Source organism: Neophocaena asiaeorientalis, unplaced genomic scaffold (genome assembly GCF_003031525.2).
Source record: "Neophocaena asiaeorientalis asiaeorientalis breed wild unplaced genomic scaffold, Neophocaena_asiaeorientalis_V1.1 scaffold206, whole genome shotgun sequence".
NCBI lineage: Eukaryota > Metazoa > Chordata > Mammalia > Artiodactyla > Phocoenidae > Neophocaena > Neophocaena asiaeorientalis.
The window spans coordinates 1061048-1131898 of record NW_020174578.1 but is presented as its reverse complement, the minus strand read 5'-3'; the positions used below and the strand labels follow the sequence as shown (position 1 = coordinate 1131898).

Here is a 70851-nt window from a genome sequence, read left to right as displayed (position 1 = left end):
GTTCAGTCATTCATATAAATTTTCATCTAAGTATTTTGAAAAGCTAAATATGAAAAACTAGACTTTAGGCTGAAAATAAGTCATTATATTTGAACAAGAAGAGATTTTGTGCAATATTAGTTGTGGAGGTGACAACAGATGCAGGAGTAGAAAGTGTGTTTCGACAGGTAGGTGAGAGGCTAATGGTGTATCTGGGAAGTGGTACATCTACCTTTAGTATACCCTGCCCTTGATGAGCCCTTCCAAGTCGAGATTAGACGTACTGCAGCTTAAGGACTTTAGCATGTGTATCAGTTAGGGGTCATAGTTTTTGAAAAAAGAAAAACAGAAGTAACTCTAATATGAGCAAAGAAAAGCAGAATTTATTTGAAGGATATGAGGTATCTCACTGAAAGAAACAAAAATTATGTATTCTATTAACATGTGGCAACATAGTCATTGGGTTGGCCAAAAACTCTGTTCGGGTTTTTCGTACCGTCTTAACATCTTACGGAAACCCGAACGAACTTTTTGGCCAAACCAATATTTTCAAAAATTAGCCTCTGCTAAAAACTTAACAACAAGAAAGGAAATATATGTATATATGTGTTTATGTGTATGTATGTATGTATATATTTTAAGGTTACTTTTTTTAAAAATTTTGTTTTGTTTATCTTTAGCTGCGTTGGGTCTTCGCTACTACCTGCAGGCTTTCTCTAGTTGCGGCGAGGCAAGCAGGGGCTAGTCTTCATTGTGGTGCGCAGGCTTCTTATTGCGGTGGCTTCTCTTGTTGCGGAGCACGGGCTCTAGGCACGCAGGCTCAGCAGTTGTGGCTTACGGGCTTAGCTGCTCCGCGGCATGTGGGATCTTCATGCACGAGGGCTCGAACCCGTGTCCCCTGCATTGGCAGGCAGATTCTTAACCACTGCACCACCAGGGAAGCCCCAAATAAATTCTTTAAACGTTCATTTAAAAACACAAAAATTCACTGAAAGTGTTTCTGAACACTTTTTTATACCACAGAAAGGTATAGTTGACATAAATCTATGTTCAAAGACTTCTCTTTAACCATGGACATTAACTGAATTTCCTGTGTCATAGGGATATGGGAGACAATATGACATGTATCACAGAGTTCACCCTACTGGGATTTCCCCTTGATGCAATGATTCAGATGCTTCTCTTTGGGCTCTTCTCTCTGTTCTATGTCTTCACCCTGCTGGGGAATGGGGTCATCCTGGGGCTCATCTCACTGGACTCCAGACTGCTCTGTACTTCTTCCTCTCACACCTGGCCATCGTTGACACAGCCTATGCCTGCAACACCATGCCCTGGATGCTGGGAGACCTCCTGAGTCCTGACAAGCCTATCTCCTTTGCTGGCTGCATGACACAAAGCTTTCTCTTTTTGACATTTGCTGTCACAGAATGTCTTCTCCTGGTGGTGATGTCCTATGATCACCATGTAGCCATCTGCCAGCCCCTCTGATACTCTGCCATCATGATCTGGAGAGTCTGCATCATGCTGGTGGTGATTTCCTGGACCATTGGAGTCCTTCTGCCTTTGATTCATCTAGTGGTACTTTTACCCTTAACCCTTCTGTATATCCCAGAAAATCAATCACTTTTTCTAGTAATATACATTACTAGAATCTCAAAAGACAAAGGGTTAAGTGAGGTGTTTATGCATTTAGAAAATTTCCTCCTCATGAACAGCCTCATGGCTGTTCTCAAACTTGCTTGTACAGATACACACATCCATGAAACTGTGGTACTGGCTGGAATGATTTCTGTGCTAGTGGGACACTTCTCAATTGTAATCTCATATATGTGTGTCCTCTGTGTCATCTTCAGGATCCAGCCTGGGGAACGTCAAAGAAAAGCCTTGTCCACCTGCTCATCTCACCTCTGTGTGGTTGGACTCTTTCACGGCATAGCCATTATCATGTATGTTGGACCCAGATATGGGAACCCCAAGGAACAGAAGAAATATCTTTTTCTGTTTCACAGACTTTTCAATCCCATGCTCAACCCCCTTATCTATACTCTTAGGAATTCAGAAGTAAAGAATGCCTTGCAGAGAGTGCTGGGAATAGAGAGGGCTTTATGAAAAGATGGTGGTATCGGAGTTGACAGTGACCTAGGAGGATATTATCTTAAGAGGTCCCAAACCCAACTCAGCATAAGATTATCTAAGACTCTTATTAAAAATAGAACTGTCGGGGCTTCACTGGTGGTGCAGTGGTTGAGAGTCTGCCTGCAAATGCAGGGGACGTGGGTTTGGGACCTGGTCTGGGAGGATCCCACATGCCGCGGAGCAACTAGGCCCGTGAGCCACAACTACTGAGCCTGCGCTTCTGGAGCCTGTGCTCCGCAACAAGAGAGGCCGCGACAGTGAGAGGCCCGTGCACCGTGATGAAGAGTGGCCCCCGCTCACCGCAACTAGAGAAAGCCTTCGCACAGAAACGAAGACCCAAGGCAGCCAAAAATAAATAAATAAATAGAACTGTCTCCTGACCCACCATTAGATCACTGATTGAGTAGACGTAGGAAATATTTTATAGAAATCTATGCCTTTAAATATTATCATTGTCCAAATATTATCTATAGCAAATTGTGATGCTATTGGATGTTATAGACCAGTATTTGGAAGCCACAGATCTAGAATAATACTATTTATAATTTCTGCATCAAGCTATCTTCCAGCCCCATATCTCCCAAAATGTTTTCCTCAAATCTCTAGCCCCTTCAGAGGGCTTTAAAAATAAATTCTGTGGTCAAATAAGTTTGAGAATTATTACATATTAAATGTCTCATTTTAGGGGACTCAATTCATATTATCATACAGTAAAAACTGTAAAAATTCCTATGGTAAATAAAGAATTTTATTGCAATTTTTAGCCAGTGTTTTCCAAACTTATTTGGTCACATGAAATTATTTTCATAACACTTAATTAGAAGTTTAGTAGAACAGGTGATCTTGATACTGATTGACTCACTGTGAATATTTCCTGTACCATCCTCTAGAGCAAAATGATTTTTCGTTCCTACAAAGTGAGCCTCTAAAGAGGATGTAGGTCTAAACACAGTACCCTAGATCAGCCTGTGAGGGTCTGTGCTCTCTTTGGATACAGAAAGTGAGGGTCACTATCCCTACTCTTCAATGTTGGATCATCTGGAGAAAATAAATCCAACTCTCTGCTTTGTCTTGGATAAATATTCCAAGATACATCTCAGGGGATGACCTCATTCAATTTAAAAAAATTATTCTGTATACATTTTCCTACTTACCCACTGCATGAAATCAATCTATTTTTCTGTCTCAAGGCTTTAAAGAGAAAACCAGATTTCTCAAGGGAATCTGGAAGATTTTGCAAAGTCGATCACCTACATAGTATATAAGCTTTAGAAAAGTTTAATCGTTGTGTTTAGAAAATAGAGACACGGGAGAAGTTCTGTAAGAGAATGTTCACAGGAACAAGTGCACGATGAATATGATGGATAAAAAGGAAATGAATAAAAGATAGAATGCCCAAGGGGTTAGTTGTTCCTTTGGAGATTAAGAACAAAACAAAATAGGGAAAGTACATGATTTATTATTCATCAGTTATTCGTGCAATGAAAAAATCTCAAATTATAGCCACACAAACAAGAATTTCCTGACACTCTATATAGAATGCCATATACATTACTAGAATCTCAAAAGACAAAGGGTTAAGTGAGGTGTTCATGCAGTTATGAAAATTTCCTCCTAATGAAAAATATTCAATGTATTTTGTGGCTAAATACATAGATAGAACTTTAAGAATTTTTTTTCTACTGCTGGAAGAAAATAACACTGTTTTTAAGGGGTATAAAGTAAATCATATCTTTTGCAAATTATGGTTTTTTAAAATGTTATCTTGGGATATAGTCAGGTCTCAACTACTTGAAAAGCAATAAAGCTTGGCAATAAGTAAAGGCTTCTAAGCACAGTTATAAAAATGTTTTGGTTGTAAATTAAACCCTGGAGTAAATTGAAGAAGTAAGTTCTATCAGAAGCTTTAATGGAGTTAAGCCCTGATGAACAATTAAGACTTTGGGGGATTAAGAGAAACTACTTAATTGCACCTGAGTGTTTTATATTATTGAACAAATATCATCATTTCTTTAAAAAAATTTTTTTTTTTTTTTGGCGGTACGCGGGCCTCTCACTGTTGTGGCCTCTCCCTTTGCGGAGCACAGGCTCCAGACGCGCAGGCTCAGTGGCCATGGCTTACGGGCCTAGCTGCTCCGCGGCATGTGGGATCCTCCCGGACCGGGGCACGAACCCGTGTCCCCTGCATCGGCAGGCGGACTCTCAACCACTGCACCACCAGGGAAGCCCTAAAAATTTTAAAAATTAATTAGTTAATTAATTTTTAGCTGCATTGGGTCTTCATTGCTACGCAAGTGTTTTCTCTAGTTGTGGTGAGCCGGGGCTACTCTTCCTTTCGGTGCATGGGCTTCTCATTGCAGTGGCTTCTCTTGCTGTGGAGCACAGGCTCTAGGCACACAGGCTTCAGTAGTTGTGACACACAGGCTTCAGTAGTTGTGGCACGCAGGCTTAGTTGCTCCATGGCATGTGGGATCTTCCCAGACCAGGGCTTGAACCCGTGTCCCCTGGGAAGCCCTCATCATTTCAATAAAGGTATCAGTGTTCTTGCTTAATGTTTAATGGGGTTAATATTTAGTCCTTAATAAAGTTTATACTTAATTAAGTCAGAAAATAGTGTTCTAATCTCTCTTAGTTAATCATTTCTATGGAAATCCTGATGATCAGACTATGAAATCACAATTTGAGCATCAGTGTTTATCTGGTGTGGGGCTTCTTCATTGGGAGTTATGGTCACTGAAGAACTGACTGACCCTCGCAAAACTCACGAGATAATCATGGTTAACCTGGATGCCAATTTGAACCTTATAATGGAGGATATTTCTTCTCAAGAAAAGGAGTACCTATACTCATTATCCAAGATTCCCCAATTTTCCTTTCAAAAATCTGAGAAATGAATAAAAAATAAGGACATGGCTCAATGAGCCTAGAATCAGAGCAAATGCAATTGAATAATATTGAAGGGTATTTTCTAAAACTAGAATAAATTTCCCCCCCAATAGATCACAGTTCTCATAATCAGAAACCAGGTGTCTACTAAATGAAGTTTCTATGTCTTGGGCTGTGCTCAGTAAGCAAATTCAGCCTCTTTAATTTCCCAGTTTTCAGGATTCCAAATCAAACATTGAACTTCTGAGCTTTTAACACATAATTACTCCAGAAATACAGTTCATAATATTTTACAATTGTAATTTTCCATAAATTCCAAGCCTGTCATGACTTTCTGAAGACAGGTTCATCCTTGACTTGCATATTTATTTCATCAATTAAAAGCCACCAATTTGCAAACCAATTATTAAGATAATTTGGGAGGTGTTTATATTATCAATGTGTTGATTTTTATTTATTCTACTTTCAAATGGAAATTATGTTCAAATCCTAGTGGACCTTGCTATAACCATAATGGTTACAGATGCAGGTTAAAAGAGAATCAGCGATTACAGAAAATGCCCAGTGCTGACAAAAAATGTCCAACGCTGACAGATAATATAAATATTTGAGAACATACTTATCGCAATTAAAAGCTGACTGTATTATGTATGTTATTTTCCTTCGTATACATTTATGTTTTGTATATGTTTATGTTTTACTCTGACCACTTTTAGAAGTTGTCCACAAGTTAAGAGCTATGTCACCTTGATATGTGACAAAAAAAACCATGTAATTTTGAAATGATGCATTTCCCTACAGTTAAGTTTGTTTGGTATCATAAATGTTTATATTTAATTTATTATTGTCCTTGTTCAAATTTTTTTACTTTTTATGACCTATGGTCAAATGAACATAGAAAACTATGTTTTAGTTTTGAAACTAAACATATGAAAACAATGATCCTAAACTATTGTTTTCACAGTATTTCAGTTTTTCTTTTATGTGTTAGTTTCCTGATTTCCACATTTTCTGCAGTCACAGGGAACATGAAGGAAAGAGAGAGAGAGAGAGAAAAGAAAGAAAAAGAAGGAAGGGAGGGAGGAAGGAAGGAAGGAAGGAGAGAAAGAGCAAAAGGAAGGAAGAAAGGAAGGAAAGGAGAAAGAAAGGAAGAGAGAAAGAAAAGAAAAAGAGGAAGAAAGAAAAAGGGTCCCAATATTTATGGATTGCCTAATATGCACCTGGCATTTCATATGATTAGGAGCCAACTTTGTGTGTTTCTTCTCACAGTGGATGTGTACAGTAGGAGCACAGGTGGACGTGTTCTCAAAACTTGCTAACAGTGCCCAGTTTCCCCCAAGTTTATGTCACAACCCCAGTAAGTCATGAATCACACTATAATGAACTAACTAGTTCTTAAGTTGCATAATTCATTGATGTGAGATTTCCAAAATAGCATTTTAACCCTTTTATGTTCAGTAAAAGAACGCAGCAAAATACAAATAAATATGACAACATCTGAGGTAGCAAATCTTCTCCCGATCCCAGTAGAGGCAGGAAGCCTCTAGGGGAAGCTGTCTTGGAGAGCGTCCTTTCCTCCCCTCCCCTGCGGGACTGGCCTCAGAATGGAGATTAGAGATTCTTCTAATGGTCAACCTACTTTGGTGGTTTGCATCCTAGAAAACCCTCCTTTAGGCAGGATCTAATAAGCCCCCTGGGACACCTTTTGCCCCTTTGGACCCCCAGTCCACTCCCCACGTCCATAACCAGCTCTCTGCAGCATCTTCACACCTGGAGTTGTTACTTGGAATCAGCTGCTTTTTCAAGGTGCTTTCTGCCCAACTCTGCTGCAACACAAGGGACCCAGTCACTGGGGAGAAGCTGAACTACAGATGTTAATGCCAGGAATTTATTCCTTGTCACACTTGGTCTGCTTCCTTACAGGTTCACCTGAACCATCTGGAGATTTGGGAACTAGGGCAGTGCTGGGGATTCATGAAATCCAAATAATGCCAAATATTCAGGGACTGTAATGAGTGATGTTGTCTCAGGGGTGTGCTCTGGGGCTGTCTGTATTTCCTAATCGTGTGTCCTGCTGGGGATGAGAACAGAAATAGAAAAAGAGAATTGCTTCGCCTCTCCTCCCAGTGGAGGTGGGCATGCACTGCATCTCACAGCACACCCCTTCCAGTAAACTCTCAAGAGCTGCCAGCTAGGTTGAGCCCATCGGAGAATAAAACCTCCTTTTCTGAAGATCTGGTCCCATTTTCAATCAGGAACAGAAGTGAGGGCTCTGCAGCTCCCACAGAAGCCCCCTAAAGCAGGACTCCATCCAACCTTCAGGTGCTTTCCTCTTCTGAGGTCTTGAGTCCAAATGTGGATGCTAACTAGATTGCCTTATTTATTTATTTATTCTTTTACTATCAATTCCTCTTATATATGTTGTAGCATCTGGTCTTTTGATTTTGTATTTTTAATTTAATTTTTATTTTATATTAGTGTATAGTTGATTTACAATGTGTTAATTTCAGGTGTACAGCAAAGTAGTTCAGTTATACATATACATATATCCATTCTTCTTCAGATTCTTTTCCCATATAGGTTATTACAAATATTGAGTAGAGTTCCCTGTGCTGTACAGTAGGTCCTTGTTCATTATCTATTTTATATACAGTAGTGTGTATACGTTAACCCCAAACTCCTCTCACTTCTATAGTGCTATTCTTCTTAAGCATAGGTAAGGAAACTCAGTCCTCTATAAATATGAACTCATGGTTATTCTGCTATGGGGACAGTTTGAGGAAAAGTTAATGCTAACTTTTTTTTTTTTTTGGTGGTACGCGGGCCTCTTACCGCTGCGGCCTCTCCCGTCGCGGAGCACAGGCTCCGGACGCGCAGGCCCAGCGGCCATGGCTCACGGGCCCAGCCGCTCCGCGGCACGTGGGATCCTCCCGGACCGGGGCACGAACCCGCGTCCCCCGCATCGGCAGGCGGACTCCCAACCACTGCGCCACCAGGGAAGCCCTAATGCTAACTTTTTGAACATATTCCTCACAAATAGTGTACCTATGTGTAGAATTTGGTTAACTTTGTTCTATACAGTGGTTAAGTAGCTGCATGAAAGCAATGACCTTGTGAACATTGACTCTAGATAGAAAAATAAGAAAAGCCTGTGTGATGGATTTAAGTTAAATATATGGAATCATTTTTGCAAACCAAGGAAGATTATACTGGGATGTATTATGGAGTGATCTTTCATTTCAGGGGAAAATGACATTAGTTCAGACCTTGTGTTTATGTCTCGTCAACAAAACCACAATATATAATCTATGAAGCCCATACACATCTTATCCATTATCCGTAACTTGGAGAACAGTGTCAGACCCACAGAAAATACTTTAAATGTTAAACTTTCCCAAACCTGGAATGTACATGAATGTATGTGTGTGTGTGTGTGTATGTGTGGTTGAGGGAAGTGAAGAAAAGGTAAGGAGTTGCTACTTAAAGGATAATCTCTGTAGTTTTTAATAGAATTGTCACAGTTTTGTGCTCTTTTTAATCCCTAATATCTCTTCAACTAATCATGCACTTTCCCAATAAAAACATTGAAAGGTCGGAAGCCAAAACCTGCTTTCCTGATCCTTCAACTGTATATTATCCACAAAATCGCATTGTTGACTTACATTGTAATACTTAGAATTCCTGTGTGGCAGGAATGTGCTCAGTTTTTTGTCTCAGTTAAATCATTTAACTGTTTAACACGTATTATCTCAATCTTCACAACAACCTCATGAAATAGGGTACTATCACTTTTCTCCTTTCAAAAATGGTAATACTAGGGCTAAGGGGTGAAGAACTATAGCCAGTCATCCAAGTAGTAAATGTGTGTCTGGTCCTTAAGCTTATGCTCTTTAATTACTACTCTGTAGTGCCATATACTATCATACATGAACAATCCAGCAGGAGGAAAATCAATAAGGATATAGCTAAACACCACCATCCATCAACTGGATATAACGGACACCTAGAGACCACTTCATCCAACAGCAAAATACACATTCTTCTCAAGCTCACATGTAACATTCACCAAGATACAGCACATTTGGGGCCATAAAACACACCTGAACAAATGTAAAAGAATAGAAATCATACGATGTCTGGTCTTAGATCATAATGGAATTAAAGGAGAAATCAATAACAGAGAGAGAGCTGGAAAATCCCCCAAATATTTGGAGATTAAACAACATCCTTCTAACTAACACATGGGTCAAGGAAAACAACTCAAGAGAAATGTTAAAATATTTTGATCTAGGAAAGAATCAGAGAAGGGTTCTATTGAGTACATTAATTGTAGCAAATATTTCATATAACTGGAAAGTAAAACATGCAGTACTTAAATTGAATTGAGGATTTAAAAATAGCTTTCATTTTTAGGAATGCTATGTGACTCATGCCCACAGCATTAGAAAAGAGTTTGTCAGTTCATCAGGTCTTAAATTTTACTTTTTGAAACGTAGGCCGCATCTAGTGCTGACATGTTTGTTCGTGTATAAAGAAATGATTTCAATCTTAGATATTTACTTTGAAACCACAGAGATCATGGATAACATATTAGTCATAAAACAATTTGCCAATTTTTAAAATGCTAACTTGTACATACATATAAGATGTATCATTTATAGCATCAAACAATGCTTGAATGTTGCATTCGGAACCACAATATATTTAATTTCTTTCTTAGTCTCTCCTTTCACTTCTGCTAGTCCTTTAGCAAATTCAATCCATTTGAGTTCAGGTAAGATGCTTTTAATAACATGTAGAACGAAATAAAATACGAGGGAAAAAAGAAAGAAAATAGAAGTGTCTTTCAAGTGTTCAGGACTTAAACATTTTGAGATTCTACAGTTGTTATTATCAAACTTCAGTCAGTGTTCTTTTTGGCTTTGGGATGAATGTCCTTAATTGGGTATGATTATGGTCAAGATTTAAGCAAGTCAGAAATTACAGACCCAGTCCAAGAATGGTCCAAACTTTCAACATTTAGGCATTCACTCATTTATGTGTATTCATTCATTCATTTGTTCACTCAGTAAACATTTGCTAAGTGCCAAAATTACAAAACTAGATACACCTGTTCCTTGTTCACAAGGAGTGGGTTACAATCCAGTTGTCAATATGTCAACTGTTTTTGTAAAGACTCTTAATGTACTTGTTAGGACCTTTCTCTTTTTTCTCCCTTTAGGTTTCCAAGAGATTCATACTTCGTAGGTAGTGTTTCTTTTTCCTTTATCTAATCATTTTGGAAGTTACAGAAGGAAATAAAGGAGGACTGAATAAAGAGATTAAGCATTTTATAAGATGCAGATTCAAACTCATTTTCACAACTATTTTAATATGTTTGCCAAATAAATTTAAAAGGTTGTCCTAGCACAGTAGTTTTTTATATACTCCTGAAAAAAAAATAAGCCTTAGTCGCATGTTAGGAGTTCATAGTATGGTAGATTCTATTGTGTCTTGGTAATATGATAATTTATTGATAATACTTATTTAAAAAACAGTCATTTGTTGCTTCTAGAGAGGGATGTAGTGGGGATGTCCTTCAGGATTTCAATTAGCTTCTCAGAAAAGCTTTCCTTGGGTTGTATTTCTATGTGATTATCTCTGTCTAGGGCCTGGCCCTCACTTTGTAGATCCAGCTTCGGAAATTTTATTCATTTCTCATCTGTATCGTACTACTCAAACTCAAAAAACGAACCATGAATAGCCCTGAATGGAATTATTTATTATAAAAAAATTGGCAAAAACTTTGCTTACCAGCACATTCCCTCTTTGTCAAAATATCTGCATAAGAAGGTAAATTAATACCTCCCAGTTGATTGGTGAGCATGGAATCGGGGCAGGGGGAGTTAACTGGAGATTTCCAGTGAGGGTTATTGAGCCCTGATCACTCAAGCCATCTGAGCTGTAGACATAGACCTGCCAGGAGGACAGCACTCTCATACCATCAGGCCGACTCCCCTGGACGGTGCTGAAGATGTGCTGGTAACCACTGGCCCCATGGGTAACCCTCTTCTTTATTCCTCCGTCTTTCTGTAGACAAGTATCTCACGCCACCGTCACATTTGGATTCCTGAGTCACGATCAGATCCTCTTCCGCCTCTTCCGTGAGATAGCATCAGAGCTCCTTGAGTGGAGTTTTTGGATGCACTCAGAACTCTCCAGTTATATGTCTACACAGGTTTTCTTGTTTTCCTCCTCCAGTTCTTCCCATCCATTATGAGTGGATTTTACAAGTTCTGCTTCCCCAAAATCAGTATTGTTTCTCTTATTTCCAAGGTCCTCAGGGAGCATCTCATTAATGTCTCCATTGGTATAACGACAACTGGACCAGGATCTTATCAACAAAAGCACCTTTCCATACATTAACCCTGGAGAAGTCTTTTCTTTAGCGGCAAGCGGGCGCAAATTCAGTAGCTCAGCCCCAGGTTATTTTTGCCCAGCAAAGGTGCAACTAAATGTTTGCACCAGCAAAGATGCTAGATTTCTACATGGTATTTTGAGGCAGCTGTTATCCAGGACTTAAGGACAAGCCAGCTATTGTTTGGTACATCACCAATTCACAGGCGCATCAAATACTGGGCCACCAATTTAATGCTACGTAAATCTGTAAAATGACAAACTCACTAAATTTTCTCTTTGCCAAAAAGAAATCAGCTATCTGTAAAGCAGATATCAATTCTTGTGTTGCTCAAGTAGGGCAGAGTTGATTTTTTAATGAACTGTCACTTCTTGTCTTTCTGAATTTCACAAATGAAACGTGATGCAAACGTTAAGCCGTCACACAGATGGCGAGGCCCGCAACACACTGTTGTTCCGGGTATGGCCTTTCCCAGTTAGATTATGACCTAGACTTTCTCTTTTGATAGGAGTAGAGTAGTAGGGTTACAAGTAGCACGTGGGGAACTATGTCTTGAAGTGTTTTCACCTGCATCCACACTCGCCTTCAAAACCGTGTGTGAATGCCTGACTTCAGACTCACACCCCTGCACACGAGTCTAGATTCACAATACATGAACACCGGGCAGCCCCCCAAATCCAATTCCTACAAATTGTAAGGATTGTTCTTCAATGAAGTTATTTGGTAAATCAGTACGTGTGAACCCATCAGTACATTAATTGCCAAATGCCCAGTGGTTGGTTTGATTTCATCACTTGTGAGAGCTCACATGGAGCATATCCACTGATGCCTTCTTAGCAACTTAGACGATCACATTGTCATAAAAGTTTCATTTCCTCTTTTTCTTCCTCCTGTTATCAGGTAAGCTGCTTTAGAGAGAAAAGGTTGATTTCAGCTGCTGAAAGTGACGCAGTTGATATTCCTCTTGAGAAACTGGAATTACATCTCTTTTCTAGGACTACTCTGATTCCCGTATTTGGAGTTCTTCCATTACTGATTACTTCTGCATCCCAGAAATTCTCTTTGTGATGTTGACCATCCCTATTTCATGGTTATTCTCTTTGTGATGTTGATCATCCCTATTTCATGGTTATTTTATTTCCTCTTTTGATTTGACAGTCTTTCTCCCCATCACAAGTGTCAGTGGCTCTAGGTAACCTATCATTGGTGACACAGTCCCCTTCCTATAAAACTGGATGTTAGATTAAGTGATTAACTTAATGAAAAACTAGTCATCATCCTAAAATTTTGTCCTTTAAAAATGACTATTTTTATGAAATAATGTCTAGATATTTTTGATAACTCTGTCCTGAGCAATCCCATTTTATCCTTTTCATAGTGAGATGGGGGGAAATCAGACAGTGGTTACAGAATTCATTCTCCTGGGATTTTGTCTTGGCCCAAGGATTCAGATACTTCTCTTTGGGCTCTTCTGCCTGTCTTACACCTTCGCCCTGCTGGGGAACGGGGTCATCCTGGGGCTCATCTCACTGGACTCCAGACTGCACCGTACTTCTTCCTCTCACACCTGGCCATCGTTGACACAGCATATGCCTGCAACACGGCGCCCCAGGTGCTGGGAGACCTCCTGAGTGCAGCCAAGCCCATCTCCTTTGCTGGCTGCATGACACAGACCTTTCTCTTTTTGACTTTTGCTTATGCCGAGTGTCTTCTCCTGGCGGTATTGTCCTACGAGCAGTATGTAGCCCTCTGCCCCCCCCCCCCCCCCCCAATATTCTGTCATTGTAAGCTGGAGCATCTGCATCTCCCTGGCGGTGATTTCCTGGGCAGGTGGCCCTGGTCCACGTGGGCCTCGTCCTGAGACTGCTCTTCTGTGGGCTTCATGAAATCCACCACTTCTCCTGAGAAATCCTGTCTGTCCTCAAACTGGCATGTGCTGACACCCGGCTCAACCAAGTTGTCATCTTCGTTGCTTCTGTGTTTGTCTTAGTTGGGCCCCTCTGCTTGGTGCTGGTCTCCTCCACACGCATCCTGGTTGCCATCCTGAGGATGCAGTCGGGTGAGGGCCGCAGAGAGGCCTTCTCCACCTGCTGCTCCCACCTCTGCCTGGTCCAGCTCTTCTGTGGCAGTGCCATCGTCATGCACACGGCCCCCAAATCCAGCCACCCGGCAGAAGATCCTTTTCCTGTTTTACAGTTTTTTCAACCTATGCTGAACCCACTGATCTATAGCCTGAGGAACACAGAGGTCAAGGGTGCTCTGCGGAGAGCACTGTTCAAGGAAAGTCATTTCCAGTTGGAGTGACATTTGAATCGCCACCCTCAGTAGTCTACTTGGAGCCTTGGGTACTGAATACCACCTAAGCTCAGCACTTTCTTTATGTCTGAGACTAAATGATCCAAGACACTCTGTAAAGCATTCTCTTTTCCTCCCCATAAAGTATTTAAGTTTTGCTGTATTTGTTATATTTAATTCTATCAAACATATTTATTTTTTCATTTAACTGCTTGGTGCATTAAGACTATCTAGAGGTAAAAATTTATTCCATCCACTACTAAGGGGCCGAGAAGGTTAAAATAGGCACTCTACCTCTGACTTCGTCAGGTGTGTGCAGTAATAGCAGAATGGCAGGCATTACTGATGGAGCCACATCAATAACAATTCTTTACAATACTGTAGCTACAGGTAGAGACCCAGAATCCATTAATAACTTTGTCCATTTTTACCCCACATTCGGATGTGTCCTCTCAATTGTAAATCCTCTTACAAATAGTAAATGTACCTAAATGCCTACTTAGGCTTAGGGGAAATTGATTTTGTTGATTAAATCCTATCATCTGTCTTACAATTTCTGAGATCAGAGAGTCAGTCCACACACATTCAGATGGCATCCCAGGGAATTACCCAACAAAATCCACTGTCCAGTCTGCCCTGGGCTTTTGATGGCCACTTGTTTCCAAACTCTTTTCATCTTCTCAAGAAAAATATCTATGATTCTCTCTGAATAAACATACACTCTTCACTTAGGAGGAGCTAGCAAGTGCTACAGCCCGACTTTCAATCGCTGGGTATGAATGGAAAGCCCTAAGCAGAGGCAACTGGATGGAAAAAGGAGTGTTAATAATAGTTAATAGTACTATTAATTATTCTGTGCCACCCATTGCACATTGACAGCTAGTTTACAGAGATCACCACGTTTCATCATCATAACAAAGCCATTTCTCATTATCATCCCATTTTATAGATGCAAATATTAAGCAGACGGCAAATGTGAGACTCATACCCCAACAATCTGGCTCCCAAGCCTTTCCTACTTAACAGGACAATGTAGTACATCACTATCAATGTTATTAAATTAAGAATAAGGCTAACCTATTGCAACATAAGATATGTTAGGAGAGTGTGGGTTCCTTCTCAGTCTAATATAGGCCACAGTGAGGCTGGGGGAGCCAGATATTACCTATTGAAGGCTTCTGGTCCTGGTCAGTGAGTCCGGTGGGCATGGTCGCTAAAGATGGTCAGAGTTTTGGAGCAGCACAGAGAGGGTGGGAACGGAGGCTGTTCTCATTGAAATTAGAGGTTTGGTTTAGACCTGAGCATGGTGTCAAGACCCAGAACTAGGACATCTCTGTTTTCACATATATCACTCACGTTTTCATACACATGTACGTGTGTGCACACATGTTTACTGAGTACTCACTATGGTGGGGCGCTCTTCTAAGCATCTTGTAAGTATTCGCTTTTCAAATCTTTGTAACAGCCCTATGAGAAAACAGAAGCACAAAGAGATTAAGTACCTTAACCAAAGCCTCACAGGTAATAAGTACCTAGTCCGGGATCAAACAAAGGCAATCTAATTACCAAGACACAACCAATATATAAAAATCAAAAAGATTGTGATGTTTCAGGAGAAGGAACAGGAGAGAAGAAAAAACTTTCAATGTCCAGCCAAAGATAGGCCTTGAGCTCCAAATAGAAATAGTACTTAAATTTGCTGAAGAAAGCAGTTTCACTTTATACTGGCGTGAAAATGAGAGGGAGGTAGCAAGAAAGGACTGTGACTCCCAAGGGTCAGGGATGGAGGAAGAGCCTCTCAACTAGCAGGAGAGTGAAAGTGAAAACAATGCAAGAAAGAGTCTTGCATTGGGATCTTGGAAGATCCCACATGCCGCAGAGGAACTAAGCCCATGCGCCACAACTACTGAGCCCATGCGCTACAACTACTGAAGCCCGCGTGCCTAGAGCCCGTGCTCCACAACAAGAGAAGCCTGCGCACCGCAATGAAGAGTAGCGCCTGCTCGCCACAACTAGAGAAAGCCCGTGTGCAGCAACAAAGACCAAACACAGCCAAAAATAAATAAATAAATTTATAGAAAACAAAAATCTAAAAACCTGGCAAGAGGGTGGAGACAGTTATGCGCAGAAGCTCCCAGAAATGATAGGAACGGGAATCCATGTGTGGCAGCAGGTTCCCTTGCTGCCTGATATTGGCACCTGTAGCATCTTTGGCATGTGGACAAGGGATTGCCAACCACAGACCTGAAGGATTGTTGTTTACCATTTACTGTGAATGTAGAGTATCATTGTTAAATATGGGTTGTTGCGAGGGGGCAAAAACAAATGAAAGGAGAATTGGAATGCTGTCCTACTGGGTGAAAATGTAGCTATGTTTTCCCAACCAGCGGGGAAGTGTCTTATACTTCCTGCTTTCTTGACAAACTTTGAAGAGCTTTGACTCATTTTGATCTTTTTTTAACCTGTGCTTCTCTTTGTTTGTTTCTAATTTTTGAAATCACGTTGGGCCAAAAGGAGAGATGCATCCTCGAGCACAGCGTGATTCAGTCAACAGAGCGCTGGCTTAGATTTGGGACATCCGGGTTCCCGTCCCAACTCCCCCACTAAATCACTATATGACCTTAGAAAAGTTGTTTTACTCCTCTGGTCTACAGTTTCCTCATCTATAGAATGAGAAGTCGAACTAGACAATCGTTAAGGTTCTTTCTTAATTTTCTGTCTGCTGGTTTCCTCACATTTCACTGGAATTTGGATTTTCACTTTTTCCAAAGGAATATAGAATAAGTTCCAGGCAGAGAAAATGAAATGGATTCTTAAAATAATTGAATATCTTGGTCTTTAAACATGGTAGGAACACAAGAGTAACGGCTGAATTAATAAATGAATTGAATATTTTAGTGCTCCAGGAAATAGGAATTCCATAAGGCTGGCTGGAACATAAGGTGAAATGCCCACTCTAAGAAAAGTTAAGTTTTATTAGCCTTTTTGGAGCTTGTTAAGAGTAACTTCACTGGGATAGGTTCTAGGACCTGGAATAAAACTTAAACGTCCAATTCTGTATCTCTGTTGCCCACATTATAAATAATAATTTACTATCTAATATTTATTGAGCACGTAAGTTTCAGGCATTGTGGTGAGATACATGCGTTATTGTCTTGTCTAAGCTTCGTAACAATTCTATGAGTCTAGTACTTTGACTGAAGTCATTTTTAAAAAGAAGAAATGGAGGCATAGAGATGATAAGAACTTTCCTGTGGTTACAGGAAAGTGTATGACACAACCTAGGTTCTAATCCAGGTCAGCCTGACACCAAAGACCACACCCATAATCACTAAGCATACTTCCTCTCTGTAGCCAGGACTTTTGGAATCTTTTTCTGCCCATAGTTAAGGAAGACTCAAAAAAATCAGCCTGAATATTCTGAAAATCCATCTTAAGAAAAAGATAAAAATAGAGCTAACAGAGTTTCAATTGATGTGTAATGGAAAAAATAGTAATACAAAAACCAGTTTTTTAACGGAGCAAAAATTCCTAGATACAGTAGAGACAAATGAACCCCACACAGCAGAACAAGTAAAAGCCACAAATGAACATGATGAGAGATGTATAGACTCTCTAGTAATTAGAGAAATTAACTTTAAAGCATGAGATACCATTTTTTGCCCCTCAAGTGGACAAAAATAAAAAGATTGATACTTTCTAGCATGGCTGAGCATGTGGGCAGATAGGAATTTCCTCACAGTCTTGGTGGAAATATAAATTGATTTCATGGTTATTTGGGAATATCTCTTCCGAAATTAAAATGTGCATACCTTTGATGCAGCAATTCCAATTCTGGGAACACATCCTATAGAAATATTCACATATATATGTAAAAAATATGTAGCATCTTTGGCATGTAAATTTATTTTAAATTGAAACATTTGCAATAGCAAAATGTCACAAATAACCTAATATCCTTCAATAGTGGGGTTGTTAAATAAAACATTATAAATCTGTATTCTGGAATGTTATGCAGCTATGATAATAAACAAGTTTTATCTATGTAATGTTTGGAAGATTCTAGTAAGTGAGGAAAAAAAGTCATATTGATATAGTACTTTCTCATTGCTATAGAGAAAAGCCTATGTGTGTGTGTACATGTGTTTGTATGTGTGTGCAGACATATATTAAGGTACAGGAAAATATTCAAAATGAGAAACATTAAAGGCTTAAAAAGATGACTCTCAAAATGGAACGTGTACTACAAAAAAGAATACTGCATTTTTAGAAAATTTTAAAGTAAACAAGGGTCAGTATTGCCATTAAAAAAGGAAAAGAAAAAGTTCATTTAGGTTTTACCTTATTCTGATCTCCTCTTGACCCTCTGGCTCTTAAATACATATCAGCACACATTTGCTCACACACTACAGTTGAACCCAGGACAAAATAAGCAAAGATTAATATCATTTAGGATTTTGTTAGACTGTTTTAAATTGTACCAAGTTATTTTTTTCAACATAATACAATTTTTTTTTCTTGTTCAGGGAAGGAGCTCCCAACCAGTAAGCAATTAGCCATCAACTGGTGATTCAGAGACACAGGGTCCTCACACCTTGTGGATCTGTCACCATGTCCATGTTCCCAAGGTAGTCATGTGTGTTGGAAGGAGGAAAAGCATGGAGGCTTTAGTGGGCCTGGCCTAAAAGTGATTGGCACTTCTGCTCACATCTCATTGGCTAAAACTTGGTCACATGGTCCTACAAAACCACAAGGAAATCTGGGATATGTGGCCTATATATGTTATTTCCCAGGAATAATAGGAAACAGTTTTGTTAAACATCTAGCAGTCTCTGCCACAAGTAATCAGAGGCTCTGAGTTCCCTAGCTCTCTGGCTCTTCAGGACAACAGTGAAACTCGAGAGAACTGGTGGTACTAAGGGGTGGAATAGAGAGACTTGAGTCCCCTCCCAGACCCTCAGCAGCAGCACTCCCACTGATACATACGATGGATCTGTGTTCAATTTTATGTGAAATACAATCCAGATAAAGCTTCAAGACAAATCCTCTAGGCCCCACTCCAGCAGAGCTATTCTGAATGGCTAACACTCCCCAGATCACTTCCTGAGGGACCCAGCCAGTGTCAGCCCTGATCATCAAATCTCTAGATAGGAGGGGATCCCAGGGACCTGAGTTCAGGTATGTCATGATCAGTCTTTTTGCTTTGTTTTGCTTCCCCATCTATAAAATGATGATAAGATGCCACCCACCCTATCTGTCCCTGGTGGCGCAGTGGTTGAGAGTCCGCCTGCCGATGCAGGGGACATGGGTTCGTGCCCCGGTCTGGGAAGATCCCACATGCCGCGGAGCGCCTGGGCCCGTGAGCCATGGCCACTGAGCCTGCGTGTCCGGAGCCTGTGCTCCGCGGTGGGAGAGGCCACAGCAGTGAGAGGCCCGCGTACAGCGAAAAGAAAAAAAAAAAAAACCCAATATGGATGTCCTTCTATATCTTACATAGAAAGTTTCTGAGTTACATTGAGACAAGCAAGTATAATGGAAGGAAGTGTGGATAATCTATATCTGTATGTGCTCATATGTACATAAAATAATTCTGGAGGGATACATAAGAAACCAAAGAGAGAAGCTGGAAACTGGGATGATGATGACAAGCAACAGCATAACTAGGTGAAGCTTATAAAACTTTGGGCAGCTTCTTTAAGAAAAAGAATGTGAATTCATGACTAGAAAATTAGTTCTGGCCTTGGAAGGGGCCCTTGGTAGGGGCTCTGAAGCTTAAGCTTCACCAACATTGTGGTAAATCTACCTCTTGGGACAAGCAGGGGAAAGAGAATGTGAATGAAAACTTTTGAATGTTAGACGTTTGAGCCATTTTTAACTACTAAAAATCTAATTTAAAAAAATCTAATAAAACAATCTATAGTCCCAGGGATTTTTTTTTAGTGGACCCAATAAAATTTCTAGAACATGATTCTGTAAGTTCCTGGAAGGTATGAATTTTTCCCTGAGTTCCCCATTACAGTGTTTTAGCTCCTTAAATATAAAGGACCTCGTTTTCTCAACTCCTCTGAAAAGAGCCATGACAGCCAGTGTTTCTTCCTTTATTTTCCTTTATTTTCATTGGGGGTTTAGAGTTGCTTTGCTACTTCAAAGAAGACGGGACCCCTTGGGACATGGTTAAAACCCAAATCTGAGGACACAGAGCCTTAAAGAAATAATCCTAAAGTGAGAGAAAATTGGATCCTAAGTGTATGGCATTATTCTGAAAATAAGAAAGCTGCCACTGATTGAGAGCTGCTGACTCAGCCATCAAGATTTAGAATCTATGAGAAACCTTTTGTTACTTGTAAATTGTGTGTTCCAAGCATGATTTAGAGCGGAGAACACATTTCAAGATTGATCTTTGCAAAGACGACTACTCTTTCCAGAACAAAAAGGCTTGTGACCTAAAGCGTTTATTTCCACAAGATGGCGCTATAGCTTCTGCCAAGCAGAAAACTCACATTTCCTTCAGAAACCAGAAATCCTAAATACGTTTTGACTGGGGACCAAATTTGTGGAAGATTCTTTCAAAGAAGCACTTTGTGCAAAAACGTGCTGGGGGAGGTTGATGTGGGCCACGAGGGTGAAGGTTATTTCAGGTGATAATGGTTCCACCACCTTCACACATACCCGAGTTGATGTCTCAAGGCTTCACGCTCACCCTGCTGCCCACTCCTTCTCCAAAATGTTGCTTTTACCACTGTCAGGCACGTGTCAGGAATGGAACCTGGGTATTCAGGAGCGGCGCAGAGTATCAGCCTTCATGGGAATGTATCTCCCACACCCGCCCACACTTTCTACCCAGGGGCAGCTCACCTCTTCAGGGGAGCCTTTCCTTACCACTTTAATCACACTTTCCTTTAACTTTCCCTGGCATCGATGTTTACCTCTCTTTAGGCTTATCAGAGCCTGCTTTAGAATGTTATCATTTGCATCTACAGTTTCCAAATTCTTCAGGGACAGAGTCCATGTCATCATTGCCATTTTATGTCCCACAACAATGAGCGCCCTCCCTTGAATTTATGCAGTCATGATATCACGAACACAGACAATCTAAAGTAAGTGCTCAGTAACCTTGGTAGCCTGAGCTATCAAGAGGATGCTAAGCCCACTTGGCCACTACCTAGGAGCTAGGGGTCTGATCTCTTAGATCACAACCTCTCTGGAACTCTTTGAACATCAAAAAAGGATAGGATTGAACTGTCCTCCTAACTCTTTAAAATATTTTCCTTCTATGTCTTTAATGGCTCCAGTAGCCCTGTCTTGAGTGAGCCACGGAAGCAGGAATATTTGTATCATAAGGAACTAGAGCGATGTTTCTGCTGAAGTGAATGGCATCTCTCTCTCTCTCTCTCTGTTCACCTTTATTCTTGTCTCCGTTTTTCTGTCTCCTATTCTGTGCCTTGGCAATCAAAACTGTGACACGGCAATACATGACTGGTCACCCCCTCTCCCTTTGCTGCCACGACCTCTTGGGGCACGGGACACCAGGGTACTACGGGCCTGCTCTTAGGAGTAGGATAGAAAACCTGCTGTGCAGCTGTGGGAGTTGTGGCTGCATTTGGGAGAAGAATGGGACAATATGGATTAGGGTGGAAGAGGTACACTTGTACCTAAGGACAATCCCTGGGGACTTTGAGAGGGGGAACAAGATACTTCCAGAATTAGACATCAAGGGCTTGAGATTAGGAATAAGGCCAATGACTTTCTACTAGCACAAGGGAAAGACAGTGTTTAACTAATAAGATCATCTCTGTGTTCAAAATAACCAGCAGCGTGGTTATCAGTTTTTGCCTTTCATCACGGCCATCAGAAGGAGAGGCAATACACAAAGACCCAACTTTCTTTCAATAATATGAGATTTTAGTCTAAAAAAGACAAACTGTACGCACACAAAAGACATAATGCACTTTTCCAGCTTCTCCTAAATAAGAGAAAAAAAATACATATATATATATAAATGATAGAAGAAATATTTGATTTTAAGCCCCCATCAGAGGAATTCGTGGGACCCTAACCCCCCCTTCCTGCTAATGTAAGAGCTGGTATAAACATTTATGTATATATCAGTATGTATCTCTGTGTGTGTGCTTCTCATACCAAAAAGAATATAATATAGCTCATAAATATATATTTGCACATGCATATTCACACATAAGATAAAATTAAAGGAGGATAGAAGAAGAAAATAGGGCAAAAGGAAAGTAAAAATAGAAGGGATAAGGGTTCACACAAAAAAATGACTAGACCTTCCAAATTTATTCTGATCCGAAAAAGGGAAAATCATAAGTTTGATAGCACAGCAGCATTTATGTAAATTAAATTAAAAATATGCCCATGCAAACAATACAGAGGTTTGTTTTTTAATAGTACAAAAGGAGTAAATGAGCAAAACAAAGGAGGAAACTTGAACAAACCAAAGGAACCAGAGACCACAGTTTGCCATGAAGATTGTAATCAATCCAACTTTCTGCACCTGCCCTCCTCAAGTAAAAATTAAGCAGGTAAATTATAATAAAACCTAGGAAGTGCCATCATGGAGATTAGCTCCAAATGGTGAGGAAGTCTGGACTAGAGAAGCGGGACGGCTTCACCAAGGAAGTAACCTCACTGTTGGATGTTGAAGGCTGTGTAAAAGTTTGCAGAAAGTAGGAACAGGGAAAGTGTAAGCTAAGGGCAATGGAAAAGCAGAGGTTTCTAAATACAGTCAAAAGATAAGAAGGGAAAGATTACAGATAATTTATTATATTCTTAAGTGATCATTTTGAGATGCACATTTAGCCCTGTCACCTCCCTGCTTTAGATCCTTCAATGGCTTCCCTTGCCCTCAGGATAAAGACTGAAATCTTTAATGTGGTCCCCGAGGCCCCCATAATTTCTGGTCTCCACTCACAGCATCTGTTTCATTTTGTGCCTTTGTCCCTCCCTCCACCCTGACCCCTAGATCTGAAACACTCTAGCTTTCGTTCAGTTCCTGAAATGAGCCCATGACCTTCCCGCCTCAGGGTTTTCAAATCCTTTACCTCCTCCTGAAACCCTATTTCCCATCCTCTTTTCCTAGTTCATTTGTATTTATCCTTCAGAGTTCAGCTGAAATATTACTTCCAAACTATTGATTTCTCCAACTCTCCAGATAAAGTTATTCTCTTAGGTTAAACATATATACCTTTTGTACCCATTAAGATTACAATAACGTAATTATTAAGTAATCACTTGTCTAGTGTTTATGTGTTGTCGTAATATAAGCTGACATTATAAGGACCACGTGGACCACGATATCCCCAACCTCTCATTCAATGCCTTTCACATAATGGGAACACAAGAAATATATGTTGGATGACTGAATGAATGAAACAATTGAGTGAGCGTGCCTTACTTGGGTTGGGCAGGGGTGATTCTGCTTCTAGACAGCTACAGGAGATGATAAAATCTAAATAAGAGTTGAGGTCCAGTTAAGGAAGCACTGATCCCGCTCTTTCTATCAGGGGTCCACACAACAGGACGCTCAGGGGATCTATTGGGAGAATGGGATGAAAATATTAGAACTTTTCATTATATTTGTTTTCATCTCATTATTGTAAATGTCTGTTTCACATTAATATAAAGAAGTACATGTATATTGTTTACAGATGAATAAAACACATATTGGGGATACTTGTTGAAATATTTTGATTGATAGAAAGTCAGATAAAAACTGTTTTAAAGTCATTGCTGTAGATCAGAGAGTCTCCATTATCATCATGCATCCAAACCAGCAAGGAGCCATTTTCCAATAGTTCCGCTTGAACCTGTGCCATTGAAACTCCATAGATTTGGGGCAACAGTCAATTCATAAAACTTATCAGGTGATTGTGATAAAAGCCTCTGGTGAAGAACCATTGCTTTTATATCAAGAGTCCCAAATCTGGCTTCTCATCATAATCACGTGGGACACTTAAAAACAAACCAACGAATAATAACAAAGAAAAAAAATCTTCCCTAAATATTTTGCTGATTTGCTAGGTTTGGGAACCACTGCGATAGAGCCAGAACTCCACTAAATGGGCTTCATTGGTTTTAGTCTCTTTGCCAACAGAGATCATCACCATCTTTATCTCCATCCTTATCTTCCAAGATTTGGGGATGGGAGAACTTCTGAAACAACCCCAAATGAAACACTCAAAAAAAGTAAGACAATATGAATAATAGCACTTCCAGGGACTGCTTACTGCAATACGGGATAGGATCCTGCTGTCACCTGATAACTGTTGGCACTCTCCAAGGCTGTAACCATTCTGTGGAAAGATGTGGTCACTCTCAGACACTATTTCCCAGACGTTTTGAAGAGGTTTGATTGAATAAGATGCAGAGGCATATATATTTTCCTATGATATATGTGCCCAAGTTAAAAATATACCTATAGGAGAAATTTCAAGAACTGTGAGCCTCCAGAGACCTGGGGAGAGTGAGAAGTCAGGCCATGCAACGTCTTGAAGGCCATACATGCTACTGAGTTTGGACTTCATGCTTCCAGAGATGCGTCTCCTCTAAAGGATTTTGTTCAGTTTTATTGAGGATAATTGACAAATAAAAATTGTATATATTTAAGGTGTACAACTTGATGTTTCAATATACATATACACTATGAAATGATCACCACAATCAAGCTAATTAACATCCATCCCCTTACATAGTTACCACTTCTTTTTTCTGTTTTTGTCTCTGCCATTTCTTTACCATACTTCCTGTTAAGCCCACTGTCTGTTCTTCCCTGAAGCTTATGCTTCTGTTTTTGCATATTCCATTCCCACTGTTGCATATTCCATTCCCACTGTTGGTATGCCTTAACTCTAGCCTCCTCCACCATGTAACAGTGTACTTTTTAAAGGCAAGTCAACTCAAACATCACCTTATCCTTGAAGGCTTCTCTCGCTCCCCAAGCAGTGCTCTCTCTTTCATGTGTCACACTTTGTGTAGATATCAACATAACAGCCATCACACTCTATTATTTGCTACTTGTTTCTCTCCTCCGTTGGATTGAGAGCTCTCTGGGGGCAGGGAGTTGGTTTTTGTATATTGACTTCTAAAAATGGCTATGAAGTAAACGAATGAAAAGAAGAATGAGGCAATTACTCTTTATACGTTGAATAGCATTACATTTAGGCTGGCACCAATGTTCAAAGGTTGAGGAAAGAAATAAAGGGAAACCGAGGAAAGACATAAAGGGAAACCAAGGATGAGAAAGAAAAACATGTTCAGCAGAATAGAACAGGATAGTTAAGAACCACACTGGCCAAGTCAGGGTGGATTTAAAGGAGAAAGACAGACCATGGTTGGCCAAGTTAAGAGAAGAACTGAGTTCAAAATCACTTCGGAAAGGTTCAAAGGTGGGTCATGGGATCAGGTAAAAAGCAGAATCAGAAAGGCCAGAGTACTATTCAAAGAACTAGTGCTGGATCCGCTGAGGGTCAGTTAACCAAGTGGGAGGCCACACAGCCAATAACATGGGATGGTGGCATCTGGTCAGGGCAGTGACGGCCCCAGGGAGAACTCTGATGAGTCCCTGCTTCAAGGAAGGTCACTGTAATCCCTTTGCTCCCAATACCTAGAGCTACAGAGGACAGTTCTCTGTCCTCTCTCCATCATGGCTGGATCTCAAAGGCAGTGTCTGCAATTAACATGCCCCCCAAACGAGAACCTTTTACTTTTCCCCCCACTGAATACAGCTCTCATTTTAAAATAACTTGACTTTGAATTGGTGTACCTTTCCCGTCTCTTACCACCTTGATATTGTAAATTTATTCATTCAACATACAGAACCATCAGGCACTGTTACGAAAGGAAACCATACCGATTGCCTTCTACACTTGTACTAAGGTGATTCTATACATTACCTTGCTGACTCACCACAACGACCCAGTGAGGCAGGGGTTATTGAATATTATCCCCACTTAAGACAGTAGGATAATGAAGCCTGGAAAGATGAAGATGAAGCACAGGAAGTTCATATGCCAAATTTTTGCATTAAGTAAGTGGTGAGGGTGGGATTCAAATTGACCCAAAGCACCCATCTGAATCTAAATCCCATCCTCTTTCTACTGTATCATTCTCTCTCCTCTCTGGTCTTTATAGAGGAAATGGCCCAAATAAGATATCAAGATCTTGGTATAGGATGACAGGCCTGATTCAGAAGCCCACTCATCAAGGGCAAGCATCAAGAAATGGAAAAGAAGAAAGAAGAGAACGCCAGTGTGCAAAGCGAAGGCAAGAGAAGGCTGGGGCGCTAGACGGTTCGCACATGCAAACACCCTGCGGATAGGGGTGCTCCGTGGGAAGGATCAACTCCCTAAGTGGTAAGTTTTAACTCTCCTACATGTCACTACTAGTTGAAAAGTCAGGTCGAGCCTTGTATGCCTAACTCTCAATGACCCCAAGATCGTTGAATCAGGGGCGGTGACTTAAGAAAACAAAAACGGTGATAGGTCAGAGCTGGCAGAAGAGAGGAGCTCAAGTCTATGAGACTTCACGTCCAGAGAAAACAAAGGGCTGGAGGGAGAACCAAGGGAAGCCACAGTGGAGCAGAAAGGATAGCCAAGGTGGTTTAGAAGGCAGTTCCGGCACCTGTGACCACAGTACCCACTCCCAGGAGGCAGTATGAAACAGCAGAGATCGGTCACTTCTGCCCAAAGGTCAGGAGTTTGCTTACTTTGCTCAGCCATTATAAGTCAAGGGCTCTCTCACACCCTGGACTGAATGAATTCTCTCTGGCAACTGAGAAATAGACAGTTCTAGCTTAAAGTTTTGACTTTCTGCACTCCCCACCCTTATCCTCTTGCTGAGCTAATGGCATGTGTGAGGGCTGTCCTTATGTACCTGAACTCCTACTTCTGGTTTTCCCCATGGCTTCCCACGCCTTACGTAGCAGCCCAGAGTAGGCTAAAGGCTGCGGGACTATTGAGGGCTTAACTCCTTGGAGTGCTATAGCCAAAGCAGCGCATTCTTTGAATACAGAGCTGCTTCGGGACCCTATTGGAAAGGAAACCATTCTGCCTTAATGACATTCTACGCTAAAGCCCCCTTCCAAGTACTCTTAGGCCTACGCAGCTGGGATCAGCGCAGCAGCCAATGGGCACAGTAATGTGGAAATGGTCTCCCCGAATCGCTGTTTGGGCTTATAGATCATGGCAGTCCTAAGAGCAAAACAGCCAGAAAGCCCGTTAAGAGTCTACTTGACTGGAGTAACGAGTGAGGCTGCGGGCTGATCTAAGTGAAATGAACATACCAGAAATCTCTGTCCCCTACGTGAGGGATTCTTATTCTGTGTGTGTGTGTGTGTGTGTCTGCAGTGTAGAATATCTTGGCATTCTTTGAAGTCTACAGAGAGGCATAAAGATTGACCCACTCAGGAAAAAAAAAAAAAAGATTGACCCACTCAGCCTTGGACTCAGAGACCAAGAGAACACAAGGTTTCCCTGAAAATATCAGAAAAAAGATATATATATAGGCGTGAGAAAACACACAGGCCTGAGACATAGGCTTAGATACTTACGTACAAACACACACAAGTCCTGGGGAGAATGCAAGAGGAACACACACCTTGGGAGACATGAACTCAGATAATGCATGGAGGAAAGACCTGGACATGCTGTTTTAGAGATGCACGTTCCCAGGCCCTAAGAGACGCCCTCTTAGGGAGTCAGAGGGAGGAAGGAGAAGAGGGAGGGGCCGGCGCAGGGAGAAAGGCGGAGAGGGAGCAGGATACACCCTTCCTCATAAAGGGAGAGACAGGTAGCCGTCAAGGCAGAGAAATTAACATGGAGGCCTGATGATGCCCACGCAAATACAGACGGACACAGAAACTCAGAAGTTCAGAGACACAGACTGGCCAAGAGATGAACATCAACAGGGGAAAGATCGGCATGGGTCCGGCTCAGGTAAAGACCTGAAGAAACACTGGGGAGAAGAAACACCCAGGCAGGTGTGAGAGACCTAGCCGGGCCCAGGAGAGGCCCCGCTCTCCGCTCTCCCAGTCCCACGCCCTCGGGTGGCCCCCGCCGGCCGCAGTCCCGCCAGCCCCGGGCTCCCCTCCCGGCCCGGCCGGCACTTCCCAGCTCTGACGCGGGCGCTCCCTTCACACCAATGAGGCTGCGGCGCGGAGGGGCCCCGGCCCTCCTCCAGGAAGGTGTGTCCCTGGTTTCCTCACCTGAAACTTCCGAAGAGAACCAGATCCCTCCCTCCCGGCCGGGCGGGGCGGCTGGGCGGCCGGGGCCTGCGCTGGGGACTGCCGGCCGGCGCCGGGGACCCGAGGGGACTCTTGGGCCAGGACAGCATGTGACACTTCCCAGGTGGGTGCCCTCCTCCCCCGCAGCTCCCGTCTCCGGGCGGGCGGCTGTCGAGCCCCGGCGGAGGTCAGGGAGTGGCGGGAAGCGCCGGAATCTAGGCCTTCACCTTGGGGCCAGCCCCGGCTGGGTCCGGGGACGACGCAGGCTCCGGAAAGGGGGGGCTGGGCAGATAGGCAGAGCTCGGAGTGTAGGACCGAGTACCTTGGTCTGGAAGAGGCGGGAAGCTGGACGAAAGGTTCTTGCCTGGAAAAATTTGCTTCCGGCCTGGTCTCCGCCTTGCAAATGGGCACCCTGCCCCTAGGTGTTCCGCGGGCCGGTAATGAGAGCTCTTTCTTCTAAGTCTAGGCCCTGGGGAAAGCTAACCCCTATAATAAGGAATAACTGAGATTCCCTTTGTGGACCTACTCCGTCCCTGGAGATGTTTTGTTGTCTCCTGTTTTCTTAACCAGGCCTGGGCCTTCCTTCCCTTATTTTCCTATGAGTTCGCATACCGTGTATGTCTAAGTACATAGCTCTTCCCTGTTAGCCGAGGTGCTTTAACCTGTAAACAACCGCTCCTGCCCTGTCCTCCACCCGGTTTCCCCACGTACGGGGAGTGCTTCCAAAGCTTCGTGTTGATCACAACATTGCATTCAGAACTTGGGGAAGTGGGAAGAGAGCTATTCAGAGTTGGGGTGCTAGAGCACCCTTCTGAGGTCTAGTATTGAGCATTATTCATGACCTCCCTCCAGCAAGACTGTCCTAGGCGAGCCCATCCCGGTGGGTGCCCCTGGATTCTCAGATCTCAGCCCCTGCTCTCCTTCCTGGATCTGGGATTCCCAAGACTGATTTGCCCTCCTGTCTCCCAAGGAGTGAGGAGTGAACTCTGGCTGGGACTCTTGACAGACAAGGGAGGGAGAGTGACTTTCTTTTGTAGCTTCTTCCCCATTTGCTCCCGCACTGCAGTCCTGGGTCTTGCATCCTTGGCTACCCCAGAAATCTCAGCTCCTGGCTAAACAGCTCCTAATGTGGCCCTTTGTTCAGACTTCCTGGTTTATCTACACCTGGGCCCCGGCAAAATGGGGGTCATTTGTTAACCAATCTGTGGGCCTGAAACTGGAGCCATGTCCGTTGAGGGGATTCTTGGGGGGCTGGGGAGGGGAAAGGATGTGGGGAGTCAATTCTGAGTGAGACTGTCCAGCAGTGGGAAGGTCTGTCACTGTCTTGGTGGGAAAGAGAGAGAAGTCAGGAGGTGGGGGAAGGAATCCCTCTTATCAAAAGGATACAGTGATTCTAAATATAGTCAAGAGTCTTTATAGATTAGGGGTCCCTAGAGCGTATGGCTGTCCACAACGTGGTCTCTCTGGGGTTGCCTGCGGCTGCACTAAGCGCGGTGTGTGTGGGATAGACAGGAACATGTCATCCATGGTGTCTGGTGTGGTCAGTCACTATGTGGTGTGACAAGAACAGGATCAGTGTTACTCAAGTGTCACTCAAGTGGTGTAAACCCAAACAGATGATTTACAGAATCTGGTGTAGACAGGGGTGAGTCACTCACCATGTCTGTGGAGTAAACAGGAGCTGGTCATGTGTAGTGTCTACAAGGTGGACCAGAACAAGGTGACCGTCAGGGTCTATGTTAAGGACACAAACAGGTCACTCACACTCACATCTGTGTGGGTGGCACCAGGGCCACAGTTGGGCTTGTGGGGTATATTTCAGCATTGCCACTAATGATGGTCTGTGTGAGCCCATCAGGGCTACAAGGCAGTGGATGACGTGATATTTTCAGACATTAGGGGTAGATAGAGGTGTTTATTACAGCTTTCACTTGGATGATGGGGCTTTCCGAAAATGGGTAGAACACAGGTCTTAGCAGTTAGCGGTCCAGAAAGCTACTCTTATTTTGATGTCTTTGTAGCCCTGAGGGCAATAATGTGAAACAGTGAATGGTGGCATCCATCTATGTGGTGATCTTATGTTTGAAATCAAAATGAGAACATTTCTTTCGATTTGGTGGGTATTTTCCTAAAATAGCATATAGGCGATAGAGTGTAAATGCAGAAGTATTGTAACCTCAGGAGTATCTCAGTGATTTTGTGGTGTAAGTCAGAATGTTTGAAACTGACACTGCTAGACAATCCAGGAAGCATGGTCCTCAAAAGTACACATGGCACTTGACACTGGATTGAAGGAGAAGCAGTGCAATGGGGGTGGGAGATAAGGAGGAGGGATATCTTGGAAATACGAACTGATGTCTGGTGACTGGAAATGGACAAGAGCTAAGGTACTGGGGGCTCTAAGGGGACTATTGAATTCTGTCACACGCTGTGTCAATGGGGTGACTTGGAGCTTTGTCTTGAAAGAAGTCGCATGTGAACAGGGGCAGCAGATGCAAAAATGACCCTGGTCTGGAGGGAGGCCAGATCACCATGGTGCCATGCTCTGTCTTTGCCTGTGCTCAGGTAAAAATGATTATTCACCCCCAGTGCGGAAGGCGACGAGGAAGTGACTCTTACATAGTGGGAAGTGCAAAACGATTCTCTCTCCTGATGCCCTTACGTGAGCAAAACCATGTTTTACGGATTTCCTTTAGCTTTGTCACGTTCTAGACTCGTAATGCTTGATTGTCATAGGATTATAGGACGGGACCAAGTGCAGGGACGTGGGGGCTGAGCCGGTGACCACCAGTATTTCCAAAAGGGTAAAGATAATGCTAGAAGTAGTGTCAGTGGGGTTGCAGGAGACACACACGCATTGTGTCACTAGAGTGGAACTGAAGATGTTCGTGTAGCACATGCTGTCTGTAGATGTAACCTGAATATAGCAGAAATACGCTTGTGTGTTTAGAGGCTGCTCGTTTTGAGGACATGAGAGTGTCTGTGAGTATAGGGCCGGGACAGTACACGTGCCAGGGAGGGGAGGCTACAGGTTTAATCACAAGGTCTCCTTAGGCAGGTGGGAGCCAAGTTTCAGAAAGTGTTTACGGTGAGCAAGTATATTATTTAACATGTGGCTGGGAAAACAGGGTCATGCCACAGCAGCATCGTCTGTAGTGATGATAGTGTTTTGTACTTAGGGCTGGATGTAGGGGCCACATCACACACTGTGTCAATTAACTGGAAAAAGACGTAAAAGCCCTTCTACACATTCCGCTTGTGTTAGGGCCCTTTACCCCATAGAGATGGGTATCTGTGTCTATGAGGTGACCAGGAGCTTGTCACGTACTACAGCTGCAGGGTGGCTAGGGAAGTACCCATGTGGTGATGTCATGCTCTCCTGCGTAGAACCTGCAAGAGTGGTTTATCTTTATTTTATTTATTTATTTGTGTTTATTTTGGCTGCGTTGGGTCTTCCCTGCTGCGCACAGGCTTTCTCCAGTTGCGGTGAGCAGGGGCCACCCTTTGCTGCGGTGCACAGGCTTCTCATTGCAGGGGCTACTCTTGTTGTGGAGCACGGGCTCTAGGTGTGTAGGCTTCAGTAGTTGCGGCATGTGGGCTTCAGTAGTTGTGGCACGTGAGCTCAGTAGTTGTGGCTCCTGGGCTGTAGAGGCCAGGCTCAGCAGTTGCTCCGCAGCACGTGGGATCCTCCTGGACCAAGGCTCAAACCCATGTCCCCTGTACTGGCAGGCGGACTCCCAACTACTGCACCACCAGGGAAGTCCTTGCAAGGGTGGTTTAGTGTGTGTGTGTATGTATGTATGTTTATGCAAGTGTGTATGCAGGCATTTGGGGCAGTGGGTTTCTGCTTTAAGCCTAGACCAGACAGGAAAGGTGTGAGTCCAGGTGCAGCTGTGAGTTCTATAAGCCCCCAGGGTCTTCTCTGTACTAGTGACCGGCCAGCTTTCTAACAGCTGGACTTCTGGTTGCTTATGGTAGACCGAAGTGAGAAGGCCCTGGTTTGAGTTCACCTGTACATTTGCTTAGGAAACTTGAGCAAGTGTGTAGGTTATCTGAGTTCAGTTTCCTCATCTGTAAATTAGGCGAAGTTTTCTATGTGTCTCTAAAAGTCCTTCCAGCTCAGAAATCCTGTATTTCTCTCCTACACTTTCTCTCTTTCTCTCTCTCCAACAATACTTACAATCCCTGACATTTCTATTACCATCAGTGTTAACAATGCACTTTTAAATTTTTTACGTTGTCGTGTTTAATCTTTATTAGAAGCCCTTGGAAAGTGAGTGTATTATCCCCTTTCTAAAGGTAAGAAAATGAATATTCAAGTAAATTACATGATTTCTACAACGGTGTGAAAATTATCAGGATGCAAGAAAAAGTAGAACTAAAAGTTGGACAACACTCTTTTAACTCTGTTCTTCCTTTCTTCATTTATCCATGCAGTGAATCTTTGTTGAGGGACAGGTAAGCCCCAGGCAGAGGGAATTGAGCAGTTAAATATGGCAGTGTCTGTGTTCTCGTGAAGTTCGTGGTTTAACCTAGAAAACAGACACTAAATTTGTAACTACAAGTGCAATGAGTTTGAGAAGAAGTAAAGGGTTCTCTGAGCAGGAGAGTAGGATTCCAAGTAGAGAAGCAGCACATGTGAAGGCCTACAGGTGAGAGAGGGAGGTGCGCCGAGGGGACTGAAAACCGACAGGTGTTGACAGGTGATGAGTCTGCTGGAGAGGAAGGCGGAGGCCAGGTTGTGGAGGGCATGTAACCCACAATGGATGTTTGGGTTTCATCCCGATGGCAGCAGGAGGCTACTGAAGAATTGGCTTTTAAGGATCACTCAGGTGCTGGCGCGAGAATGCCTGGGAAATAGGGGAAGAGAAGCCGTGTGGAGGCCAGCGGCCAGCTGTGCCCCACGTGCAGTGGCCCGGGTACGAAAGGGCAGCAGGGTGGACCAGGCTGTAGCAGCGGAGACGGAGAGAAGTGGACAGACTTGAGGGATACTCAGGAGGCGGGGTCCATAGGACTTGGTGACTGATTAGATATGGGGAATGCGGGCCAGGAGGGAAATAAGAATTTTATTCTGTGATGGAAAAATATTTATTGAGTGCTTAGTATGGGCCAGGTATTGTGTATTAGGTGTAGACAGTTGAGCAAGACAGATATCGTTCTTGATCTCGTGAAGCTTACCGCCTCTTGTTTGAGATAGATGGTAAATCAAAATACGCACGTAACTATATAATTATAATTGTATAAATGCTACAAAGGAGAAGTAAAGAGAACTCTGGTTGATAAGTGCTACAAAGAGGAGCACAGTAACCCAGGTAGAGGATTGGGGAACACTTAAGGGGTTACATCAGGAAAATGTCTCACAAATAACAAGAAAGAGTACTTCTAATGTCAATTTTGCGTCCAGTGTAGTGTCATGCTGGCAAGAACCACCAAAATAAGCATCCCTAGAGTCTTGTTTGGAGTTAACAAGTTAAGGTTGTAGGAGAGATGGGCAGAGTGGTGCTACTGAAGCCCAGCTAGAGGTAGGTGAGATGCGAGGATGTGAAGACCGCAGATGTGAAGAATTCCACTTACACACTGGAAAGACGAGAAAGACATGAACATGCTTAAATTCTGGTGGGATGCTTCCAGCAAAGAAGGTGAAGGTATGAAAGAATGAGATGATCCATGGCATCAGGTCCTGAAAAGGCAGGCTAAAGAAGATGGCACTTAGAGAGGAGGGATGCTTTTGCATTGTCAGAGGGGGAAGGTGGACACGGTGAAGTGTGGGTCTCTCTGAATTGCAAGAAACTGAAGCAGTTCCTCTCCGCTGGTTTGTAAATTCTTTTCAAGGTGAGAAAGAGAGGTGGAAGGTCAGTAACGTGGGCAGTGATGAGAAGAGTTCACATGGTTGGTGGAGAGAAGGGGAGAGTAAGATAGTGAGGGGTACACAGTTTGATGGCCCTCATTGAAGTAGGTACCCATTGTATCTGCTCTGGTTCTCATCTAGTAAGTCTAGTTATCATTCCACTTTCCAACAGCTGCCTCTGTAATTGAAAAACAATTTTTTTGTTAATTAGTTACAGGCTCTGCCAGACACTGTGGAAAATAAGATGAGTGAAATCCAGACCCTCTGTAAAGGAGATTACACGACGCTGTAGTACCTCAGATGCTGGCCGTAATGGCCAGACCTGTTTTAATCCCCTCTGCAGCTTAGGTGGAGGATCCCCCTCCGGACGCTGCTTCTCTGGACTCTTAGATCTAGGGTGTGTCACTCACAGTGTCTGGGAGTTATATGGAACCGAGTCACTCTTGGTGCCCAGAGAGTAGACAGGGAGACACTGCGACATAATACAATCTAGAGGGTAATGACCACTGGGAATGCTTGGTACCCTTTGACAACGGTCTTGTGCCCTAATGTAATTGTTTATCATCTGTCTCTCCCACGAGGCTGCAGGCTCCACGAGGACACAGTCTTTGTTTGCCTTGTTCACTACTGAGAGGGTCACTTGGTAAATATTTATTAGAGGAATAAATCAGTGACAAGTTTTATACAGGCTATTGCTTATTTTGTGAAGTACTTTTTGTCTCAAAGAATGACAGTAAGTGGCACCACAGAAATCATCACACACTTGTTCTTTATGGTCTGTCCCTCTGATAAATAAAAGCAGAAGAGGGGATGGAAAGTTTGTCTCTTATTCCTCTTTAGGATTCAGCCCTGATGGAAGCTGAGGGGCCCCAACACGGAGCGGCGACCCCCATTCCTGCCAGAGTGGAATTCAGTATTATCCTGGCAGCTCCCATGAGAAGCAGGCAGACCCCTGCCTTGGAACCCGAAGCTGAAGAGGGCGAGGATCCACCCTATCAGGGGGCAGAGAGACACGGACTCTTGGAGACCCAGCAGAGACGTGTCAGGGATGTGAATGATTGTGCAGCTGAGGACATGACCTCTTTTCCCATCGAAGCCTCTGCAGATGTGGAGACCGACCAGGAAAGCCTGATGGCTGAGGCCTGTGACACTCCAGAGCATCAGGAGGCAGGGCCCCAGTGCCCAGCAGATAGACAGGCGAGGCCGCCAGCTCCGCCAGAGCTCTGGGCCTGCCCCGGCCAGGGTGGATATCTAGACACGGCCTCAATATCCGGTGAACTGGGTAGCAGCGTGGAGGTGGAATTTAAACCAGAGCTCACTTCTTTGATATTGGAAACCGGACAAGCCGAAGGAGAGGAGGAAACTTCCCCAGACGCCTCTGCCCAGACCAGATGTGGGCCTTGCTGTGAAGAGTACCCTGCGGAGACCAACCAGCCACAGGACTCAGAAAGTGGACCTACCAGGCGGGAAAGTCCAGAGAGAGAAGGGGCCGCGTGTCTCCAGAAGGCCGAGGAGCTGGAGGGACGAGGACTTCAGGGGGAGGGAACTCTGCGGGAGGATGTTTGCTCTGATGGGCTTTCCGGGGAGCAGATGGGAGAGCAGGTTAGCGGAACAGAGGAAGAACAGAGACAAAACCAGCGGCGGCTTCAAGACGATGTGATGCTTGCAGAACGAGGAGAAAGCAAGGGCCATAGTGGGGAACTGGGAGGTCTGAGTTCTGGTGAGTGGCACTGGAGGTCTCACGGCCACAGGGATCTAGAACAAGGGGAACAGGAGAGCGGGGAGCTGACGGGGCCAGAGGAGAGGAAGGTGGATGCTCAGTACGAGGAGAATGAAAGCTTAGCGGGGAAATCAGTGAAAGTCGCTGGGAAGCAAGAAGATCAGGGTCTACAGGGGAAAGCGATGCCAGTAGAGGGGCAGGAGGAGAAGGCAGGGTCGAGCGAGGACGTGGGCAGTGGGCGTGGGGACACCCTGGGGGCAGGGGGAGAAGAGAGGCACACAGAGGAAGGAGGAGAGCATGATGTTCTTGCCACACTGGCTCTGGTAGCCCCTGAGGTCTCTTCTCCCCATGACTTGCTTCCAGATGCCTGTTGTCCCACAGCCAGGATCCCCGGGACTCAGACAGAGCCTAGGGCTGAGGAACCGTCCCCTGTAGCTCTGACTCCTGCCCTGGAGCTAGTAGGATGGTCCCAGCAGCTCATTTCTTTACCTCATTCCTTTCCTGCCGCGGAGTCGCCTGACCGAGAAACAGCTCAGTACAACCAGCGAGTGGGCTCTGAGCTGGAGAAGGGGACAGCATCCAGCCGGGGAGAAGAGGGGGTCTCTGTGACCCCTCCAAGGACAGCGGCATCAGCCCCTCCCAGCCCTCCTGAAGTCTCCCCCGGCATGACTGCCTCATCCTCTGCGGGCCCCCAAGTCGCCTTCTCCAGGAGGGAGCCCTGGGTTGCTGCATGTTCTCCAGAAACGTCCGGAGCCTCTCGACCCACCGACAGCCCATCTCCCTGTGGGGCTTCTGAGAGCTCTGCAGCTGCCCTCCACGGCTTCCCCTCAGCAGGCCAGGCCAGCCCTCAGGGTCCCCCAGGCAACCACACTGGGGTGGCCCAGCACCGGCGGGGCCACTCCTTCCCGGGCTCTCACGGGACAGAACCGACTCTGGACCTGGCGGGAGTATCACTCTCCTTCTCCCACTCAGAGTTGCCCCAGAGACGCCCCAAAGCTGCCATCTATGGCTCTGTGATCCCAAGAAGGGGCAGGAAAGGCGGAAGGGACTGTGCCATCATTCCCGGATCCTCAAGTTCACTACCCGCTCCAGGGCAGGACTCTCAAGAATTGGCCTCAAACCCAGCAAGGCCTGGCAGCCCCCAAAGCAGTCGGCCGTGGGCCTCCACACATCCCTCGGCGTTTGCCCCAGGATCTCCTGCCCATGGCCCTTCCCCACCCACTGTCTCCGTAGATGAGAGGACCCGTGAGCCTCCACCCCCTCCTGCCCCAGAGAAGAGGCGCGTCCGCTCTATGGTGGAGGGAGACGGCCATCGCTCTGTCGTGGTCCCCACGCAGAGACGGTATAGCCATCCTCCCCTGGCCCTAGGTTTAGGGCTGCACGGCCACCCCAAAGGCCCACTGCCCCGAGTTCCTGACCCCCTTGTGGCAAGGCAGCACCGACCCCTGCCCTCTACCCCGGACACCCCCGACCATACTCAGACCTCTTTCTCTCCCAAGAAAAGATACAACAAGCCATTACCCCCAACTCCCGATTTGTCTCAGCCACACCCTTCTCCTGTTTCTTCTCCGAGGAGCTCCAGGATCTACAGGCCTCTCCCCCTGATCCCTGTTGTGAACCCTCCTACTGAACCACCACCGTTACCCCCAAAGTCCAGGGAGAGGAGCAGGCTCACCCAGGGGGGACTCGGAGATTCAGGGGGTCAGGCCAGGACCAGGCCAGTTTGTCAAGAGTGGACCATCTCCCCTCCCCATTCTGCGGGACGTGTCTCCTGGCCTCCGGCCACGGGCAGATCGACAGACTCTTCCCCTCCCGCCAGTAGGAGTAAGAGTGAAGTGCCCCCTGGCATGGCTTTCAGTAACATGACAGCTCTTGTAAGTCCCGCTTTCCTGACCACCCCCTGGACTCTGGAGGTCCAGGGACCCACCTCGGAAGAGCCTGAGGTCCCTGCCAGAAGATCTTTCAGAAGGATCTTCCCCCAGGAAGGAGCCAATGGCCTGAGGAGGTCGGATCTAGGCCGAACAAGGCAGCCAGAGAAGCCCAGCCATCCCCATCTGGAGAAGGCGTCCAGCTGGCCTCACAGACGGGACTCAGGGAGACCAGCGGAGGGCAGCAGTGGACAGGTGGGGGTCCCTAGTGAGGGGTCGAGTAAGCACAAGGACTGGCACCGGCAGGGCCTGCGCAGACCCTCCATCCTACCCGAGGGCCCTTCAGGTGAGTGAGGGGCAAGGACCGCGGTGACATTCGTGTCAGGCCGAGCTCTCTCCAGCCCTTCCTTCCTCACCCGCCTCCTGTCCCCCAGCCTCCTGCTGGCTTCGCTCACCCACCTACACAGCCCCAATGCAGAGGAAAGTCCTTGAGACCCTCTCTGAGCTCACGGCGCTGCCCTTTCTTCTCCTTCCCCTCTGTCTCCATCCATCACCCAACCATGGTGTGCTTTTATTGTGTATCTCTTTTCCCCAAGATTGTTCTGAACCTCCCCCCGCCCCACTCCGCCTCTACTTTCCAGTTACAGAGACCTGCTTGATGTCCTTCCAGTAGAAGAGAAGGCATCTTCTACTTGTCCAGTTCATGTTCTGACACAAGGGGCGGGGACAGACCTGGTACTGTTGTCCTCAGATGCTTTCAACTTCGGCACTGTCCTCTCTCACAGGTTCCCAGTTGAGCCCTTTTACCCACCTACCACCCCCCCACGCCCCACACCGATGCCTGCATCTCCCACTCTAGATCTTATGTTCTTTGGCTCTCTCTGAATGCCCCTTCTGAAGTCCCAGTTACTTTACCCATTTCCATTTTCCGACACAGGAGGTCCAGCCGTGGAAAAATCCCCTAGCCTTTCAGATGCCATTGTTTTTCGGTGAGTCACCCTCTGTCCTAATGGATACGGTTTTACCCTTTTTTCTTAGGATACTGAGATTTTCGTTAGTTGACAAAGGTTCTGGGACCCTGTCTTTTCCAGGGTTAAGGAGGGGAAGAGACAGACCCCAGGTTTCCAGGGTGTAGGGAGACTTTTTATCTATCTGCTTCCGTCAACTCAGTCCAAATCTCCCATCCCTATATAGGCCATGTGGCCCCATGAACTGAACCCCACCCCCGTAAAAAAAAGCTTGACATCCAAAGAAGCTTCAAACTACCCAAAAGTGGGTCAGGCTACAACTTGCCTCTCCAGGGGATTTGGCCCTGACATTCAGTGGTTAGAGGCTGTCTTATCCGTAGTCACCTGGGGCTTCTCCGTGTCTGAAGGCCAGCAAGCACCACGGAGCCCTTCTTGACTCCACAGGGAGAAAAAGCCAAAGGAGGTGATGGGAGGCTTTTCAAGACGTTGCTCCAAGCTCATCAATTCCTGTGAGTACCTTGAAACAGAACTGTGGACCCACATGAGTGTTCTGCCCAAGACTGGAGAGGGGTTCCTGGCTGTCAGCCGTGGGGCGGGGATATCTGTAGGGAGAGAGAGATGCCAGGAGAGCCAGAAGCTTGGTGGCTTCTGTTTGTGTGCCTCAACTCCGCAGCCCCCTAATTCTCTCCCTCTGCCGTGCTTCTTCACCCCTGCAGCTCAGCTGCTTTACCAGGAGTACAGCGATGTGTTTCTGAACAAGGAGATCCAGAGCCAGCAGCGGCTGGACAGCCTGACAGAGGCACCGGGGCCCGCCTCCCCCCAGCAGCCCCGAAAGGCCTTGGTGTCCTCGGAGTCCTACCTGAAACGCCTCTCCATGGCCTCCAGCGGCTCCCTCTGGCAGGAAATCCCCGTGGTGCGTAACAGCGCTGTGCTGCTCTCCATGACCCACGAAGACCAAAAACTCCAGGAGGTACCGAGCAGGGCGAGGTGGGGCAGGGGAAGGGGCTACGGGAGGGGAAGCAAGGCGCTCTCGTCCTTGTCTCCTACTCCCCTTCGCCACCACGAGCGGGCTGTCCCTACCACGTACTCCCCCCACACACATGCACCCCGTGACAGTGAGTCATCCCCCTTGAATTGCTTTCTGAATGTCACCGCGCTCCCTCCTCTCTACCTCCTCATGCCATTGCTCATTAACTCCTCCCTGTTATTGGTTTGAGCTCGTACAAAGTGACCGTGCCCCTGAGTTTGTTGGGAGGAGTGTGGAGTTAATCTAGTTAATCTAGTTAGTCTAGCTTCAGGCTAGACGATAATTTCCTTCTTCAACCAGGGTTTCAGTCTGCACCAAAGTTTTCCTCTTCAACCAAGGAGCATGCAGGGGCTTTTTGTTGGGTCCCTCGAAGAGTGGCCCTTGCAGCTGTCCTGTGATTTTGGTCTTCTAGAGGCTTTTGAATGACCATCAGTCTATGCTTGGTCCTTACTTCCAACAGCAAGACCATAGGAAAGGCTGTTGGTCTGACGTTAAGTTACTACCATTAATATGTTTTACGTGGAGAGCTTATCTTAATAATCAATCTGAAATATGGGTTAAAACCTTTCTTCCTGGGAAGACAATAGGGCACAATGGAAAGGCATTATGGAGCAATGTTTAAGTATTTATTTTAGGTTCTGGCTTAAATAACCTGGTTGGGAAGCCCACTTTAATATTTGCTAGCTATTTAACTTTGGCCAAATTACTTGATCTTTCTAAGTTTCTGTTTCCTCATTTGTAAAACTGGTTGCAAAGAGCTACTGGGAGAATCAAAAAAAAAGGTAAGTTCCTGTTCACAGCAGTACTATTTATAATAGCCAAGACATGGAAGCAACCTAACTGTCCATCAACAGATGAATGGCTAAAGAAGATGTGGTATATGTATACAAACAGACTCACCGACATAGAAAACAAATTTATGGTTGCCCGGGGTGGGAGAGAGGATAAATTAGGAGCTCGTGATTAACAGATGCATATTACTATATATAAAATAGATAAACAACAAGGACCTACTGTATAGTACAGGGAACTATATTCAATATCTTGTAATAACCTATAATGGAAAAGAATCTGTAAAAGAATATATATATATATATGTGTGTGTATGCGTATATATGTGTATATACCTGTATGTGCATGTATATATATATATGTACAACTAAATCACTGCTGTACACTTGAAATGCTGTAAATCAACTACACTTCAATTAAAAAAATATTTTAAAAAAGATAAGTTCCTAGTACATAGTAATCAATCAAAAAATGTCTACCACTTTATTTTTTTTTACTGAAGTATAGTTGATTTACAATACTATATTAGTTTCAGATGTGGAACGTAGTGGTTCAATATTTTTGGATTTTTTATTTAAAGTTATTATAAAATAATGGCTATATTTCCTTGTACTGTACAGTGTATCCTGGTTACTTATTTATTTTATACATAGTAGTTTGTACCTCTTAATCCCATACCCCTGTCTTGCCCCTCCCCTCTTCTCTGTCCCCACTGGTGACCCTAGTTTGTTCTTATATCTGCGAGTCTGTTTCTGTTTTGTTATATACATTTGTTTGTTTTATTTTTAGATTCCACATACAAGTGATAACATAGAATATTTGTCTTTCTCTTTCTGACTTATTTCACTAAGCATAATACTCTCTAGGTCCATCCATGTTGTTGAAAATGGCATAATTTCATTATTTTTGTGGCCAAGTAACATTCCAGTGTGTGTATATATATATATATATGTATATACCACATCTTCTTTATCCATTCGTCTGTTGATGGATGCTTAGGTTGCTTCAATATCTTGGCTCTTGTAAATAATGCTTCAATATCTTGGCTCTCGTAAATAATGCTGGTATGAACGTTGGGGTGCATGAGTCTTTTTGAATTAGTGTTTTCATTTTCTTTGATATATACCCAGGGGTGGAATTCCTGAATCATATGGAAGTTCTATTTTTATTTTTTTGAGGAACTGCCATACTGTTTTCCATAGTGGCTACACTAATTTATAATCCCACCAATGGTGTACTAGGGTTCCCTTTTCTTTCTCCACATCCTTGCCAGTATTTGTTATTTGTAGACCTTTGATGATAGCCATTTTGCCAGGTGTGAGGTGATATCTTATTATAGTTTCGATTTCCATATCTCTGATGATTAGCAATGTTGAGCATTTTTTCATGTGCCTGTTTGCTATCTTTATATCTTCTTTGGAAAAATGTCTATTCAGTTCTTCTGTCCATTTTTTAATCAGGTTGTTTGCTTTTTTGATATTGAGTTTTATGAGCTGTTTATATACTTTAGGTATTAAACCATTATCAGTCATATCATTTGCAATAGGTTGTCTTTTTGTCAGTGGTTTCTTTTGCTATGCAAAATCTTTTAAGTTTAATTAAGTCCCATTTTTAAAAGTTTTGCCTTTATTTATTTTGCCTTAGGAGATGGATCAAAAAAAATACTGCTACAGTTTATGTCAAAGAGTGTTCCGCCTATGTTTTCTAGGAGTTTTATGGTTTCTGGTCTTACATTTAGGCCTTTAAGTCATTTTGAGTTGATATTTAATGCAATCCCTATCAAAATACCCATTATATTTTTCATAGAACTAGAACAAATAACCCTAACATTTATACAGAACCACAAAAGACCCCAAATTGCAAAGGAATCTTGAGGAAAAAAAACAAAGCTGGAGGTATCATGCTCCCTGATTTCAGACTATACTACGAAGTTACACTAATCAAAATGGTATGGTATTGGCACAAAAACAGACACATAGATCAATGTAACAGAGTAGAGAGCCCAGAAATAAACGCACAAACTTATGGTCCATTAATCTGTGACACAGGAGGAAAGCATATACAATGGAGAAAAGATAGTCTCTTCATAAGTGTGGGAAAACTGGACAGCTACTTGTAAAATAATGAGATTAGAACATTTCCTAACACTGTATACAAAACATTTACTACTTTCATTTCAAATCAGGCTGACCTGGGTTTAAATCCTGGATCACCATTTACTAGCTGTGTAACATTAAGCAAGGTATATAACTTCACTAAATCTCAGTTTACTCATCTAAAAATCAAGGATAATAATGACTACTTTTCAGGGTTGCTGTGTGGTTTAAATGAAACAACACCTATTTAGCTTTTAGCATGGTATCTGGTATATAGTTTGATACACACATTAGTGCCATATCCTCCCTCTTTCAGAAGTGGGAAGGAGTAAAATTTTGGCCGTAAGGACTTATGGATAAACAGTGCTTTTACCAAGCCAAACAGGTATACATTTTTAGGTTTTTTGAAGCTCACACTTGGGGGCCTTGTGCTGACCTCAACTTTTAAAGCATATGGAAGATATTTAGAAAATCACTGGTCTGCCCATATTTATGGACCAAACAGTGGGCAGATGATTTGAACCCTAGCTCTCTTTTACCAACTCCAGAATTCAAGGAAGTCCACCAGGGCTCCTAGGCCAGCCCTGGTCTCACGTTTCTGAGAAGAAAAGCCTCTATACTTATACATATATGTTCCTTTCCTGAATTAGCACTTCTGGGAAAAAGTGCTTCACTGACTCCATTTCTTTTGACTGTCATAACATCTTTGTGAGGAGAGCGTCACTATATCTATACAGATAAGAAAACTGAGGTTCAGAGAGGGTACATGAGCCACCCAAAGTGATATACTCAGTGAATGTTAGAGCCAGGACGCAAATGAACCTTCAGTGTCCTGGTTCAGTGTTGTCGTGTGTGAGCGGCCTCCAGCCGTGTCATTAGTTATCCAAGTCACCACCACGGTGTGTGTGTGTGTGTTCTTTCTCTTTCCTGTCCATGCATCTGTCTTGAAGCTGCATACTTGAATGAAGAATAGAGAACAGGGCTGTGAGTCACTGTGTCTCCTGCTGGAACTTCCCAATAACTGGGCTGTTTCCATTAAACCACAATTGCGCCATCTCCTTCTCAAACATCCTGCTTCCTTCCATTGCTCCTCAAACCTCAAATTACCTTCATCCCCTAAATCTGTTCCTCTTCCAGTGTTCTCTAGTTCAGTAAGGAACTCTGTCATTCACCCAGTTAAACTCAAAAACTGAGGCATTAGCTTTGACTCTTCCTGTTCTTTCAGCCCCTATTTCTAGCAAATAAACAAGCCCTTCCAAATCTCTCTCCTATATAATTATGAAATTGGCTTACCTCTCCCCATCCCCATGGCTATTTAGACTTTCGTCTCTCCTCTGGAATTACTGTGACGCTTCCCTAACATGGCTCTCTTGCCCCCCTCTAATCTTTTCTTCATACTGTGCTCAGAAATATCTTTATACAGTAGGAAACAAATTAGATCAAGTTAGTCCCATACATAAAGCCTCTTTTCATTTCCCCACTGTCTTAAGTCTAAGCTATTTTACCTTCTTTACATAATCCTCCAGACCTCCTCTCTGCCTCTCCAGCTTCATCTCTGGCCACTACTTTGGTACCCTTGCTTCCAAGGATACTCAGTTTATTTGAGTTTCTTGAAAGCGTCTTTTTCTCTTCCACCTTTGAGGGTTTGCACATGTTTTTCCCTCAGCTTCAAAGGTTCTTTCTCTCTCCTCCCTGATATCGGGTTGGACTCTGGTGTTGACTGTGAGCTCTTAAAGGATCCGTCTTGTTAACCACTCTACCCCTGAAATGTTACACAGTGGCTAACATACGCCAGGGATTCAATAAATGTTTTTAATTAGTCTTCCTCCTCCCTAATCTCCAAGGCCAAATTTGAGCTGATTGTGTCAGAGGCCTCCTACCTGCGCAGTCTACATATAGCCGTGGATCATTTCCAACATTCAGAGCAGCTCCGGGCCACCCTTTCCAACCAGCATCATCAATGGCTCTTCTCTCGTTTACAGGATGTGCGTGACGTCAGCACCATGTGAGTTTCCCCTTCTCCCAAATACCACTCACTCAGCCTCACTCTCTTTAGTCTGTAAACCTCTCATTGGCTTTTTCCTTTTTCAGAACCCTCTCATTGCTCCCTCCATGATTCCCAGCGGCTACAGGGATAGAGAGAGCAAAGAGAGGAGAATGTGAGTGGGTGGTTGGGAACAGTAATGGGTAAACAAATGAGAAAGGCTTCCTGAGTTGAGGTTTTGCGTGTGCTGTGGGCATGCAGAGCATTGGAGATGACGTGGGAAACATCTGAAGATCAGAAAACCAGAACAGGATGAAAAGAAGAACAAGAAATGGGATATTAGGACCAGAGAGTTAGATCAGAGGCAAATGAACGGCAGCCTCGGAGAGAACTCTAGTGCATGGCAAGCAACACAGAGCTAAGGACAGTCAATAGAAGTTATTGACTAATGGAGGGAAGAAGTAACAAGCTCAAGCTATAGCAGGGGTCAGCCGACTCCTCACTTGAGACCCACAAGTCTGATGAGACTTGTTTTAATCCTGTACAGGTTCCTTTCAGACCTGGAAGAGAACTTTGAGGGCAACATCTTCACCTTCCAAGTGTGTGATGTGGTTCTGAGCCATGCCCCCAACTTCCGCCGGGTCTACCTGCCTTATGTCACCAACCAGACCTACCAGGAACGCACCTTCCAAAGTCTGCTGTGAGACCTGATCCCCATCCCATCCCCACATGGGCCCTGCAGTGACCTTGCACCAGACCCCCAATACCCAGCCCAGAGGGCTACCCCGAGAGCACATGTTCTTGTGCCTTCTCTGTGATCTCAAGCCCCACCCCGCTTCCAGATCAGACGCCCTCAGCCATCACATCTGGAGCTCCTGTACATTGGACCCCACCATTCTTTCCCAACCTACAGGCGTTCCACCGAGCCCCCACTCCCCACGCCTTCACTGTACCCCACAATACTCACCAACCCCCCTCACCCAAGGCTCCCTGCCCACACAGGACTAGCAACAGCAGTTTCCGAGAGGTCCTGGAGAAGCTGGAGAGTGACCCCATCTGCCAACGCCTTTCCCTCAAGTCCTTTCTCATTCTGCCCTTCCAGCGCATCACCCGTCTGAAGCTGCTGCTCCAGGTAGAGCAGATCCCACCTCAGCCCACCCCCTTAATCCAAAGGACTATCCTTTCTCCTGCCACTCTCCCACCCCCTGTGGACAGTGTGAGCGGTCTCCCGTATCACCACCCCCACTCTCCTTTCTCAGAAATATTTGCTGCTAAACTTTTGTTCCTGAACTTCTCCATTCACCCACCCTCAATCGCCTCTTCCTGTTTGCCCATCCCTTCTTTCCATCTGGCTCCCGCCTACGGTTTGTTCTGTAGAACATTCTGAAGAGAACACAGCCTGGCTCCTCGGAGGAAGCAGAGGCCACGAAGGCACACCACGCCCTGGAGGAGGTAGGCAGCTACCACCGCTACTCGGACCCCGGGATTGCCCTTCACAGAGAGCTCTTCCCCTGCCCCGGCCCGTGACTCCAGAAAGTACAGGCCCCTCAGCTACCTCACTGCACCTGCCAAACCTCCAAGCATTCACACCCCACAGCCTCAAGGACACTCCATGCCAAGGGACTATGCTCTCCTACCACAATCCCCAGATTAAATCTTACTTTCACGCGGCCCAGGAATGTTCTGTCAGGTCTCTACAAAGTATACCACAGTCCTAGAGCTTCAGCGTCTTGCTGTATTGGCTCCCTTCCAGGCTGGTGCAAAGACTAGAGCTAATCACAGCCAGTTTCCAGATTTCTTGCAGGGGACACAAAGCCAAAGCCTCTAACAGGGATCTCTTCCTCTCTCTTCACCCTGCTGAACACGCAGCTGATCCGAGACTGCAATAATAACGTCCAGCGGATGCGACGGACGGAGGAGCTGATCTACCTGAGCCAGAAGATCGAGTTTGAGTGCAGAGTAAGTTAGTCCCTTGGGTCCCCACCCTGCCAGGAAGCAGATCCCACAGGTCACCTTCTATCACAGAACCATCTTGCTCACGGTATCCCAGTCTCTAACCTGATCTCTGCACACCTTCTGTTCTGCCCTGTTTCTGGGTTACCCAAATGCCTACTTCAGTCTCCACGATATATTGTTAAGTGGGAAAGGGGAAATGCAGCCCTCTGTGTGTTATATAGTATCTTACCTTTGGTGGAAAAGTAGGGTAAAAATCTGTATATGCATTTGCTTGTGTATACAGAAAGAAACTCTGGAAAGATACATAAGAAATAAAGGACAGTGGTTACCTGAGGGGGAGAGGGTGCCTTTGGAACTGGGCAGATGAGAGAGAACTTATCAACGTAAGGCTTTATAAAGATACATTTTTGGTACTTGAAGTATTCAATATTTTATTACGTCTCCGTCTAGTCTAACCAAAGCAGTATAAAATTGAATCCAAATATAGAGCCAAAATCTCTCATCCAAATACAAATTTAAAATAGACATTCCACGTTCAGATTTCAACTCAGAACAGATACCATCCTTACCTCCCAAGAAGAGAGGGAAAATCCCTTATCTACGTACTAATCATTGTTCAATACCCTTATCACTACCCAAACTCCAGCTCTAGGCAGAGCCCACCTGCTTCTCTTTATTCTCATCCCCACATCTGATTCCGACTGCTACTCTCCTGTCTCTGGTCATAATTGAAAACGGATGTCAGAACCACCCTAAACTTCTAACATCTAAGAGACATATCATACTGTTCTCTGCTTTGTTTGTTCACATGCCCCAGTCGGGTGCGCCCATCTCTTCTTCAGTTCCAGCTTCTAGGGCTGAGCTTTCTCATGTAGTCACTCTCATGGGATGGACCGTAGGCACCTTCCGTTTGCCTGAGCTGGGGACATGGGAGCCACGCCGCAGTAGACAGTGGTAGTTAGACGGTTCCGAGAGAAACAGAGTTTAAGCGGATGGGTCACGAGCAAGGAGGAAGATGTGAAAGAGGTGATTGTCAGGGGCGGGACTTATGAGGAGGAGGCATGGTGAGGGGGGCAGGCCCGGGAGAAAGCCTCGTGCTTGTCCCGTCTGTGACACCGTCTTCTTTCTCTTCCCTGCTCTGTAGATATTCCCGCTCATTTCACAGTCACGCTGGCTGGTGAAGAGCGGGGAGCTGACGGCCCTGGAGTTCAGTGTCTCCCCAGGGCTGCGGAGGAAGCTGAGCGCACGCCCAGTCCACCTGCACCTCTTCAATGACTGTCTGCTGCTGTCTCGGCCCCGAGAGTCAGTGACTGGAATGGGAGGCCAGAGCACAAGGGGGAAATGGGAGGAGGCGGGAGGGAAGCACTAAAGGGCCAGGGAAGGGTCGTGTGCCTATAGAGGAACGCTTCTCAGTGGCTCACCCCATGGAGGCCAGGTCATGACCCAGAGAGGAGGAAAACGGTCCAAAGCGAAAAAGGGGATCCCACCGAATTATATCCCGAGATCGCCTGGCAGGACCTGGACCATGTTATAGACACAGAGCAAAACGCAGCAAATTAGCTTATCACATTTTCAGATCAGTCTCTTTGTGCTTTCTCTGGGCTGGGCTCGGCCTACTAGCCTAACATCGATACTTAGCCACTTCTTTTGTCCTGAGGGCCTTAGAAACTTTATATTGGCTCTGTTTCTTCATCTCTTTGAAGCGGTAAAGCATCCGTTGCACTGGATATGTGCTTTGCCAAGCCATTGACAACTCTCTCTTGGGAGCAAGTTGACACCATCTTCTGGTTTTTATGAGAATTTGCAGGCCGCAGATGCTAAGGCCAGGGATTTTGAATTGGCAAAAGATATGAGGGTGGAGGAAGCATGGTAACCCTAGAGTCAGGCTGAAAAGCCTTGTATTTTGCAGGGGTAGCCGCTTCCTGGTATTTGACCACGCTCCCTTCTCCTCCGTCCGAGGGGAAAAGTGTGAAATGAAGCTGCATGGACCTCACAAAAACCTCTTCCGACTCTTCCTGCGGGACAACGCACAGGGCTCCCAGGCTGAGTTCCTCTTCCGCACCGAGACTCAGTGAGATGGGGCTGGGCAGGGGATCTGGAGGGAAGGGAGGGAGGACAGCCCGGCAAGAAAGTGGGACCAAGGCAGAAAATGTGTCCAGAAAACAGCCACAGTACCGCTTAGTCCATTCTGGACTGGGGAGCATCTCTAGAGCATACTAAACCCAGACTCCTAGAGCTAATAAATGACTTACAGGAGACTGGGTGGGAGAAGGTGTAAAGTCGCCGTCACTACCAAGCCTTAGCGTCTATTATGCTAAGAAGAGCAAAGTCTGTGTAATTGGATTACTGACGTCCACAGTTGAAAGTGTATAAGCCAGACATTCCTCAGTGCCCAAGGCTGGTGGGGCATAGATGTGATAAGACATGAAAAAGGTAAGCACTGGGGTGCCTTCAGCTTTCTTTGCTCCCACCTTCTAACCCAGTCCTCTGCTGAGCAGAAATCCATAGCGTTGAGAATTTTGATTTGCTCATCTTTTTAATATTAATAATAATAACATACATCCACACATATAAACACTGTGAAGAGTATTAAAAATAATACCTATAAAATCTGGTACACGGTGTCTACCTTAATGAACAATTGTAGCTATTATTGCTGTTATAAAAGATATAAGAAATCTCTCCTTTAAAAAGTTTGACGAGATACTTAATGGTCTGAACATCCTCATGTTGTAGACACTTTGCATTTTTGTCCCTTAGAAGACACTTCAGGGTAGGATCGATAATACCTGCCCTCGGGCTTCCCTGGTGGCGCAGTGGTTGAGAGTCCGCCTGCCGATGCAGGGGACACGGGTTCGTGCCCCGGTCCGGGAAGATCCCACATGCCACGGAGCGGCTGGGCCCGTGAGCCATGGCCGCTGAGCCTGCGCGTCTGGAGCCTGTGCTCCGCAACGGGAGAGGCCACAGCAGTGAGAGGCCCACGTACCACAAAAACAAAAAAACAAAAAAAAAACCTGCCCTCACTTATGGAACAGAGGGGCTGGTACAGGTGCAAAACGTCACCTAAGTCAAGTAATCAGATACAGACTTGTGTTCTTTGTGTAGCACTTTGGGCAGCATCTTCCTGGAACGGTAATAGTGTCAGCTCTCAATTACTCCAGGATGTTTGGAAGCAGAGGTGAAGGTAATACAAAAACCTTCAGATAATTACAAAATTAGGCTTGGATTATATTACATGACCAAAACAATAGTAGGTATATCTCCCTGATCTAATCATGATTACAGAATAATTTTCATCTCTGAGATATTTGATTGAAGGAAGGTAGGCAGAAGAGTGTCAAAAAGGATGCAAAGCGATAGCGGGAATCTCAACCGAGATGAACACTTTGCTTGGTACGCTTCCCAAAATGGAAAATCTACATGTGCATAATTGACAGCTGACTTTATGCCCCTACTTGAAAGATACGAGATGCCATTAAGAAGATAAGCTTGGAAAGAGAGGCGGAAAGATAAAGGATGATAAGACACATGAACATATAGTTCGTGATCCTGTCAAATTTCCATCCAAGGGGAGTCCCATTGACTTTTGTCCTGGATATCACTGAACTAGACAACTTTTTGAACTAGACAGGTCCTTCCCACGGTCCCTTCCCTTCCCTGTCATTGGCCCCTGTCCTATACCCCGCCCCCCTCAGAGCTGCAGTTGAAGCAATGACCCTGCTTTGTTTTCTAGAAGTGAAAAGCTTCGCTGGGTCTCAGCCTTGGCCATGCCAAGAGAGGAGTTGGACCTTCTGGAGTGTTACGGTGAGTGAAGGTCTAAGGGGGAGAGAAAAATGGGGGGGTCAGAAGTCTCCTTTAGATGCAGGAGTTTAGGACGCTGGGTAGTAACTCAGGTAGGCTTCTATTTATTACTTTTGTCCAGAATTTCAGAGTGGAGGGCTGGTCACTGGAGCTTAAACACCTGAGATGCATCTGCTTCAAGTTGCTCATCACCATGGCAGTGCCTCCGCCCCAGCACCATACATTCCTTGCCTTGGGCAATAGTTTGCTCTTTTAAAATATCTGTAGATTAGATAGATATTTAGATTTTACTGACTTGAAGTTCTTGGGGAAATAGGGGGAGAGCGTCCATCTGGAGTAGGGGTTGGGGAGGATAGCAACACAGTAGATTTGTCCTGAGCACAACCCCTCCTATACAGGATGACCTGAGACACTGCCCTTACCCCAGGCTTCCAGGTACTCATGGGCAACCACAGGCACACACATTAGGAAGTGTCTGCATTCATGCTAAGAATGGACTTCTCGGTCTCATGTAAGCCCCACAGTTGTCCTCCAGCAAGGATTCTCTAATTCATATCCGAGAGGAACTGAATTCAAAGGAACACTGAGCCTTTAGTGAGTCAAAAGAACAAACAAATACAAGGAACTTTGTAAAAGGAAGTAGGAGAACCAGGCTGTAAATGGAGTTCTGCTCAGTGTTCAATCCATCTGCTGGGCTTCAGTTCCCCAGTAGGTAAGGAAGGCAAGATAATTCTTCCTCCTTTACTGTGATCTTGTGAATGGCATATATGGATGAGCTTTGGAAATACAAGTACAGATAACAATACAGTGTTCTATTTATTTTCTAAGAGAGCCAGTGCAGTGTGGTAGAGCAGAAAGAGCCATAAACCCATGTACGATAGAAGGCTGTGGGTCAGGCGTACTCTGGGGCATCTTATTTGGAGCTTCAAAACTGTGGAAATTTCTCCTCACTCACGAAGATATAGACATACAAAAAATCCAGAATTTCCTTGATCAACTCAGTCATTTATAGATGAGGAAGGGTGTTCAGTGCCTTGCTTAGATCATACCTCGAACCCCACTGGATAAGTCTCTTCTAGTCCCACATCTTGTACCATGAAGAGAATGAAGAATGAGTCACAGACTCAGAATTTGCAAATTAGTTGGAGAGGCAGAACACAAACATGAAACAGTTAGGTGGTGAAAGATAAACGGTTTGCCATAGACAGTCAGGTTTTTTTGGTTTTGGTTTTTGTTTTTGCGGGTATGCGGGCCTCTCACCGCTGTGGCCTCTCCCGTTGAGGAGCACAGACTCCGGACGCGCAGGCTCAGCAGCCATGGCTCACGGGCCCAGCCGCTCCGCGGCACATGGGATCCTCCCGGACCGGGTCACGAACCCGCGTCTCCTGCATCGGCAGGCGGACTCTCAACCACTGTGCCACCAGGGAAGCCTGACAGTCAGTTTCAAAGGAGTTTAGAATCCATTGAGGACAATCAGGGAAGGTTTCAGTGGGAAGATGGGTCTTTAGCAGAATATCAATTATTTGTAATAATGAGTCACCAAAAGGTGGTCACAACCTATTTCTCCATCTTTGCTGGGGAAATAGAATTTCTGATTCATTTCAAGTCTGGCATTTCTATTTCCTTATCAACCATTTTGTTCCCTGGTAGAATATGAAGACTTTTCCAATTGTCTTTCTTGTGCGTAACTTTCAACAGCCCAAACTTTCTATCTCCCGAGTCCTCCCAAGCTCCCCCTGCAAGTCCTTTCTCATGTTCTAGTCGCCTGCCTTTCCTAACCTTTGTCACACTCTCTTCCAAAGAGTCCCCACAAGTACAGTGCCTTCGAGCCTACAAACCCCGAGAGAATGATGAGTTGGCACTAGAGAAGGCAGACGTGGTGATGGTGACTCAGCAAAGCAGTGATGGTAAGAGGGAGAATCCATGAGGAGCAGGCTGGGCATTGAAGGTGGGACACTATGGGTGGATGTCTTCATTTCCTAAGGCTGCTCTAACAAAGTAGCACAAGTTGGGTGGCTTAAAACAATAGAAATGTATTCTCTCATAGTTCTGGAGACTAGACGTCCAAAATCAAAGTGTTGGCAGGGCCGTGCTCCCTCTGAAGACCCTAGGGGAAGGTCCTTCCTTGCTTCTTCCAGCTTCTGGTGGCCCCAGCTTCCTTGGCTTGTGGCAGCGTCACTCCGAGCTCTCTCTCTTCCTTCTGTGTGTGTGTGTGTGTATGTGTCCAAATTTCCTTCTTTTCATAAAGATACCAATTATATTGGATTAATGGCACACTCTACTCAAGTATGACCTCATCTTAACTTTACCAGTTACATCTGCAACAACCTTATTCCCAAATAAGACCACATTCTGAGTTACTTGGGCTTAGAACTTCAGCATGTATTTGGGGAGAATACAATGCAACGGGTAAGAGTGGAGAAGGCTCAGGAACAGGCAGCTGTGGACTGTGCCAGACCTACAGCAGCCAGGGTGAGTGCACGGGGCGGCTGGATTTCCCAGACTGCGGCCTCTCCGGTCCTATCAGCCTTACAGTTCAGAAGAATTTCTGGGAAGGAGGTCTGGGGGAAATTACTGTGGGTCTTTTCCAGGTAATTCTTCTTCCCACCCACCCTGTGCCCATAGGCTGGCTGGAGGGCGTGAGACTCTCTGATGGGGAGCAAGGCTGGTTCCCTGTACAGCAAGTGGAGTTCATTTCCAACCCAGAGGTCCGTGCACGGAACCTGAAGGAAGCCCACCGAGTCAAGACTGCCAAACTACAGTTGGTGGAACAGCAGACCTAGCTGTTTTCTGGGAGGAATCCCCTGAGCTGAAGGACAAGATGTTCCTGCACAGGGCTGGCCCCAGAATCTGGCCACAGAGGCCTTCTGTGCACCAGGAACTAGACCTTCTGAAACCCAAGGACGACACCGAGCTGCCAGTCGCTAGTCCCAGGCCTCCATTTTTTGTGCTTTGTGCTTGGTGGGGGGATTTTCAGGGACTTTGCACTGGACTCTGGGAACCTTTTCTCATAGGAAAAGGGACCAATGGGGCCTAAGCCAAGGAACTTTACTTCTACTACCCTGCAGTACTTAAACGTTCTCTGCTTCCAGAGTACCAATTCCAGTGACCAGAGTTTCCATCACGGCCGTGTGTTAAAGAGAATCTGACCTCAGCCCACTGGAGGGAGCTGTTTAAGGGGGATGAACACATCAGTTGGGAGGGTTAACCTGGTGACCTTTTAAGGTATCTTCCAACCCTAGAGATATCCCATAATTGTCAGGGCGAGGTCAGTGCCTGCGTCTCTGGGATCCATCGGTGGCTATGTGAGGGCGATCCTCTCTCACTCTAATAAACTTGGCACTTCTCCGAGTGTTTTCTCCCCAGACCCCGGAACAAGGTTCAGAACGTGGAATCCTATGAGGATTCCAGCCTATTTGATTTAGGTGTCATGAAGGACCACGGTGGTGCCTGGGTTATGGTAGTAGTCGACTCTCTTTGACTCCTCAGAGTTTGGGCGCTTTTTCTGCTTGTTATGGCCTCAGAGGTTGTATAAGGAATTAAAATGAGTTGATGGGTGATGAATACCCCATTCAAACCTTCTTTTTTACTGAACCCACAAGTTAAGGTCTAAGCTAGTTTAGGTGGATTTGGAAATCCTACTCTGACCATTCATGAGTTTATATTTTGACTTGAGTTGTTGTGAAGGTATCATTATCTCTGTTTCATCCTCTTTGTGAGAAGCAGCATGGGGTAGAATCCTAGAATCCTAGACTCTAGGAAAGAGTCTGAGAATCCAAGTCACGAGACCTAAACTCCAGTCACCGCCCGGCCACGATGCAGCTTGTCCACATCTCAGTTTCCTTCAATGTAAAATTCAAGATCGAACCAATTAGCCTCCAGACTCCCATCCAACTCTATGATGTATGATTCTCTGTCTCCCCTCAGGTTGCCTTTCTCAGTTGAAGAACATCACCCTTTACCTTTTTTTCTCATATTGAGCCCTCATACAGCAGTGGTAGCGTCATCTTTTAAGTGGGCTCACTGTGGTTCTTCCCTGGACATTCCACCACTCTGGTTTATCTTTAGGGGGCCTCGAAAGTAGCATTGCATTGCAGCTTTGTACAAAGGTAAGAATAATATGGTAAACTTTGTCCCATACCCAATTAATGATGACATTACACAGTAGTACCACTTCTGATAAGACATTTTGTTTTTAATCCATTCTCAAATGTAAGTTAGCTTGCTTAATCCTTAGAAAAGTTATCACTATAGTAATTAAGTTTGGGTTAATATTAATTTATCCTAAACAGGCTGACACTGCTAAAAAAAAATCGAAAATAGGGATGACTTCAGAGAAGTTCGATGGAGATTTTTCACTCTTTTCATAAAGCTAGCTTTTTATTATTAATATGTGATATATTAGTATGTATGTATTATAAGTAAACTAACAACAGATTCTTTCTTAATAGCAATAACAGTAATTAGAATCCAAATTTTTTGTTCACACCAGTATTTGAACACTGGCCATATGGCTCAAACAGAGTCATATCCAACCTTATATTTTCCAGGCGAACTCTCCCTTGTTTTCCCAGAGAGGTAACATATCAACGTCTGAATGATACACATGTAAGAAAATGTTTTTAATTGAATGACTGCTTCCTTGCTTGAAGTTGCTAAGACTTTCTGAGCACCTTCACAGCTGACTTCTATAAGACCGAAACTGTCTTTAGGAATTTAATTTATATTTGTTTAATCAGGTTATTCTCACCTAATCTGGGAAATTAAGAGACAATTGGCTTCAACTTGTCTTTAGATCCTTGGTTTTAAAAACAAACAACAACAGCTTAGGTATGAGTAATCTTTCCTGAACTGAATTACTAATTTTTTTATACTTTAGGTTTCAGAAAGCTGGGCACAGTTCTACTTATTGTCCCTTCCTTCTTCAGATTTCCAGAATTTAACTCAATTTTTTCTTTAATCCTGCTTGGCATCAGTGTGTTAGAAACTTAGCAATTTCTTATGAGAAATTCTGAGAACAACCATTAACTAACACTTTTTGGACAGACTGTATTTGAGGCATATATGAATATACAGTATTTTGTTGGGTTTTTTTGAGCTAAACCAGGTAGGAATAATGTCTTCAGGAGACATAAACCACAGTCCTTTTCATTGGTCCTTTGCTGAATTGTAACAAGCTTGGAGCTTAAAATCCTATAGATATATGCTGAATCACTTCCTTTGGGCCCTTGACCACATTGAATTTCCTTCTGTCACTTTTACCTACTCACAACTTAGAGTGCTACTTTGTAAAGTTTATTTTCACCATCAACTTTTCCCTTAGAGTTAACTGTGATCTTAAGATTTTTGTGCAGTAGTTGCTCTGTCAGTCATTTATAATGACTTTAATAAGATCAGCTTGCATGTTAGTATCCGGAAGGCTCACAGTTGGAGATGTGTTTATTCTCCCTAATTTTGTTTTCTCTTAAACAACTTCTATATCCACGACACGAGGATTTTGGTCCTAGGATGACTGATTTTTTTTTTTTTTAATTAGCCTTTGGGATAGAAGTTGTTTAAACGTCTTTGAAAATGTAAAGAAATTACGTTCACTGGCTCTCCTTCTTTTACACACATATTTATCCCCCTGAAATAAACCCAATATCCTTTTGGACCCCATGTTGCTCTACCCATAATTGTCTGCGTGCTTTAAGGTATTTAGTGCCCTTATCATAACCTCTTCTCGTTAATGAGGTCAAATTAGAAATGCAATATTTTGGTAGGGTAGCCCTTTATAGACACGACCGTTCCTCACCCACCTACCCCGAGACACATCACTGAGACTTGTGCGTGTTTGTACATGGTTTTCCAAACCTCTGCGTAAATACCTCTTGGTGGTGGTGACTGCCCTATCACTCACACAGTTCAGTTACTTTAGAGCCGCATTTGCTGTTAACATGACTCAGGAGCTGCGTGATTACAGCAGCTCAAAGCCTGTTGTTCAACGCAATCTTCTAACTCTGCAATCAGGTGTGCCGGGGGCCAAAGGTTACAAGCAAATGAGCTAAAGGGAAACAGGTACCAGACTTAGTCATGATTCAAATAGACTGAGAACATTCTCTATACTTAATGGCTTTTGACGGATTTCTTCCAACGCACCCGTTTTCAATGACAATTACGGAGTGGAAATTTCACTGTCCTCTTCCTTGGAAGAGGAAGAAGCAAAGCATGCCTTCAGTCTGCAGAATTCTCAGGGAAGGTCCCCTAAGCGAGGCTACGGCACAAAGAAGACTCGGGGAGTACAGGTGAGTGGGAGCTTGTGAAGGAAAGGAGCTGTGTTGGTGTGAGCTGTAAGCTTTTTCCAAGCTGGTGAGGGAGCTCAGAGGGAGTGACTACAGATCCGGGCTGCTTGGTGCATGAGTCACGGCCCGGAGGGCTAGAGCCTGCTGCAGGGAGGGGCCTGAGCCTGGCCCGCAGAGTTCCCCAGGAGCACCAATGGGCAGAAAGATATTCTCCTGGCAGTTTACCTGAGCGATTCAGAGAGGCAGTTGTCTGTGAACAATGCAAATGGAAAGCCAGGAGTAGAGCAGGAGCTGCGTCAGTCTGCACCGAGTGAGATGGAGGTTCTGAATCTGCTCACAGGCCACAGGGCTCCAGGGAGAAAGCTCGGACTCTGCTGGGAAAAGTGGCTGAGGGCGACTGACCGTGGGAGACCATGGGAGAGTCCACGAGAGTCACAAATCCAGCAAGAGACTTCAGCCATCACAGAAGCAGTCTCAGGGAGAAAAGGAAAATGCAGAAGGAAAAGAGGGAGGGATCCGTGGGTGAGGCTCATCCAGCCAGTTCTAGAGCGTTTCCTTATTGAGGTCAACCCCGTGGGACTGAGACAGTCATCCACTGTTGGAGTGGAAAGAGCCCTAAAGATCTTTGTGTCTAACCCCTTCACTGTCACAGTGGAGCCTGGTGAGGGGACATGATTTGCAGGCCACTCGCCAGTGAGTTGTAAACTGCAAATCAGAACTGCCTGCCCTTTACCTCTAGGATGTAAGCACGTGATCTGCTGAGTGTGTGCTGCTCACAAAGGGCTGAGGGTGACTTGCCATAAAATGCAAAGATTGAGTAAACAGAACATGTGGAGGCAGATGATTTCTGAAAAAGTGAGAGGAGCTGGTGGTCAGACTTGTGGAATGATTAAGAGGCAGGTTTTAGTGATTGGATTGAGCTTGGCCAGGCAACAGACTGGAAAGAAAGATAAGGAGTGGTTTTTGCAGCCATTCGTCATCCTTACACAGCAGGGCCCTAAGAACTGGAGAGTCTCAGGAGTGCGTGCGTGCGTGCATGCGTGTGTGTGTGTGTATCTGTGTGTTCAGCTTTATGGGAGGAAAGGACAAGAGGATCTTTAATAGAAGTTGGAATCTATGCAGAGACTGGGCTTCCTCCTTGAAATCAAATGATACTGGCATTAACAAATAAAAGGGGGAAAAAAGATGAAGGAGTTTCCAGTTGGAAATCAAAGAAAATGATGTATAAAATATTTTTCAAACATTTGACAGTTAAGTCCTTTGGATTGATTCTGGGGAGACATTTTAGTTCACTGGGTATGAAAATGTACCTGATTTCACTGATCCAAATAACAAAGAGTTATAGTAAGTGGCAGAAAAGTCAAACCAAAATGAATAATGGGCAGGAAGGTAAAATAAAGAAGTGGGCAAATTGGGACACTTGGGAAGATTCAATGCTTGTTGTGGCTCGGAGGGGGGCTCTGAATAACAGATTGCACCCCTGGTGGCTACAGGAATATGGATTGGGACAAGGGTGCCAAGCTGGAGAGAAGGGTGCCCTGGATAGAATTAGACGGAAAGGATGACACAGCAGCAGTGGGGTGAAAGTACGCCAGAAAGGACCGTGGAATCTGTGTGGTTGGAAATTCCACTCTCAGACAATAAAACTGTGCATGGATGAATGTACCTGAGGCAACTTGACCAGAGTAATGAGACTAAGAAACAACATGTGAAAGCTACACGTGGAGATGCAGAAGCTATAAGGCTGAGGCAGAAGCCAGCTCCGTATTTTATAAATCATTCTCCTAGATGCCTGGGCTCTATAACCTGAGGTCAGTTTGACATTCTCTCCTTCCTACCCAGAGAGTCACATTCTGTTGTTTTCCTCCTAGCATCACTCTTGTTCCCCTACCACCATTTTAGTCTCAACACCTCATTCGGGGACACTGGTATGATGTCCCCACTGGTCTCTGTACTGCCAGTCTTTTCACCTGCATCTTTTAGGAAGAGTGCATTATAACGATCTCAGATTTGACTGTATTCTCTTTACCCCTCTCATTAGCTACCAGGTAGTAAGCCTGGACCCACCCTAGCCATCCAGCCTCACCTCCCTCTTCTCACGTGGCCCCTTGTAGACACTTTACTCCCCTCCAGGCCTGTTCCTTTCATGCATTCCGATTCCCTTTCCATCTTTGGGAGATGCAGCTTCCTCTTCCCTTTTACCAGTGTTCTCTTCTCCCTCTTACGTCTCACAACGATGTCCCTCCTTCTTTTTTAAATCAAACAGTACTGAGTGTTGAAGTTATTTAAGCACAGACTGAGGGTCTCTGGAGGGATTTTATTCTAAATCTAATCTAGATCACACCGATTGTTTTATCACACTGACCCCCTCCTTCTGACCTTCTTTCTTATCTCCCTCTAAAGCAAAACACTTTGCTTCTTGAAGTTGGCACCTCCTGACATACTTGACATCCTGTCCAAAATTTATTTATTTTGCAACTTCGGGCAAATTTGTAAACCTCTCTTGCACCTCAGATTTCCATCTGTCAAATGAATAATACCTTATAGGGTTGTTGTGAAATGAAATTCCCTATTAAAGAGCTAGATACACAATAAATGCTAAGTAAATGGTTATCACCATCATTAATATTTTGTCTGAGGACCAATTTCTGAGTAAAGTAAGTAAGCTATTTCAGTGCCTCCTGTGGTCTCATAAAACATACACAAAACTGGCTATCACTGATAGCCTCTTACCTATTAGGAATCTTGCAGCTTTTTACGTGATATATTGACATCCAGGAAGCAAGACTCCTCTATCTGCATTTGGTGAAGTGGAAAATAAACTCAAAAGACCTCTCGGTTAAGGCATCCTTGGGAAATCATTGAAACCTCATAAATTCGGATAATGAGACCTCACGTGCACCATTATGTGTCCAACCTCCTCTCCAGGCCTACTGACCCAACTGGACTTTTGATCTTTCCCCATCCAGCACCTCTTCCAGCTCTCTCCACCTCTGCTCAGCCATTCCTTACCAATCTCAATGCCGCCTTTTCTTTTGCCTCACACTTCTTTCCTTTGTTGGTGTTTCCCTGAGTCCATCCTAAGACCACTTCCTTTGTTCTACATGCTCTCTGTCTGAGCCATCTTGTATGGTCTCTTGACCTCAACTAGCATCTTCTATGCTGAAGAAGCCCAGTAGTAACCTCTGGTCCTAACCTCTCTCACAGACCCTAGCTCCATATTTGTCTCCCTAGACATGTCCACCCAGACGAACACGGGAACTAAAGCCTCAACACACACAAACTAAACGGCCTCCCTTTCCCCATATCTGCTCTGTCCCCGTTATTTCCTTTCTCAATTAACAGCATTTTAAAATTACCGACGTCTTTGTCTACTTCCCTTACTCTTTGATTCCTTTCAGCTAGTTTTTTCTCAGTGATTCTGATTCTTAAATATTTCTCAGATCTGACCCTCTTCATTCTTTACTTTTCTCTAGCCTCTCATCACCTCTCACGTAGACTAACTCAATAGCCTTGTCTGGTCTCCCTGCATCTCCTCTCTAAGCCCTCCAATCTTGTGCTCCATTTGTCTTTCTGAAACCTGAATTTGGGCAAGTCATATGCTTGAGTGAAAAATGCCAGTACCTCTCTAATCACCCAAAGAATACAGCTCGAGCATCTTAGCATGGAATATGGGGCCTTTCCCTCTGTTCCTTACTGGCCTCAGTGATGACAGTCCCTCCATTGGCCTCTCTACGTACAAATCCAGCCACTCGGACCTTCTCCCTAATCATCTTTCCAGTCTCAATGGCCTTCCACTCACTATGCCTTTTGCCTGAAATACCCTTTCCTCCCTTCTCTGCTTATCCAAATTCTACTCTCCTTTATGAGTAATGCCCTGGACTCCGAAGCTTTCTTAGCGCCAGTAGACATGGCTGCCGCAACTTTTAGACGTATGTCACACCTTGTTCTCATGGCTGGTCCTGCACACCATCACCCTCCTGCAGAGTAACTGGTCATTTGTGTTGTCTGACTCCCCAGCAAGACTGTGAGTTCCCTGAAGCCTGGAAGGACATTTTATTTATCTTTTTGAGAAAGAAAGTGTTCACCCAGTGCTGTTGCTGCCTGTAAATCCCCACTGAATGATGGAAGGAGTGTCTGCTTTCATTTCTCAGGACTTTGTTACAAAACTCAAATGAGAGGGTATTTTTGAAAGAACATTATAAACTAAACTACAAATATAAGAACCCTAAATAACCCAGACTTTCCCTGGGCCCTAAAATGACACCACTTCTGGGTGAATGAAGGAGATTCTTCACTTCCCGGAAATCAGACTTATTCTTAATCAAGACCATTTAAGACTTGGAGTGGAATCAACAAAAGCCAGATTGTCTTTTGCAGCCTGTTTTTCTGTGTTCTGTCAGCGCAAATGACGTTAAAATATGCATTTCGAAATACATTCTAATGGACTATCTCAGAAATAGATAAGTAACTAATTAATAATGTGGCTAACAGGAACAGAAAATATAATAGGATTCCAACAGATTTTAGAGCATTTTTTTAGACAAGTGTGGAGCCTGAATAATGGCAGGAGGGAGGAAAATACTAAATGAACAGGACTGTTCAGAGCCTGAAATGCAAGAAAGTTGAGTAGAGATGCAGAGCCCAATCCCTGGCTCCTGGACAATCTATTTGAAGTGCGAAGCTATGGTGGATGTAGCTGTCCCCAGCCAAGTGCTGCAACTAGGGCTACCGAAGTTAGCAAATTAAAATACAGGGCACCCCCATACTGCAGGAAGCATACTTATACTAAAGACATTATTTGTTGTTTATCTGCAGTTCAGATTTAACTGAACACTCTATATTTTATCTGGCAAACTAAGCAGCAACCCAAGGGACTTTAATATCTTTGAACCTGATCTCAGTGGCTCTAGGGCGTTTGAGAGAAAGAATTATTACGGGCTTTCTTATTGTAAACAACCAGAATACTTTAAGGCCACAGTTAAAGTGGTGGTGGACCGCCATCTAGTGGAAAAATTGTGAGAGTGCAAGCTTAAGTTGGAGGCGTAGAAGGGGTTTTTTCTGGAGCCTGCATGGAAGGATTCTACTCCCGCCAACGGCACACTGTTGCACTGTGGGAGGGTGATCACATCAAGAGGATGGGGACTGTGGGGAGGGGGCGCGGGGGGAGGGTGATGTAGGAGGAGTGCTGAAATGTGCGTGCCCTGTGATTTAAGGAGAGAAGTCGCCTGACCATGGCCCTCCAGCACGCAACGTCTGCTCCCTCACTCCCACCAAATCCAAAACAAAAGCTATAGCTAACTCTAGCCCAAGATCCTTCCAAATGGGGTTGGCTCAGAGGCATGTGGAACTGTGACATTCTGCGGGTCTAATCCCAGGTGATTATTATGAGCAATGGAAGAAGTCATCCAAAAGGTAACACTGTGGCTACAAGCTCAGATTTTAAAAGGGCTGAAAAGATGTACAAGTTAAAAGGAGGCACATCCTGGAATTTCAAGGGTAATATCTCAAGGTGTGGAGCCCAGAAACTCAGTGCTGCAAAACATGCTAAAGACCAATACTAACCGTAAGGCTGGCAATGATAATAATAAAACCAAACTTGGAACAGGAAGAGCAGGGAAAAGGTAAATGTACTTCTCAAGGAGCACATTATAACGTCAACATATAATACCGAGAACATATGACTCTTAGTTTAGTCTGTGCTCTCCAGAAAGGACAACATTCTAGAAATTAAAAGCGTTGGGCGAAAAAACACAGGATGGTCTCAAAACCCAAACAGGAGTCTTATAGCTGATTTATATTTAATTATAGATTATATTTAATTCTATATTTCTTCCAGAGCAGAACAGGAGAGGATCTCTAAGATTTAAAAGATTTTCTCTAAGATTTAAAAGAGGCAATTGTCCTAATTTTCAAAGAGATGATTTGTAGAAACTAAAGGAGAATAAATTTAATGTAAAATTCTCATAAATCATTGAAAGATGGTTTGTGAACATTTAGATTAAAATGATCATAAAAGACAGTAGGTGTTCCTTACGAATGAGCCATGCCAAACTAGTCTTATTTATTATGTTGTTAGGTTTCCAAGAACATTAAATTATTAGAGTGCTATAAAGAGAATATGTTTTGATTTTAGTGAGTCATACAGCAAAGTTTTTTTTTTTTTTTTCTCAAAATCCTGTAAACGGCAAAGGATGGCCCTGGATGATAATATAGTGAAGGAGGATTTTAGCTAGTTTAACTCTCTACTCAAAAAAGTGCCCATTAATATTTTCAAGGAGTTACGTCAAAATGTTCTGTCCTTGCTTGTATCCTGTTTACTAATTTTGAATGACTTGGTCATAAGATTCATAAAACATACTGAATAAACTTACAGGGAGAAAAAAATTGCAAAACTATGGCTAATCTCCAAAGGAGATTAACTAAGGACTCCAAACCATCTTAACAGTGTCAATAATGGGTTAAAATAAACCAAATGAAACTAAACAAGCAACATAAATGTTTGTACATTTAGATTCAAAATGTCAATTCTACAAATACAAAATGAGAGAGAATGGCTTTAAAACAGCTTCTATTAAAATGACCTAGGGGCTCATAGTTGACAAAAAGTTTGTCTTGGATCAAGAATATGAACTGGCTAAAAAAATAAATAAAGGCCAATTTCTCTCCAGACAACATTAATTGAAGAGAAGTTGGTGATGGAGGTAAACAGTCATACTGCACAGTGCAGTTGACGAGAACTCCAAGTAAGGTTCAGTTCTGGCTCCATTCTTTTGTTTTTTTTTTTTTTTTTTTTTTTTGCGGTATGCGGGCCTCTCACTGCTGTGGCCTCTCCCGTTGCGGAGCACAGGCTCCGGACGCGCAGGCTCAGCGGCCGTGGCTCATGGGGCCAGCCGCTCCGCAGCATGCGGGATCCTCCCAGACCTGGGCACGAACCCGTGTCCCCTGCATTGGCAAGCAGACACTCAACCACTGCGCCACCAGGGAAGCCCTCTTTTGTTTTTTTAATCATATTGGAGTATGGTTGATTTACAATGTTGTGTTAGTTTTAGGTGTACAGCTACGTGATTCAGTTATACATATATCCATTCTTTTTCATATTCATTTCCCATATAGGTTATTACAGAATACTGAGTAGAGTTCCCTGTGCTGTACAGTAGGTCCTTGTTGATTACCTATTTTATATATAGTAATGTGCATACATTAATCCCGAACTCCTACTTTATCACTCCCCCCATCTTTCCCCTTTCATAACCATGTTTGTTTCTAAAGTCTGTGAGTCTGTTTTGTAAATGAGTTCACTTGTATCATTTTTTTTTAGATTCCACCTGTAAGTTATATCATATATTTGTCTTTCTCTGTCTGACTCACTTCTCTTAGTAATCTCTCGGTCCATCCATGTCGCTGCAAATGGCATTATTTCATTCCTTTTTATGGCTGAGTAATATTCCACTGTATATATGTACCACATCTTTATCCATTCCTCTGTTGATGGACGTTTAGGTTGCTTCCATATCTTGGTTATTGTAAATAATGCTGCAGTGAACGCTGGGGTGCATGTATCTTTTCGCATTATGGTTTTCTCCAGATATATGCCCAGGAGTGGGATTGCTAGAACCTCCATGCTGTTCTCCATAGTGGCTGTGTCAATTTGCATTCCCACCAACAGTGCAAGAGGGTTCCCTTTTCTCCACACCCTTTCCAGCATTTATTGTTTGTAGACTTTTTAATGATAGCCATTCTGACTGGTGTAAGGTGATACCTCATTGTAGTTTTGGTTTGCATTTCTCTAATAATTAGTGATGTTGAGCATCTTTTCATGTACTTTTTGGCCACCTGTAAGTCTTCTTTGGAGAAATGTCTATTTAGATCCTCTGCCCTTTTTTTTTTTTTAACAACTTTATTGGAGTATAATTGCTTTACAATGGTGTGTTTCTGCTTTATAACAAAGTGAATCAGCTCTACGTACACATATATCCTCATGTCCCCTCCCTCTTGCATCTCCCTCCCACCCTCCCTATCCCACCCATCTAGGTAGTCACAAAGCACCGAGCTGATCTCCCTGTGCTATGCAGCTGCTTCCCACTATCTATCAGTTTTACATTTGGAAGTGTATATATGTCCATGCCACTCTCTCACTTTGTCTTTGCTTACCCTTGCCCCTCCCCGTGTCCTCAAGTCCATTCTCTAGTAGGTCTGCATCTTTATTCCCATCCTGCCCCTAAGTTCTTCATGACTTTTTTTTTTAGATTTCATATATATGTGTTAGCATACAGTATTTGTTTTTCTGACTTACTTCACTCTGCATGACAGACTCTAGGTCTATCCATCTCACTACAAATAACTCAATTTTGTTTCTTTTTATGGCTGAGTAATATTCCATTGTATATATGTGCCACATCTTCTTTATCCATTCATCTGTTGATGGACACTTAGGTTGCTTCCATGTCCTGGCTATTGTAAATAGAGCTGCAGTGAACGTTGTGGTACCTGAGTTTTTGAATTATGGTTTTCTCAGGGTATATGCCCAGTAGTGGGATTGCCGAGTCGTATGGTAGCTCTATTTTTAGTTTTTTAAGGAACCTCCATACTGTTCTCCATAGTGGCTGTATCAATTTACATTCCCACTGCCCATTTTCCGATTGGCTTGTTTGTTTTTTTGATATAGAGCTGTATGAGCTGTTTGTATGTTCTAGAGATTAGCCCCTTGTCTGTTGCTTTGTTTGCAAATATTTTCTCCCATTCTGTGTGTTGCCTTTTCGTTTTGTTTACGGTTTCCTTTGCTGTGCAAAAGCTTTTGAGTTTAATTAGGTTCCATTTTATTTTTGTTTTTATTTTCATCACTCTAGGAGGTGGGTTCAAAAAGATATTGCTTTTTATGTCAGTGTTCTGCCTGTTTTCCTCTAAGAGTTTTACAGTATTCGGCCTTACATTTAGGTCTTAAATCCACTTTGAGTTTATTTTTTTTAATTTATTTATTTGGCTGCATTGGGTCTTTGCTGCGGCATGCAGGATCTCTTTTGCACAGCACGAGCTTCTCTCTAGTTGTGGCACGTGGGCTCCAGAGCACAGGGGCTCAGTAGTTGTGGCACTCGGGCCCTCTAGTTGTGTGGCGCACAGGCTCTAGAGCACGTGGGCTTAGTTGCCCCATCGCATGTGGGATCTTAGTTCCCTGACCAGGAATCAAACCCATGTCCCCTGCATTGGAAGTTAGATTCTTAACCACTGGACCACCAGGGAAGTCCCCATTTTGAGTTTATTTTTGTGTATGGTGTTAGGGAGTGTTCAAATTTCATTCTTTTACACGTAGCTGTCCAGTGTTCCCTGTACCACTTATTGAAGAGACTATCTTTTCTCCATTGTATATTCTTGCCTCCTTTGTCATACGTTAATTGACTATAGGAGCATGAGTTTATCTGAGTTTTCGATCCTGTCCCATTGGCACCACTCTTAAAAGGAACATCCACAAACTCATATTCATTTGAAGAGAGGAATTTAAGGTGGTAAAGAGACTGGGCCACTCGAGGCCAGTGCTCTGAGGAATGACATACAGTCTTCAGATTTTGTGATATTAGGTTTATTCTTTGTAGCACGTGGAAAGCAAAACTCGTATCAGTTAAACAATATTGACTTCCTCCTAGTAGAAGAGTGAACTTGATAATAATTAAAGCTTTCAAACATTCTGTAGGCTCTTGTGTAAAGGAGCTAGCCGTCCCCTCCTTTGCAGCCCCCCCTAGAAAATCAAGACTGAATGATCCTCCATCAGTGGTGGTATAGAGATCATTCCTGCATTTGCCAGGTAGTTGGACTTGTCAGCTTAGGATTCTATGCTTCTAAGAAGTTTTCACCATTTTCTGTTTGCTTGGTCTATCATTCATTCTCAATGAACTTATTTTGTTTTCAGTCTACTATTAGATTGCCTAACACTTTAAATCTAATTGTTGCACATAAGCACAGATCTTAAAGCCCTTCACCCTTAAATTCTTGGCTTTAGATATCTACTGTTTTGCTATGCATACCAGGCATTACTTATCGGAGTGGCAGGAACCTAAATCAGTTAAGATCTGGAGGAGAAAATATCCAGCCTCCTTGTAGGGCTTTGAAAACAGCAGTATGCCGTGGTGACTGATGGCAAGAGAGGAGGAACAGCACGGAACTGAACAGTTGTTGTTTTTACCCCTTACATAGAAGAATCTTTTCCCCTTACGTCTGTTTTTAGGCTGCTCATTTCATGGGCGTCATGAGACAAGATGTGAAAACAAAAGAGAGATGTCTTTTAAAAGACCTAGCTACGTCACAATATAAGACACTATTTCAGTGTATATGTTGCAATCCCTAAATTAAGGCTACTAGGATCCTTGTGTGGCTGTAGAATACTAGTGCAAAGTTACTAAATACTGTTGGTCTTTAAAACCCCACACAGATGCCCGGACATGCGTTTGTGTAGCTAAGACACGTCTCCATTTCTAAATACTTTTCCTTTTCAGTTCTCATGAGCCATGACGCTAGAACTAGTACGATGGATTTAAGTTAATAATTGCTTGTAATACATGTTTAAAAAAAAAATTGTGTATTTTCCAATGATCGTAGCATTGGAGGTCCAGGATGGCACCCGATGTATACTCGTCAAATGCGCAGTGAGGTGGTCCGAGAGGAAGACCAGACCAGCCATGGCCCCTCATTCCCTCCCCCGCCCCCCCCCCAACTCCAGAAAAAAAGACCACTGGAAATATTAGTTCACAATTCTAGAGGCTTAACCTAAATAGCCTGGCGCTTCTCTTGGTAATCCTATCCCTGCAGGGGCTCAGCTTTGCTCAAGCTCGGTTCTGGGTTTGGGGCTAGAACATGGTTTAATGGCAGGAGCAAAGACGCAGTCCAAGAGGCCCAATTCCTCCCCCAGCAGGAGACGGGAGGATGCCAGCCTCCACGGGATCCTGCCCCATGGCGGGGACGTCACGTGGGCCGCCCGGGACACAGCTGGTCAGCCGAGTGGAAAGCAGTGACGAGCATGGTGCTCTTCACTGGCGTGAGAGGGGAGACGCGTCATTACAGAGAGAAACCCAAGGGCAGACTAGTTTACTGCTTACAGCGGACACTGTGGCTCATCTGTGTAGCGAGGCAAGAAAACAAACGGATACAAACTTCGGAGGTGACACAGGCCACCCTCTTTCTTCAGGGCCACCATCCAGAGGTGTGGGGAAAAGGGCAGGGCCAGGCCTCTTCCTTCCCAAATCAGTGTCCAGAAAGATGAGTCCACAAAGGGGGAAATGCCCTACTTCCACCCCCATCCACAGACTCCAGTCTTTCCTAACACTTCACCCGCCGTCTACTCTGGGGCATCCCGACCCTCCCCAGCAGGGGGGCCTCTTCACTCCTCGGCCCCAGCACTAGGGGCCATGGCTGGTCTGGTCTTCCTCTCGGCCCTCCTCGGGGGCTGAGGGCAGCTCCACAGCGGCGGCGGGCAGCTCCTCTTGGGCCTTGCTGAGTAGGGGCTCCGCGCCGGGTCTGGTCCCTTCAGGAAGCCGGGCGAGGCCTGGAGAAGACTGCCTGCTCGAAGCCTGAGCACAAGGGGCTGCAAACAGATCCAGGAAGTAGCCGTCCCCTCCCGGGGGGCCCCCCAGACCTGGTGGACAGAAGGAACTGGGGAAGGGCAGGTCTGGCAAGCAGGGGTCATTCCAGGGGACTGTACCTGTGGGATCAGAGAGCAAAACAAAGAGTAAGTAGGATGACGGGTACCAACCACGTTCAACGTGTTCTGTGACACAGTCCCCTCCCTGCTCCACAGAAACACGAGTTAGGACCCTGGAGCGAGTCTCCCCTCAGGACCAGGCAGGCTCCTGTCTCGAGGTCCTATGTCTGGGTAACAGTGACACAAAGTGGACCGTGGGTCAGGCCGAGTGCGTGCCCTCTCGCGCAGGCAGGAGACTGGGAACCAGCATCTTTCTTCCCCTTCTGCTGGAACTGAGTCCTCCTAAGATGGTCACTTCCCGGATTTCAGGGTCCAGGTGGCCCATCAGATACGCACATCAGCTCCCACCTATCTCATGCCAAGTATTCCACGCCTGTGGTCCCTAATCTTCAGCAAGCCCTCTAAGATATGGGAATATGGTCCCCGTTTCAGAATCCAGGAACCTCAGGAGAGCCCAGAGCTGAGCTGGACTTCAAACTTTGCGTTTCCTCACTCCAAAGCTCTCTTGCTGAGTCTTACTCTGCTCTGAAACCTCCGAGAAACTGGAGGAAGGAGAGCTTCATAAGGACAATCGGGCTTTCTTTAAGTAACAGTGATTCACTCACCCCATGCCTTCCCTCCAGCTCACGAGGCTCTCTCCCTTCTCACCGTCCTCAGTCACCAAAGGTCCCTTTCTGTTCCAGCCCCGACTCACCCATGTTCCCAGCGGGTGGCTGCAGCAGGATCTGCCCTGATGGAGGGCCCGGGAAGTAGCCCTGGGATGTGCCCCCGCTGGGGCCATAGGACAATGCAGACAGAGAGTCTTCCAGCAGTGGAGGGGTCAGGGAGCTGGGCATGTGGAAGGGGAAGGGGTGCAGGTATGGAAACTGGGGCTGGGGGTGTTGGAAAAGCTGGCTCTGTGAAGCCTGGGAGAACTGGAACGGTCCTGGCTGGCTGCTGGGTTGATATTCCTGGGGTTCCAGCTCCTCCAAGTACGAGCAGGCGTGCCGCTCCGCGGCATGTGCGTTCTTCCCGGACCGGGGCACGAACCCGTGTCCCCTGCATCGGCAGGCAGACTCCCAACCACTGCGCCACCAGGGAAGCCCCCAGAGGAGTGTTTTGTGCGGCTCGGGGGGCGGCCCCATTCCTACCGCGCAGCGAGGCTCCCCTCCCCCATCCCCACGACCCCAGACCTGCCGCCTCCTGTTCTTTTCTCCTGCTCTAGCTTCTCATCCTCGTTCCTGCGCTACTGCTGTGATGTCCTAGATCCTTCGCACCCCAATCCACTTACCCTTTTAATCCTCACCACGTTTACTACTCCTTGCTTCTCTCAGTCACCCTCCCCGCTCCCAAGCTCTATCTATCTTTCCTCCTCCCGTACCTCCCCCAGGATAAGTCAGGTACCACCGCCATTAGGTTGCGTACCTTGTCCCCCACGACCCACAAGGGCCATCCTTGCGGCTGCTCTCGTTGCCTGGGGTATCCAGCAGCAAAGACATCAGCTGGGAGGTGTGCACGGGGCCGAGGGGGAAAGGAAGGTTGGCTCTTCGGACAGGTGGGGGGCTGAAGAGTGGTGGGGTCACTTCCACCCTCTGGGCACCCTCACTCTGTTGGGTCGGGGCCAGAGTCTGGTCAGATGTCAGCAGCATGGGGGGCTCTAGGAACAGAGGTCAAAGGGGGGTTGTAAGAGTACGAAAGTGGGGGGCAGCCTTGGCAGCGCTGGGTGTGGTCCAAGTGCACAAAGCCCGGGTCCCCCTGAACGAAACCGTGGGGAGCTCCGGCCACTCCCAGGTCTTTCAAGAAACAGCCCTTTGACTCTGCTGTCTTCTGCGCCGCTGTATTCCCCAGACAACCCTCGGAAGGTGGTCAGCTCACCTGGAAGGGGATCCAGCGGGGACTCCTGAGCAAAGGTCCCAGGCTCCCGGTCCGCGGGCACAGCAGGTGGCGGTCCGGCTGCAGAACTAGAGGGAGACGAGCGAAGACTGTAGCTCGAGCAGTCCCTGGATTCAGACTGGGGCTTCAGTGTAGGGAAAGGGACCCAGATTTCCAAACTGTGCCTCCTACAAGGCACTGGGCAACTTCCCAACCTCATGCAGTCAAAATCCCTCTATTAGCCAACAACTCCCTATGCCCAGCCTTCCAGTCCCTTCTCCCCCTAGAGCCCAGGATCCCAGCTTAGCCCCCAGTTCCTGCCCATGGGGATGGGCCAGGAAGAGGAGAAAGTCTTACCTGCACTGGCTGCTGGTAGGGCTGAGGGCAGGGCCAGCAGTAGCGTCCGTGCTCTCCTTCCCAGTCATTTTCTCCACTTTTCGCCACTTTGCCCGGCGATTCTGGAACCACACCTGTAGGGGAGAGACACCCGAAGAGCTTGAGAAACAGGGTAGAGCCTGAGGTTCAGTCCTGCTGTCCCATGATGTCTCCGTGACTGCAGGAGGTCACTGCAGCGCTCAGATTGGCAGGGAAAGGTTCATCGAGATGGCCTCTGAGGTACTTTCCTCTTCTCATATTCTAAGGCTGTGGCAGCGTGGAAACAGGCAAGAACACAGCCCCATCTGAGGCCTCACCCCAGCCCCTGTCCGGGAGGTGCTGAGTACTTGTTTGGGTCTCCCAGAGGGCCGGCACGTGGGTTCTCCTCCACCCCGAGACCGAGGGCCAGTGCCCTTACCATGATGCGTTGGGGGGTGACTCCCACCGTCTGGGCAATCTCCCGGCGCTTATCGCTGTCCGGATAGTGGTCTTCTTGGAAGAGCTTTTCTAGCTCCTCCAGCTGGTCTGGAAGAAGAAAACACTGGCTTGAGGATGAACACCAGTGATGCGGAAGCAGAGGAGAAAAACAGTTGCCATCCAGAGGGGACCGCTGTCCCCAACCCGAGGGCCTCCCCAGAGCCCTGCGACTAAGCTCCCCATTGG

The 70851-nt window shown here is 45.0% G+C and overlaps 3 protein-coding genes and 1 pseudogene across 5 annotated transcripts in view; 3 read left to right on the top strand and 1 right to left on the bottom strand.

Moving 5' to 3' along the window:
* The first annotated feature begins 1084 nt into the window (after positions 1-1084).
* Positions 1085-2088, top strand: LOC112408493 (olfactory receptor 13-like). Its single transcript, XM_024758091.1, is given in 4 exon segments — positions 1085-1244; positions 1247-1572; positions 1574-1611; positions 1695-2088. Coding segments are annotated over 4 exon segments (918 nt in total).
* A 10692-nt stretch (positions 2089-12780) lies between these two features.
* Positions 12781-13702, top strand: LOC112408464 (olfactory receptor 2A1/2A42-like; annotated as a pseudogene).
* Positions 13703-27565: 13863 nt separating this feature from the next.
* LOC112408460 (rho guanine nucleotide exchange factor 5-like) lies at positions 27566-55645 on the top strand. 3 transcript variants are annotated; one of them, XM_024758067.1, is made up of 16 exons: positions 27567-27645; positions 34621-35500; positions 35864-37714; positions 38306-38357; positions 38781-38845; positions 39053-39306; positions 44096-44256; positions 44783-44935; positions 45238-45367; positions 45613-45687; positions 46105-46194; positions 47336-47493; positions 48101-48262; positions 49925-49995; positions 51795-51899; positions 52618-55645. In XM_024758067.1, exons 1-16 carry the CDS (start codon positions 27604-27606, stop codon positions 52773-52775), a joined length of 4407 nt encoding a protein of 1468 aa, XP_024613835.1. In that variant the 5' UTR covers positions 27567-27603; the 3' UTR covers positions 52776-55645. The 3 variants fall into 3 exon arrangements, with proteins under 3 accessions (XP_024613833.1, XP_024613835.1, XP_024613834.1); XM_024758065.1 differs by having other exon boundaries at positions 27566-27645; positions 34621-37714; XM_024758066.1 differs by lacking the exon at positions 27567-27645 and adding an exon at positions 27962-28056 and having other exon boundaries at positions 34621-37714.
* A 12015-nt stretch (positions 55646-67660) lies between these two features.
* The window catches only part of NOBOX (NOBOX oogenesis homeobox), a 9788-nt gene continuing 6597 nt past the window's right edge, over positions 67661-70851 (bottom strand). The window contains exons 4-9 of the mRNA XM_024758068.1: positions 70588-70713; positions 70171-70366; positions 69817-69902; positions 69367-69598; positions 68657-68943; positions 67661-67962 (exon numbers count right to left, since the gene is read on the bottom strand). Of these exons, the coding sequence (XP_024613836.1) occupies positions 67661-67962; positions 68657-68943; positions 69367-69598; positions 69817-69902; positions 70171-70366; positions 70588-70713 (1229 nt within the window). The remainder of the gene's footprint in view (positions 67963-68656; positions 68944-69366; positions 69599-69816; positions 69903-70170; positions 70367-70587; positions 70714-70851) is intronic.

Coding starts and splice junctions, on each gene's coding strand:
- LOC112408460 (XM_024758065.1), top strand. CDS start 27,604: ATGAACATCAACAGGGGAAAGATCGGCATGGGTCCGGCTCAG. Junction 47,494..48,100: donor CTGCTGTCTCGGCCCCGAGA/GTCAGTGACTGG, acceptor TGTATTTTGCAG/GGGTAGCCGCTTCCTGGTAT. Junction 48,263..49,924: donor CTCTTCCGCACCGAGACTCA/GTGAGATGGGGC, acceptor TTTGTTTTCTAG/AAGTGAAAAGCTTCGCTGGG.